Source organism: Excalfactoria chinensis, chromosome 4 (assembly GCF_039878825.1).
Source record: "Excalfactoria chinensis isolate bCotChi1 chromosome 4, bCotChi1.hap2, whole genome shotgun sequence".
Classification (NCBI taxonomy): Eukaryota; Metazoa; Chordata; class Aves; order Galliformes; family Phasianidae; genus Excalfactoria; species Excalfactoria chinensis.
In genome coordinates, this window is record NC_092828.1 from 67,193,415 (window position 1) to 67,265,503 (window position 72,089).

The window sequence follows — 72,089 nt, forward strand, 5'->3', positions numbered from 1 at the left end:
TCACTTAAGGGCAGTAAATTCAGTGCTGAATTAACTGCCTGTATTTCATGCCCAGGGAATAGCTGAGCACCAACATTTTCACTGTAAGTTTGTGAGTGAGTAAGGGCACAGAATGTTATACGTGCAAGCAACCTACAGTTCCATGGATCCTGTCCTGTCCACTTGAAATGCCTGATAATACACAATGTCCTGTTATTTACTTTGGAGGTGGAATAACTGGTAGAAAAAAAAATGTAAATTCAGAGCAGCAAAACTGAAGCCCATGACCACGAAGGAATTATTTCCAGGGCATACACATAGCGAGTGGGATGTGTTGGGAATAAATAAGTCTTTAGCTTCTCTACTTCCATTTAAGAAGCCACTTTCAGCATATCCTACAGAAACCAGATGGCCATTCAAGTGCGCTGGCCCACTTCATCTTATGCATTTAGATGTTGAAAGAGAGGTGCTGACAAAATGCAATGGCTGTTGAGACACAGGATCTTCTTTCTGACTCTGAAAGAACCACATTCAGAAATTAGTAAGGCTTTACACTCTCACAGATGCTACTGAGTACTACTCATGCCATGAAGGCTTATGTAGTTAGAAGGCAATGAGGGCCCAGGAGACAACAAGTACTGAGTTTGAAAGTTTTCGAGAGTGCTACATTACACTCAGAATAGTGCCCTATGAAGGCTAATTGTACTGTTCATGAAGGTTTATTGTGAGCAGATAAGCTCAAGTAGGCAAATGCTACAGTGCAATGTATGAGCTTTGATATCAAAAAAGTCCAGACAATAAGCAAGTCACCTAGGAAGAAACAATTGCATGTACCAGTACAGGCTGGGGGAAGACCTGCTGGAGAGGAGCTCTGCTGAGAGGGACCTGGGCGTCCTGGTGGACGACAGGTTGGCCATGAGCCAGCAGTGTGCCCTTGTAGCCAAAAAGGCCAATGGCATACTGGGGTGCATTAAAAAGAGCATAGCCAGCAGGTCAAGGGAGGTGATCCTCCCCCTCTACTCTGCTCTGGTGAGGCCTCATCTGGAATACTGTGTCCAGTTCTGGGCTCCCCAGTACAAAAAAGACAGGGATCTCTTGGAAAGAGTCCAGCGGAGGGCCACAAAGATGGTGAAGGGCCTGGACCATCTCCCCTATGAGGAGAGACTTAGGGAACTGGGTCTTTTAAGACTTGAGAAGAGAAGGCTGAGAGGGGATTTGATCCAGGTTTATAAATACCTGAGGTGTGTGAGCCATAGTGGCAAGGCTGGTCTTTTTTCAGTAGTGTGTGGAGACAGGACTAGGGGAAATGGGCTGAAACTTCATCATAGGAAGTTCTGCACGAATGTGCGCAAGAACTTCTTTACAGTGAGGGTGACAGAGCACTGGAACAGGCTGCCCAGGGAGGTGGTGGAGTCTCCTTCTCTGGAGATATTCAAGACCCACCTGGACACCTACCTGTGCAACGTGTTGTAGGGAGCCTGCTTTGGCAGGGGGGTTGGACTCGATGATCTCTAGAGGTCCTTTCCAACCCCTACAGTTCTGTGATTCTGTGATTCAACTCAGATATCTAGAGCTAAAGGCAATGACTTTCCACAAGCCTCCATTCCTCATAACAGGCTTTGCTACAACAGACAAGACTTGATGGGGTATTCTTTGCAATATCCCATGACCCTGAAAGGCCAGCTTCTGCCCACAATGTTGAATATGTTCTCAAGCCCACACCATTAAGGGAACCTGCAGCTGGAGTGAGTGGGAACCTACTCGCGTTGCAGCTGCTGCTGTTCAAGTAAATATCTGGGAATGAGAGATTCAATAATTCAAAAAGCAATTGAATCTTAACCAAATCCCATTGACTCATCTCTCAAATTCTTCTGTAGGCTGCAGTGTTTACAGTACATTGTTTTAAGAAAATCATGCAAACTATATATCTTATATATATGTATAGTTGGATAAATTATTCACAGTGAGTAATGTGACACTGCTATTGTTCATAAACATAGCTCCTGACCCAGCTGTTTCTCCTGCTGTCTACTTCAGTTAACTCAGTCTTTTGAGAAGCTTCAGTCTTCAGCAAAAATAACATAGCCATTTCAGTTGACTTAGCTCTGCAGTTCCAGCTCCTTTGCCAGTGAGTTTCAGAGTGATTTACAAAGAAGATTAGGATTGTCACCTTTATCCTACTGAGGCAGAAGAGACATGGTAGATGTGGTGTCCTATCTAGAGATGAACAGACTCCTGGGACAGAGCCAAGACCACAGTCCCAATCAAAAGCATTCAGTCCTGTAATGAAACCCAGTATTTTATTTAGGATGTGAATTTGCCTGTCCCTCATTCCATTCTAGATACAACCAGCTTAACAGCAGAGTGTTCCAGCATCCAATTTGGAGTCAGCCTTGCCTCTTCATCCATTCCCTATTATTTGCCGCACGCCTCTGGTTTCTCAGGTCCATGGTGACCTATCTCCTTCACACTAGCAGGTGTCTCTGATCTATGGCTGGGCATCAAGATGAAGAGGCTTGCTTATTTATACGCCACCAAGCAGGGTGACATAGCAAAGTCCCCTCCGCTTTCTTTTCTCTGATGCTCAATGGTGTCATGAGGTCAATGCCAAAAAAGAATAGCATGGGAAGATGTTATGGACTATAGCTGAGAAGAGCTGTTAAGTGCAGCTTTTACCATCTCTGTTTTTTGCATGCTACATAAAAATAAATAAATAAATAAATAAATAAAATGATTAGAGGGGATGCCGTTACACCATTTAATAATTCAGAACTGCTTGTTCCCTAGTTGGCTAAAAGGGTACACATGGGAAGTAACAGCTATTCATGTTATTTACCAAAATCTTAAGACTACTGCTCAATTTTCAGGTGGCTGAGCTGTCACTGAGCTGTGGGGCTGGGACTGGCATCGTGGAAAAGGATCCCTGGGGGTCCCAGCAGATAACAGGACTGAAAATGATGCTTGAGCCACCTCAGGCTGCCCCATTCCCTATTTGAAGCCATACAGTTCAGAGCTGGAATCCAGGAGAAGCTGCATATGCAGATATCCCTGCTGTGGCATGTAGCAGAAACCAAGCAGACAGCAGTCATCTGCAAAAAGAAACCAGATCTATCATAAGCTCGCCTTGGAGTGCTCAAGCACTATTACCAGTGCCAGAAAAAGTAACACTAATGTTACAAGGAAAACCACAGGAAATGGGGGGCTGGAGGGGCTAATGGCTAAAATGTGGCTCTTAGCAAATCAAGGAACCTGAAGCAGAGAAGCATGGAGAGACAAAGAAACTGTGAGTTCATAGTCTTTAAGGAGGAGAGAAAATAAGCAGCCAAAACTTAAAAAGTGTCATTTATGTACATTATGGAAAGAATGTAACATGGGAAAAGCAGAATTCTACACTCTGAGGGGAGCAGTCTCTGGGGAGGTGGTGGATGCCAAATGATTTCTTGTTCTTGATATGGGATTTTGGCAGGTACCTCTGCAAAAACATGCTTATCTAGCAAAGGAGAAGATGCCTCTTATTATGAGGACTGGAAGTGCAATGGCTTTGATGACTTGCTTGAATACATTATATTTCTGATGGTGTAAATGAAGCACTGATCAGAAGGAAAATACCATTGCTCAGCACGACTGGAAACATACACCCACCAGAGCTGTAGCCTTAAGCTGAACAAATAAAAAAACACATTCTGTTTAACAGAAATAACATAACTAGGATCGAAATAGACATGACAAAGTGGGCAGAGATTTACCATGACAAAGCTTACCACCACTCCAGGTTACTCCAGTAGGAATGGGTATGAAAAGCACAGATTTCCTTCAAAATATGCAACAAAGGAAGTAAATTTGTGCTTAATCCACCTGAAGATGTACAGGTGGACCATGCTGGTCTCTCTAAGAGCTGTGAGGTAGCAATTCTGGTGCTTTGGTTACAACTGAAACTGGAAAAGCCCTTGAAATTTACTTGATAGGCATTGCTGAGATCCTCTCAAGAGAGCTAGTTTACATCTCGCAGATGCTGACAAAAGCATGAGTGTGCTGCAGTGTTGAAATAGGTTTTGACTGTGGTATTTGGGTGTCAGAAGTTTCAGATCTTGAACTACAGAATCACACAATTGTAGGGACTGGAAGGGACCTCTAGAGACCACCCCATCCAACCCTCCTGCCTAGACAGGGTTGAACAGGTGGGTGACCAGGCAGGTCTTGAACATCTCCAGAGAAGGAAACAGCCCTCCTGGACAGCCTGTTCCAGTGCTCCATCACCCTTAACTGTGAGGAACTTCTCATGCACATTTGTGCAGAACTTCCTATGCTTCAGTTTGTGGCCATTTCCCCTTGTCCTATTGCCATGAACCTCTGAAAAGAGCTTGGTCTTGTCCCCTTGTCTCCTGCACCTTAGATATTTATAAATGCTAATCAGACCCCTTCTGAGTATTCTTTTCTCAAGGCTGAACAGATGCAGGTCACTCAGTCTTCCCTCATAAGAGAAGTGCTCCAAGCATATCACCTTTGTGGCCCTCCACTGGACTCTTTCCAGGGGATCCCTGTCTTTTTTGTACCAGAAAGCCTGGAACAAGACCTAAACACAATACTCCAGGTGAGACCTGACCCAGGCAAAGTAGAGGAGGAGGATCACCTCCCTCGACCTACTGGCCACACTCCTTTTAATGCACCCCAGAATGCTACTGGCCTTCTTAGCCACCAGGGCACACTGCTGGCTCATGGCCAACCTGTTGTCCACCAGGACACCCAGATCCCTCCCTGCAGAGATCCTCTCCATCAGGTCATTCCCCAGACTGTACTGGTGCATGCAGTTATCCCTCCCTAGGTACAAGACTCTACACTTGCTCTTGTTAAACTTCTTCTGGTTCCTCTCTGTCCAACCACTAGGCTTGCAACAGCTGGAAAGAACATCATGTCACCTGCTGCAACTGCTTGACAAAGAGTAAGACAAGAGGACAGGTAAGAGCTTTTATTGCTTTAGCAGGAGACAGCACCACTAAAGAAAGGACTCATTTAAGCTCCAGCTGCACTATCTGCAGCACAGGCAGGTAATCTGCAGTTTTAAACAGTTTGCTGTGAAGCACCAGATACAAATGCAGGTTCCCCTCACACCAACGCAACAGAGTGATGCTATCAATGTAATAGATCATCTACTGGAAAAAGGAGGTAGAGGGACAAGCAGATCTGTCCAGGGCCATGGGGTGGCTCTCTGAAGACAGCAGTAGCCAGCCAAGGACAGGCACCTCGGAAGTAAATTAGATGTATGTGGTCACTTTGATTAAAAAGCAATCTAAAAACATTTCATATCCTTTCTAGTCTCATTGCTTTTTCCTAAATGCCATTAGTGTTATGAAGTTTAGCTGGAAAAGACAAGGTAAGGAACTGTTCTTTTACAAGTCCCTGGCATGACCTAGTTGGACTGCCTACTGTTTTTACACAATAGCAGGCATTTAAAAGCCAGGCACTGAAAGAAAGCCTCTCTCAAACTTCATGGCCTCTTGGGCCTTCTGACCAACACAGGAATGCCAGCTGAATAATAGGAAACCTTGTTTTTAGCCCAGTCAGATCATGCACTTCTGGGATCTGCTTGCTTCTCTCCATTCTCTCCATTCTCCCAAAGAGGGAAGGCAGCAATACATTTAAGAGATGCCCTTTGAGAAGAGATGATGCCCAAAGAGAGCACTGCTCTCTCTTCATGCAGATATCCATCAAGACATGCAGATTTCTAAACATTTAAGCACCTCTATCTCCAGATTTGGCCTTACCTAGTGACAGGAAGACTAAAGCTGCTTTGTGGGAGGCAGTTGTTGGAAACCTGTTTTGTTATTTCTTGCTACGAAATGCCTCTCTTCTCCCTTCGTCTCCATGGTTTTTCTCCAGTCAATCCCCACAAACAAAGATGATTTGCAGCAAGAAAGATGCATTTTCCCTGTCTTTGTTTAGATAGAATAACACATTTTAATGCTTTGAGATAGAGATTCATGCCACAGAGCCTATGGAGACTTGGACCTAGAAAATACCAGCCTGGGACAAAGCTGATGGCTTGCGTCTTGTCTGTGCCAGGCTCTCATCTATGCTCACGCTCCACATGCAGGCAGAGGCAACCAGGCTCTCCACACGTGGACAGCAGCTTTATTCCCACCAGAGGTGCCATTAAAAACAAAGTTAAAGACAACTTTCTGGTAGCTAGTTTGTATGTGTATAAAAAGTATAATAAAGCCAATAAAATTCTTGGTGTCCAGCACAAAGTAACTGAATCTCAGACTTGCTGGCATTTGCTTTTGGACTGAAGAGGGAAATATCTCTGTAAAGTTTCCATTGATCTGCAAAGCAGAAACATCTGGTCAAGTGTTGTCACAGGCCATCTCTGGCTGCAGGCAGCAGGAGGCAAGACTGCAGTTAATCAGCTTTCTCCCTTCCACAGTAGATGTCACTGCACTGAGTATGAAGCACAATAAGAAAGTTTACAAGATACAGGATAACTCAGCCAGAAAATACAAAACACAAACATGGGGGGAAAAAAAGCATAATTGAGAAGACTGTCAACAGCTTTCAGACTAGCAATGTACTCCTGCTGAAGTAACAACAAAGCCACCAGACCAGCTACCCCAAAAAGGCCCTGGGATTTGCCTCCATTAGAAGCGCTGTCTTCTGCTATCCTATATAAAAGTGCTTACAAGGCTATGATTTAATTAGTAAAAGACTGTCAAGAAATCTTTGGTGGGATTTTTGGAGGCTTTCCTTCAATTTGCAGTGTCACTTACGCCACATAGCCACACTGAGACTTTTACTTTCCTCGATAGTTCTTGCTGGTACTCACTTCCCACTCGGCAGTTTTCCACACGTGCCAGTGGAAGGTCCCTGGGACAGTAACAAGCCTAGGATCCACTGCCAGGTGAGTGACCATCAAATGTGATCTGTACAGACATGGCCAGAGCTTTGCTGAGGCTGAGCAGCACCCCATTCCTCCTGGGGAGCTAGAGGTTAGCTTGTAAGGAGAACAGCATATTTAATAGCAGGAAGAACATGATTCTTCTTATTATACCATACTGGTTATAACATGTCACTCTGTCATCACCCTATCACTGCTCTGCTGTTCACTCGACTTATTCTGACTTTAATGGTGTTATACTTACCGAGGTTATAATTACACATTACACTGTGGCTTTCCTGTGCTTAAAAAGAACGAAACGTACAATTACACAGCTCATAAATACAGGGACATCATACCGCTACATAAGTGCACATGCCCACATTAAAAAAAAAAAAAAACAACAACCAATTTAGGTTGCAAATAGATTACAGGGCTTTCACAAGAATCCCATTCTAAATGTAATTGTTAGCACCACCTGTTGGCGAAGACGTCGAACTGCACAGGGACTACTAGCCAGTGCTTCCTTCCTGAAAAGCCAGTTGGTAGTTAGGAAAGCATATTGTCTTACTGGTTATTACTAGCTATTATTTCTCTTTTTGTTCCAAATAAATTCAGATAAATATCTGAACCTATCTTTACCTCCTTGAATTCTTTTAGGATTTAGAGATGTTTATTAACCTGTAACAGTCAGAGTCATAATCAAATGAAAATGTTTGTGTGTGTTTGAATTCGGAGATCCCTCAAAACTTCAACATTGGTGCTAAAGAAAAAAGCACATAGCAACAAGTGCCTGGACAACTTACAGTACGAAGATTAACTCTCACTGTGACAAAAAAGAGACCTAAGGTCCCTCCCTTTATAACTACCAGTCAAAAGGGATCAGAAAGCAAACTAATACGCAGAAGGATTCTGAGAGCAATGTGCTGCATCTTGGCTATATGAAAATTCATGGTACCGCTCTACCAACAATGTATTTTCCATACATTTAGAGTTTTTAATCCTCAGGAGCTCAGTTAAAAGCTATTGTACTGTGTGCAATGATTTTTTAGTTACTCTTTTGTCTCAGGCAAGTTACTTAGAGGAGTGAGTTACCACAAAGGAAAGCCTTTCCCCTGAGTTCTTCCTGTGAAAAGCACCAAGGCAAGCCACGTAGGGGTTCCTGGGGGATAATCTTCAAGGGCAGACTAAGATATCCTATATGTCTGCATGTCTAACACCCATATGTTGTGGAGGATTCAGGCAGTTGATTACATGCCATCATTTATCAAGTGACCATACATTGTCTGAACACTGAGCTATCACTCTATGTGCATGGATTCAGCTGATGGTATAAGAGTGATGTGACTTTCCTCCATAAATGGGAGTGCAGGTAAGACAAAAGACTGAAGAATATAAAGATGGAAGGAAGATGGGGAAAAAAGGCAGAGAGAAAAAAAGATGGAGGAAAGAAAGGAAGAAAGGAAAAACAAGTAGAGAAACATATTTCTCTCAATTCAATTGCAATTTTAATTGTTAAGTACAGGCAAACAGAAAAGAGAAATCAGTGTTTTTATAAAGGTATAAGACGTTAAAAGGATGCACTTTTAAGGTAGTGTTTGTATTAAATTACTTACAGCACACTGCCCTCAGAATTCCTTGTTGCGGTGTACAGAGTTCTGTGATCTACGGGAGGGATGACTTCCAGAAATGGAATGGGGTCACACTAAGATCTTCTCCTTTTTCCTCTTTCTCACACTTAAAAAATAAGGGAAACAAAGGAGAACAAAAACATCTCATTGTTTGTATTGTTCATTAGCTAAAATTTCCTAGGCTCCCTTTGTTTCATATTCCTATGTGTATTACTCCAACTTGGCTACAGTAAAAATGTATCTTTCTCCCACTGTATTCTAAAAACAGAAGCATCTCAGTTAGCAGACTCCCCAGGCAGAATTCACAATAGAGTACTAGCATACACTGGCCAATGTAATTCTTGATCATGGATAGGAATGTGCACATGCATAACTATGATCAAGTCCTGCTCTACTTATTCTTCAAGTCCAGCTGAAAGTACTTAACAGAGGTATATGAAGAAAGCATGCAGGATGTGAATCCGTGACTTGGAGATTCAAGAAAATTCCAGTTCCAAGGTTCATAAGAGTTTGTTACGCCTTTTGTATAACAGCAGAGGTTTGAGCTAAAACTTTCAAAAGCAATTTTTGGTTCTAGATGCCTTTAAAATGATCTTTTTGAAGTGTGATGATTTCTGAAAACCAGATCGCTTGCTCAGGGAAAGCACTATCAGCTCTCGCTTTTGGAAGTCCCACACTTTGGCTGTGAAAGCTCCTGGCTGTGATGTCTTCAGCTGGAAGTGTGCACACTGACAACTAGTGACCTTCCTGTGCAGGATAAATTCCCCAGCCATGACCCTTCTTTTATTGCAGTTGTTCAAGTGTTCTCACCTGATCATCTGTGACAAAGAATGGGCAGCACATGGAGGGAGTGATCTGACTACAGACATTGCCCCATGCCAGCCACAGAAAGATGATAGAGTTGATGGGGCAGAAATAGGCAGAGGGAATAGGCAGAGGGAAGCGAGAGGCATTTTTTACAGGGTTTTTTTGAGGGTTTTTTGTTGTTTTTTTGTTGTTTTTTTTTTTCCTTTGCAATATGAGTTCCTTGCCAGGGAAAATGATAGGAAGATGCATGTGTTTTTGAGAACCTCATCTCCTGGTTAGCTATCATCTGAGAGTACTAAAAAAATCACAGTCGCATCATGTCCATCATGACCCTTCATCAGGCTGAAGTGCCCATGAGCCACCAACCCAGATGCAGCCATGGCCAAACTGTACAACTAGCACAGTATCCTCCACCACATAAAATCCTTGTGAGCATATACACCTTTGCTTTAAGCTATGGTGGGATCAGCATTTACTGGAAGTACATACACTAGGATGCATGAGAGCTACACTCAGAAGAGGCTTGAGACCAGCACTGGTGATACCTTACAGTAACAACAAGGGGAAGTAGTTTGTGCTGTAAAAGCTCTCAGACTTTCAGAGATCAAAGCAAGACAATTAGGTAGAAAGCAGCCTTCTGTGCCTGAAGACAAAGAATAACAAAATGCAAGCTCCTGAGAGAAGGCACAGTGATAGCATTTGGAAATTAGACATGGGAAATAACCAGTTAAAAAAAGTTAAATGAAGGACTGAACCACTTCCACTCATAAAGTGCTAGTAAGAGCTGTATCAACCTGCAATGTCAGAGGACATCTGGGGCACCGAGTTTCATCCCAGAAACTGAGAAATTAACTGCCAGTAAAATACAGCAATGGCATTTCTGTATCAGCCAAAGGAAATTTTATATATACATACATACATATATATATATATATACATACATATATGCACACACACACACGAGCACTGGAGGAAACATGATCATTAAACTCATCTCCCAAAGACACAATGCAATGCATTTACTGAGAGTGACTAGGAAGTCACGTTAAGTTCAGCTCTGTACATCCTAGGGAAAGAGCAGGAGCATACAGTCCAAGTGCTGTCAGCATTACAGAAGAAATAGCCAAACCCGCTGAACAGCATTTACCAGCAGTTATAAGGCCTCAGCAAAAATGGATGAGTCAGCATATACTTTGTTCAGTCGTTTTAGGTCAAAGTGCTTGAGAGAAGCACTCCCATCCACAGTGGACAACATCTTTCCAAGACAAATGCCCAAGTTCTCCCCCTTTTAGATGCCACAAACAGTTTTCAGCAGATTCTTCCACACCCAGATGGCGCCAGGTTAACTACTTTTATTATACTTTTGGATGGCGATCTTTCCCCAGACTTCCTTTTGGCATCACTTCTGCACCCAATATATTCCAAAGGAAATGACAAGACTACTGCAGCACCTGAAAAGGAATAGTTGCTTGTATAGACAAAGTCCTGGGATATTGCCAGTAAGAAAAGAAACATGATAAAAGCCTGTCTAGATTTCTAGAGACACTTGGTACTCAGATCTAAAATGCAATAAGCATCAGGATAAATCAAAAGGAGATGGAGTATTGAGGCAATATGCATAAAAATCTAGGCATAGAGGCACAGTGAGAAAAGGTAAATCGGCATAAGTAATTAATGCGAACTCTTGAATCTCTGTCAAGGTGAAATGAATGCTGGGTTATGGATGGCAGTAATATATCCTTGGAATGAACTCTTGGAAAATAAAAGTACCTGGTATTTGAACATAGTACAAGAAAATATTCTCAACAGAACAGAAGCCCTATCTGAAGCACACCCGTGCTCACTTCCCATAACCACTCATATCCACATGGATAACTGTGCTGTACATTGCTGAATTACTGCAACGTACTGCTCCCAGTGATTTGCTGATGGTATAAATCATTCTGCAGACTGAGGAGTATCTCTTTGTAAAAGAAGCATGTAAAAAAAAAAAAATGCATTAAAAAAACCAAACAACTCTTCTAGAGAGTCATTCAGACTTCTGACTGACCACAAACCACTTGTACCCCCTGAAAAATAGGAAAGACTTGGATAATATGCCAGTGACTTGTGACTACTTAGGGCTTAATTAGGTACAATTTACAGACACAGAACAGTATTATGACTGGCAAAGCCCTAATAGTTAATGGTACCCTGTTTAGATACCTTGCAAACATGGAAGTTGCACGAACATTGGCAAATGCTTTGGAAAATGAATGTTTCATGAGAGAGGTCTGCAAGTCTTAAAACAAATGTCAGATTGATAATTATATCACGTCTGACTGGCTACTACCAAAAATGTTGAGCTGCAATACTAGATGGTAGGAAGAACGACTGGTTTAAATACCTTAGAAATATACCCAGTAATAACTGGACTCCTCTTCCAAAAAAGTAGCAGCATTTCATAACATAGCAAGGCCCACAGAAATACCTCTACAGAACTTCATTAGGGAGAACTATGAACAAGCCAAGATGTCCTTCTAAAGGTTTGCTACTGGAGGAAGACCATCCTGCTTATTCTAACTATGTCTATACACAGTTGCCTGTAAAATACAAGAGCTACCACAGTTTCCTGATGATGCCTGAGATACTTGCCTCACCCCTCTCGGGCACATCAGGTCCTCCATTATGATAATACCATCAGCAGACCCACTTCCTATTTACTCAGAATTCTGTTGGTTGGAATATAATCCTTAACATGACAACTTCTAAACTGGAACACCCTTAATCAAATACTTAACATGTCCAGAATCACATTGCACATCTTTATCACCTCCACCTCCTCCCCACCCCTATCCCTTTCCTCTCCTGGAATTCTTGCTTATAGCTACTACATCCCTCCTTTTTCTACTCCTGGAAAAAAAAACAATCTTTCTCATAGTGTCTTGCCTGATTATTAAGGTTGACATGCCAAAAGCATCCCCCTGAGTTCCTGTTGGGTTTTTTTGGCATTCCATTTCTCCACATCTGTTATTTTATATAGCTATCCATAATATTATACTTTTTGTGCCAGTATCTTGTCCTCATCTAATGTAGACCATTTCTCTCATAGCCTTTTCCCCAAATCATTTTCTCTGCTATACAACCTCCTCCAGCCCCAAGCAACCCAGCTGTCCAAAAGCTCAGCTGTTTTCAGGAGGTCATAAATCAAGTCCCAAAATATCTAATATGCAACAAAAATAATGACCAGAAAGTAACGCCCTTACAACTTGTGATTGAAGGCCAATGAAAATGGCACAAGAAGCTGTACACTGCCCTGTACAGCAACATCCAAAAACTTGCTAATGAATGATGCCCACTAAGATGATCAGAGGGCTGAAGCACCTCTCCTATGAAGAAAGGCTGAGAGAACTGGGCTTGTTGAACTTAGAGAAGGCTCTGGTATTTTCTAATTCTGCAGTCTCTGTTCATCCCACTAAAGCTAGTTAGACACAAGACACTAGTACTCATAACTGGTAAACTAATACTACTTTTAATCTTACCCTGTCTGCTCTGTAATATTTCCTACATATTTCCTCCTATACTGTCTCACACTACAAGCAGCTAATTGCAATTGTGTCATCACTGAAAAAGATCAGAGATATAACTCACAAAACTTTGAAAAAGTAGCACACACTGTCCCAGCCTTTGTCAGGAACTGCTCAAAGTAAGAAATTACCAAGTTCCAGAAAGATAAAGCCTGTCTCCATAAGCGTGCACACATACCTGCATTTTAAAAATCCTGAAGAATGAAGTTTCCAGCTAAGATTTGGGCTTTGTTGGCAATTAGGAAATAGGTTTTATCTTACCTGCTTCTTGAAAGAAGGAGGGGAAAGGATTCTTCTCATGGGGATAGCTGAGCACCAGAATGACTCGTCCAGAGAGGCTGCAGAATCCCCATGCCTGGAGATACTCAAACCTTGACCATTCTGAAGTCAACTTTGATTTCAGCTTTTCAACCTTTTTTCTTACCATAATTTAATAATACAATCACTCACTAATTAAAAATATATAAACATTTCACAGATGAAAAGGTTCATTTTTTCCACGATAAAGTGCACCTCTGCTTGCTGCTCAGTGATGCTGAGGTGCACCATCAAGATAATGACAGGAGAGTCATTGATGTTTTGCTTACAGAAAAAGATTCCTACCACTTAAAAATTCCGCATTTTTAGCATATGTGCTATTTGGACAATTGCTTACTTCACAAGAACATTAAGTATTAAATTATAAGAATGTGCTTACCTCTATGTCCCCATAGGTACCACTTCCTCATTGCAAGAGTAGAGAGCTCAGGCACAAAGGAAGTCTATGGAAAGATGGGTAGCCAAATCTTTCCCCCTGAATCTTACTCTGACGCTTTAAACATGAATTCATTCTTAGTACCTTGTACATACTGTATGGGAAACATTCACCAGCGTATTAGAGCTTCTTCTAACAGCAAAAATAAAGTATCAGATGGGAAAAATGTACTGTCATCTAAACTGCTCTGTATTCATAGTTCAACTTATGAGTTTCACAGCATTTAGAAAAGAATGTCACTCAAGGCATTTTACTCTTGCCATTGCTTTATAAAGACACCACTTTCACAAAGCAGAACATTTCTTTCAGAACAACCCTCTGAAAGAGCCAGAAAAGGGGAAAAGGATGAAGCAACAAACTCAGCCAGCGAATGGCAAAGTCAGTACCTGTAATATGATGGAAAGCACTGCAATGACAGCAAAGTAGCACTGTTCCAAAGTCCTGAAAGCAAGGACTTGCTCAAATATAACAGCTGTAGGCATAGAAACAAAGGAAAGAATCTGTTTACTTCTGGAAGACCTCAGGTACACATGGATCTCCAACAAAATATGCTTGCCTGTGCTGCCAACCCTTAAATGAGGTCCGGGAAGGTGTGGAGCCAGGATCCACTCCTCCCAGTCACTCAGGCACATTGCATGCACCTGAGCTCTATGGGGTGGTTCTTGCATTCTCACCAGGTGTTTGATCACTGATTCAAGCCCTCACCACACTTCCATTACTGTGCTAAAGTGCCCAAGTCACAGGAATGCTCTGCTTCTGGATGTTGGGCAACTTGTCCCATGCCCCTCCCAGCCTGATTCTTGATTCCCACAGGACAGATCCTGCACCACACACATTCTGGTGACTTCCGCTTCTCTAGAGAATTTTGATCACTTTCTGGGTTTTTTGTCTGTTGTTCTTATTGGAGCCCTGCAGCCTCTGCCAATAGCCTCAGTGCTGCCTTTGCTAGCTGTCACACAAGCTGTATGCTCTAAAATGTCATCTACTTCAATAAGATGATACTCTGAAGATACAGGTGTTGAGTAGGAACCTAACTACTGAGCCTTATACTGGTCTACTGAGATTATTCTTTGCTAAACTGTCAAAATCAGAACAGCAAACTGCTGGCCAGACCTTGCTCACTTTCTGCTCAGGCCCCCCTTCACCAGCCAGAAACTGCCCAGCTGCAGACAGGACAGGATGAAAGAAACCATCCACTATACAAACTGTATTACCTCATGGGGATATATACATGCATCACACCTCTGAGTGTGTCATGCTTCTGACTGTTGACACATTCATCCAGGCAAAAACACACTCCTTAAGTACCAGTAATACTCTCTCATCAGTGGAATCTGAGTTTCCAAATACTTGCAAGATGAAGAGGGGCAGTTCTGTTCCCAGCTGGTTGTTGTACTCAAAAAATCTGTCCTGTATGTTTGAGCAGCTTGGGCAGGACATGATCTGCCTCTATGGACATTCTCTCTTCTCATTGTTATCCCTCTTCAAGAGTACAAGTGTAGGGAAGCTGCCTACAACTGTTGCTGAAATTAAATGAAGATGAAATGAAATACAGTGTTACTAATGAAAGAAAAAGTGACTTGCACAGTAGATTCAGTTAGATTTGTGGAAAAGGAAGAGCTCACCACACTTCAGAGGCATTCTGGGGTGAATATTTAGCTCACATAACTGGAGGAGCTTGGCAACGTGTACCTAATTTACAGCAGGATGGGTAGAAGGGCCGTTGGGAAGGGATGCTGACAGCTGAGGACTGGAGTAGAAAAAAGTGGTATTTTAATAAAGAAGAAAAGTATTGCTGTACATCTGAGAGCAGCCTTGTTAGTGCCGTTGCATTTCTCAGGCCACATAGCTGAACTATCAGTGGGTTTGGACTTGTCACCTTTGTATAAGCAAAGCTTGATGAAATGTGAGTAATTTTTAAAAGAAAGCATTTCTGTGGCTTTGATTCTTTGTTTTGTGGTCGTTGCCTTGGAAGGAATGTTAGTCATTTAGGGCTTTTGCACTTGCATTGAAAAAAAAAAAGAAAAATGAAAGGGTAAAAATGGATGGGAGATACAGAAGGCTGCGAGCAGGACAGTCTCCAAACCCAAAGGCATCACATCTGGCAATGCTTTGGGTGCTGCTCACACAGCTCTGAAATTGGAGTTTGGCTTCCCCTTTTCAGTGTCCACAGAGAGCGAGGTGCCTAAGAAACCAGTGTGCTGCTGTGAGGTCCAGGGGACATCTAGCACCCTACTGAAGGAGGGCTTCTACCTCCACCTGGGATCCACAGCCATCTATTCCCCTCCTGGAGCTGGTCTGTAGCACATCCTGTAAAACCCATTCTTTTCCAGAAGTTTTCCACTGAGTGGGCTCCCCATTTTTCAGCCCAAATGGAAGCATCCCTGTGCAACCATGCAGATACATCACCCAGGGGCTAAAGACTGGGCAGCTGCTTGTATGCTCTCAGGAATTCACCTTTGACTTGTTGACGTCTGTCAAGTCCAAGATTTTCCAAGAGCCCCAGCATCTTGGACCTTGTAATCCATGGGAAGGTTTCCAAAAAAATTCTGATTTGCTGGAAATATTCCAACCAGCTCTAACTGGCAGATGTGCAGCTGTGTGTTGAGAAAATTATAGAAAAGTCAGCATGGTCTTACTTGGCTTGTAATTGCAGCTGAGTTTTTTCTTTAACCAGTCCTAAAAATTCTTCAACAATAAAATGTTGCCTCTTACCTCCTTAAACCAAATGCAGCACAAGCTTTGCAGCTAACTAGGAATGGGATCTATAACATGTATTATACCATTTGCTGCATTCCAGAAATCATTTTCCTATAGCCTTGAAGGAGAATGAGCACAATGCACATAAAGAAACAAGATGCTCTTCAGGACTTGGTCTTTAGGGCTCTACTTCACCACTCTTCCTGCAGAATTGGTATCTCTGGCTCTGACACTCCTGCAGTAGATCTGAAAGAAAAATAGTAATAATAATCCTATATTGAATTTTATAACAGCTCTATGCTGTTATTTTGAATCCCATGTGAACTTTGGCTAGCTGATCCCTCGGTTACAAAAAGATTGCTTAGCTGTATTTTTCTGATAGGCTCGAGGTTTACAATACAATTGTTTTAAAGGGCATGGTGGCATCTTGGTATTTGAACTTACCTCATGTTGACTCAACATCTTACCATAAGGAGAGCAAAAACAGCTTTTGTCCTATTTTCCAATGAGCAACTTCATTAAGAACAGCATCACAAGGGAATGTACCTGCCACAAATCATTCAAAGTTATTTATAACTCCTTCCTCATCCTTAAGGTAGGAAGAGACAAAGGAGATCAGTGGAATTTTCCCAATAGCTTCCCTTCAGTAACTTTTCCCGGCTTTCATCCCTGCTTCTGCATCTGCCTCCTGCTTGATGGCTTGCAGGTACTTTGGTAGCAAGCCACAGAAACTACAGCAGCAAGTACTTCACAGGTCCTGGGGAAACTCTCAGAGGGGAAGAAAAGAAATAGGTAAGAAATTGTTACTCATTTTGCTCTCTGTGTTTATTTATTTTGGACCCATTGGCCTTGACCACAACTAAAAGTTTATGAACCTGATAAAATTCCCAACATTCTCAGACATGGGTCGTGATATTTATACATTAGGCAGAATACAAAGGTGTATTTATGAAAAGAATGGAAGTACTTAAGGATGCTTGAGTTCAGGCAAGGCATCAAGTGCACATAAGAAATGTTTTCATAACTTAGTGCAGGTACAATCAAGCTAATAGGCTTGCTTCCCACCTGGGAACATGAAGATAAACTGCACAGTGTATCCAAACCAGGAGCATTTTGGAAGCACTGCACACTGCATCACAGAACTTCCCAGCCATCCTTACAGGTGGTGGTGAAAGGGTCAATCCCAGTGTTTTCCAATAGACATTATTAAGTTATTTGTCTAGCCTTGCTACGGCTAAAACACAAGATATCTCATTTTGATGCTGGCGGTAGATATATGTGCTAATAAACAGAGGAAGGATATAATAGTAAACATGTCCTTTCCCTTCTGTCCTCATAAAACATACAATGTTCTCCGATTCAATAAGCAAGATATGCTGCCTGACTGAAGTCGAGGGATAATGGGACTTGGAGACAGATCAGGCTTTCCATCTTCGTAAATACAAAAATGCTAGAAAGAATATATGCTGAGGTTTATTTTTGCCAGGAGCAAATAAACAGCTCTGTCAATACACAGATAATCCTGCTTCCCAGCTTTCCCCATTCCTCTCTTGTCTTTGGCCATCTCCACCCCCTGAAGAAAAGAAAAAAAGGTTGTGTGTTCATTCTCCTCCTGTCACGCATGATTTTTTTTACTGATTTTGGCATTAACTTTTTTGGACACTTCCTGTCACTGGAAGACTTCTCTCTCTCCACAAGAACAGCATACGTTTTCAATTTAGATTATGTTCCCAGCAGATGTTGCAGGACATTGAAGGCCTTGCTTTCTCTTTCATTAAAAAGGCACTTATAATATGTTTTATTGTCTTGGATGGAAAATAAGTGTGTATCACATCGTTAAGAAATCGGTCAGTGTGATTTTATCGTTTCTATCTTAGGGAAAAAAAGAAGATGTTAATAGAAAATAATTTAAAAAAAATAGCTTTGTGTTGAATTTATATCCTGAAGAACATTAGTAAGCATCTCTTCTCCAAAGGGTACTACGGCAGCAAAGGTTTAACATCTTGGAGAGTATTCTACAACTCTAATGCACAGTCACTCTAAGAAACACTTACTATTTTCAAAGTATTTTACACGACAATCCAGAGCACACACACATGGGCACACTTGGTTCTCCACAATATGTTCCAGGTTGTTGTGTAGGACTACAGCTTTTGTCTGAAGTTATACCTGTAGACATGAATCCTCTCCATTCTCAAGACACAGAGTAGACACCTCACATGGACCCCAAGAGTTAGTTTAACATCCAGTTATAACACATCATGAAAAATAAACAAACAAACAAAAACCACCACGGGAGTGTTATCAGAAAACCAATATACCAGAAGAAGTTATGCTACAGCCTATAAAAGTTCCCACTGAGAATGCTTACAGTGCCACAGAATCATCTGCTGTTGCCTGACCTTGCAAATACCTACTGCTAAGCATGTGTATGTGCGTGTCTGTGTGTGTGTACTTTGCATACACTCATATTTACTTATTCCATCCTTTGTGTTGAAACTATGAACAAAAGGAGGTTCTACCCTCGGGCAGAACATACACAAACATGATGTGAAATCACCAGAGCTGCCAAGAAGCCCTGCTGTGGAGGGAAGATCAAGTTGAACAAAATGGAGAACAAACCACAGTTTTCATACAGAAAGCTTGTATTCTGTACAGTTAGATTTTATCTCTTTTGCTTTTTCCTGTATTATGGAAGCAGTGCCTTTTTTTTTTTAACCAAAGCCCAGGTATGTCAGAGCCAAAAGCAACGGTCCATCTAAACCTACATTTGTGATGGCAAGTAATACAGACAAATTGGTAACTCAGTATTTATTTCCACAAAATCCAGCCAATGGCTTTCTCTAAGATTTCCTCGCCTTCTTTAAATTCATCTGTCTTCCCTTGTCTCAACATGCACTGCTTTTTATCTTTGATTTTGGCAAATTGCTCCATAAATAAAAATCCTTTGTGAAATGAAAATTCAGCATGCATTACAATTTGGATTGGTTATCTCCACCTATATCTTACTGCATGGTGAGCTGGGTTTCCTGACTATACCCACTAACTTATCTCTCATAGCTCTCTGCAAGCACTGTTGGCCCTTTCTTAACAAAAGGCAATAAGAAATGCAAGAGCATACTGCCTCTGAAACTCCGCAGTGCTGGCAGTCTGAGCTCAAGCAAGCTGCCAGGACTGTTTACTCTACCAAGTGTTTGCACCTGGGCACAGATCTCTGAGATCCAGTTCCTTCACTTTGCTTCATCACATCTTGTTCACACCCCTAGATTTCTCCCCAGCGCTTTGCCTTCCTGTGCACTGATTTTTCCCAACCCATATGCTTTCTAGACAAGGGAAACATCACAGGTCATGTCCCATCCTGACCCATGGGGAGGCCCGTGCTGTCATCAGGACAAAAGAGGTGATGTTGCCCCAGAGGGATGGGGCAAGTGGTTTTTGCCCACCTTCATGGCATTGACAAACCAGCCTGGGCACAGCAGGAGGCAGCAGAAGCAGAGCTGAAGAGAGTGGCCATGGGAAGGCAAAAGGTTATGCTGAGTATACAGTGGCTTCATGTGGGCAAGACAGCTAACAAAGCAAGTAAGCACTCCATGCTTCCCAGCATGGCTTTCAGTTAACATAAACCCTTCTGTAACACTCCAAGGAGTGACTGACTGAGAAGTTTATAGGTCAGAGCATCCTCAAGGTGTTAGCATGTTGCTGTTTTTTCGTTTTCGTTATTATTATTATTATTATTACATTCATTTCTAAGCTGCTGCTTCTACCATATATGCATTGGTGCACTTGGTGTTCCTGACATGAAAGATGTCATCTTTCTGCTGGTTTGTTAGGAAGAGCTGTGCACCTTGATGGGGTTAACAATGAATATATAGTAACTGAAGCATTAACCCACAGATTACAGTCTTCTTACAAATGCACAACCAAGTAGACTTGTAAACACAGAAACATACATTGCTCTCCAAAGATAAATGATTTTTGTGTGATGTATATTTGTCAATGGTTTACGGGCTGGTTTGACCAAAAAAAAAAAAAGGAAAAAGGATGTAAGTGACCTACGAAGGCCTTATATGTGTTGCCCCTGAGCAGGAATGGTAACAGGACAGAGAACAGTCTTCTGGGGAATGTAGTTCTTCTTTTCCGGACAGGTGCCCAGAACTGGAGCACTAACTCTTTAACTCCCAGTGCACTACATGATGTTATGATGTGGAATACTGATAACCAATAAATCATAAAATTATGACAGTATTTGACAACGGTCATCTGAAAAAAATTGACTTCATAATTGCCTCCATAGGATTCTAAAAGTTTACCTCTAGATGCAAGTCCTCAAGCTTGATGCAACATGTCTACCCTGAAGGTTACACAGTCACCCACAGTCCTGGCAAAAAAAGTCTTCCTTGATACTTACAGCATGAAAAATCCACTAATGTTGAGTGTACTAATTACTTACTAAGCTGATAATTCTTAGACAGAGCAAGATAAAACGAACCAAAAAGACAAGGAACTAAAAAATCAAATACAACCACAATGACAGCTGAAAAAAGAATGAAACAATGTTTGTAGTGTTGAATTTTGGCTCTTGGATGGGATTCTTGCTATTGCATTTCAAAACACAATGATGCCTATGGAAACACTCTGGCGCCTATGGACTCGTGTAGGTTTCCTTCAATGCTTTTCAGAATGCCTGGCAGCAAGTCCCAGTGGGCTAAAGCCCCTCAGACCAACTTCACAAACTGCTTCGCATTTGAATCTCACTTATTTACACATAAACGTCTCAGTTTCTCAATCATAATTTGGAAAATTGTACTTCTCTGCCTCTCAGGAATTGTTTAATAGAGGTTCTACATCAGACTTCTGAAGTCTTTCAGATATGATGTCAAGAGTACAGAGAGACAGATAAACAAACAGATAGATATAATGTAAACACAGTTAAAAGCCCCGAATTACAATCCATAGTTTGTAAAACTTAGCTGACACTGTGCATATTGAATCAGACTCAGAATCATTCCTAATTCATGTTGCTTTCCATTACTGTCATTTATGAGATATGAAATTATATATTTCCATTAAACACTGGAACAGATAAATAGTAAAACTCAGGATGCCATAACAGAAGTTATATATATGGAAATACAGCCTAATTTTGTAGCAAGCATTTTGTACCAACACACAGTTTCCAGACAGATGGCCTCACGATCCTCTCAGCAATGTATGTGAAGCCTGAAGTTGTACTTGAAGGATTTCAGGGAGCGTATTTCAAGCAGATGACCAAGTGATACATCAGGGGGAACAGAGGCTATTCACTGCATGGTTATGGGATGTTAGCTGAATGCCCAGTCTCTTGGAGCAGAGAGTGACAGTGAACACTTCTGTTAGTATGTCCTCACTTACAGAGGCCCAGCAGTGATGCTGAAACAACAGCTCAGAGAAGCAGCACACCCAAATTTATATAGCTAGTCCAGTTATCCATATACCTCCTTTCTCTATTATTAACCTACACACTGTGAACATCAGGGTTGACATGACATATACTCATTTACTGGCATTTTACAAGGGAACCTTACTTGAGTAAGTGTATCCACAGCTAAAATATTTACCCTGTGTGAAAAGACAGACAAGCTATACAATGTTAAATGATTATTGATCTTTCCCAGCTTTGCAACATTTTGGACATATCTGTAAACAAACTATCATCTCCAGTACCTCAACTCATAAGAGCATAGCAGAAGGCATGCTATAAATAAATATGGCTACCATATGGTACTTCACTTTTGCCCATGTGAATCAGGCACAGTAAGTGCTCTGTCCTGTGTCTATTTTTGAAAGAACTCAATTATTTAACTATACCTAGAATGCACCACTTTTGCACATCAAAATTAATCTCATGCCATGAGACATCACTCTAAATTGAGGAGGAAAAAAAAAGGCAGCATGCATATATATGTGAAAGAGAGAGAGGCAGACCTTTCCACATGTCAACAAATTACTGCCAGTAGGACCACAAAGAATATGCTGCAGTGTGGAGATGGAATTTGCTAACATTTCACCTGTATGAGTGATTCTCCTGTTTTAATGGAGAGAAAAGACTGAAGCTGAAGCTAGCAACTTGTTTACTCACCACTTCAGCAAGTTCCCAGTGTTGTTCATTGGGAAGCAGTAGAGAAGCTACTATTTCACTTACAAAACAAATACAAGTGGCAAATATGTGCACCTGTCTGGCAGGTTCACTATCAACTGGTCCATGGATGCAATGTGCCTGTGCTGGATCTGCAGACCCAGATTCTACTGAATCTGTGCTGGCAGAAAGGAGAAATTCAAATCATCTGTGCTTTTTCCATTTAGCCCTTGCAGGTAAATCTAGCAGAGAGGGATGGCACTGAATGCCATTACCACACAGTACATTTTTCTTTGTCTCAGTGAACAGTGTGGCTGGCACTCCTTAATGAGCAATGACAGCAAAATGTTCTGATCTTTGCTGTCTGCATCCTCACCGGATTTCTGCCCCCGAACAAGAAGATGTAAGCCGAGTTCTTGCAGGCTGACAGCCCTCAGCCCCCAGCATCAGGGCTGCTGTCATCCTCCCAGTCACAAGTCCTCAGGGACAGAGACAGGATGATTGCCAGTCATTTCTCCAGGCATCTACTGGCATAGCACCAGGCTCAGAAATCTCACTGTTTTTCAGTTCTTTAGAAAAGTTATGAGTTTTTCTCCCAGTCCTGACTCTACTTGCTGATCTTCAGCTCATTTTCATACTGGTCTGCCGTTTCCATCTCTCAGGCCTTGCCCCTCATGCCACACCAAGCAAGCAGTGTCTACGTCCAGGTAAAGACCTCAGGATCCAGTGCGGGGGAGATGGTTCCCAGACCAGTTGAGGCTGGACACCTGATCTACCCTCAAGGCTTCTCCCTCATCCAGACTCCTTTTCTTCTTGGTTTTCCTGCCCACATGCTCCTGTTCTCAACTGTCTCAGATTCATCTCCTTGCATAAGGGGTTGCAGCACTCACCCATGCTGGTGGTACTTAGCTCTCAGTCTGTGTGCAGCCATGACTGAATATTTCTTGCAGAAGGGAGAAGAAATACCAGAAGTATTTCTATCGAAGTGATGAATATAGGAGGTATACAGAGACTGCACTTTGCTGGGATATACATTCCAAGTATTACTTTTCCAGATGGTCCCTATGCATAGATAATTTTTTCATCTGGGAGATGCTCTCTCATTGATGTTCACATGAAAGAAGGCAGGTAACCCTACAGAAATTCAGTGTGGGATCTCAAGGACACTCTGGAAGGATTTCTGAGCTCAGCCATGAACAGCATAAAAACAAATGTAAGTTGTCCACCAATAAGGATTTCCCCACAGTGGCTTATGACTCATTACCTAGCTGTGGTAGGCAGAGGAGCATTCTTGAAAGGCTCTATAAGTCTCCCGGGGCTGCTGCAAAGCAAGATAATGAAACTGGTTCACAGCAAAACATATTTTAGGAATTAAATAACTTTAGCCCTTGACCACAGTACAAACACTGTCCCTTTTTTCATTTCCCAGTGGTAAGGCCAGAGCCAGTAAAATGCAGAGGTCTGTTCAGAGTCCACTTCTATATTGGAAGAAGGCTCACTTTGTGTGAAGAGGATGCGATGAGTGCAGACAGACCACTAGAACAGGGATGATGGAGAGGTCATGCCCAGAGAAGTGACATGGAAGGACCAGAGGGAGAGAGAAAGTGATGGATAATAGTAAACAAAGAGAATAACATTGGACTGGTGATGTTCTGAGTGATGGTCAAATAACTGACTAAGCTAGAAATACTTCGATGAACACCTCCAATGATGATTTAAGAATACGTGTTGAATATCTATATTTCATATAGCTGGGTTTCCACCATCTCCTCTGAGCCACTTTTGCCTTTGCAATTCTAATGACAACTACAGAATATCTTCTGGACATTTGAGCTGCTGAGTGATACCTACCATGCACACAGAATCATGCTTCTATGAGATGAAGGAGCTGGCAGAGGTCATGAGAGCTGAAGAGATGATGTTCCAGATTTCCATGCTACCAGTCACTGCCCCTCCTTTTGAGAGTCGAATGAGCTGTCCTGAAAGAGTAAAATTCTGATTTGATAGTATAACACTGTGCTGGTGAATTTTCGTTTTCACCCCAAGCTTCCAAAAAGAGCCATGTTTGCTCTAGTAACCAAAAGCAAATTGAGAAGGAATGAAAAGGAAGTGACAAGACAGAGCAGCAAGCCTTTTTACGAGTGAACATTGCCTTAATAATTAAAGCTGATAAAGTAATAATAACACTCAAGAATTTTGTATCTTCAGGTAATCAAGAAAGCTGAGTCTCCACACTCAGTCAGATGCTGTACTCACAGCTTCACTCACTCTCTCCTATTAATGTTTTTCTTCTTGGCTAAGATGTTGACTGGGTGGAACATGACTTCCAGGCAAACAGCAGAACAGAACACAGATCTGTTTGACTCTTGGCTTGGCTTGGCATCTTGCTTTTGGCTTAAACAAAGCTTCAGTTTAAATTATTTGGGATTTTTTTGCTGTTGGATTTTTGGGGTAGAGTGTAACTTTGCCTCCTGTTTCAGTATTATCTGTTAAAAATATTGTGCAGCTTGATGCTATCACCCACACCCCAACAGCACTTTAGCACTTTAGCACTTAATCCCTTTCAACCAGAAGAGGAATTTTTCTTGGTGTTAATGGAAGTGCAGTCAAGGGCTGCACAGGAGAAAAGAAACATGGAGAGGTTAGCCTAAATCAGGGCTTGGGTGTAGATTTTTTGGATAAAAAATAAACTAAAAGATTTTATTAACATAGGAAATGATTCAGAAGAATCTGCAGGCTACAAAGCAGAGTAATTACCCTCAGATGGTACAATTACCCAGACAACTGGAAAAACTTTCCTTTGTACAATTAAGGATTAGCACTGAGGAGCTGATAACAGTATAGGAGGTTACAGATAGGCATTGCACTTCTGGGGAATAAAGAGTGAGCCTGTTGCTATCAGCAGTCAAACTTGGATAATGCAATACATAACACACTAAATAAAGATGTTTAATGTTTCTTCATAATAAAGCAGAGAAGTCATAAATCACAAAGTACTGAATCCTTTGGGTAGCACAGTTCTGTAAGTTTGAAGACAAAGAAAAGATCAAGTTTCATTCTTGTCCTCATAATAATGTGTGGTAACCCCAAGGTCAGAGAGAGAGGTGGCCTATGGAGGTAAGCCTCCAGTGGGGAAGAAGTGATTTTAGTTTATATTGCTTTGGTTTCTTAAAAGAAGATCCTTCTGCATGAATAATTTTGGAGCATTTTGCCTCAGAGGTCTGAAAGAACAGAGAAATTGGTATGACATTAAGTAATTTGGGGATTATTTTGTAATTGAGACTGCTCTTGAAATTTATCCACTTTTGCTGTAAAACGTTCTTTTCCAAGAACTAATTACTGAGTCATTCTGTTCCCGTGTCATGTAAGTACTCTTTCTTTCCATTGTCAGGGTTTTGGTGTTTGCATGAACTACCCATTTCTCCACACTAACATGTTTTAGCTGCTAAGAAAAAGGTAGATGCGACAACTCAGTGGCTGGCCTTCTTGCATGAGAGGGGAACTAACTGTGGATAAATGCCAGTTTGCTGTCTTCTACCTGATCATTTCAAGGTACTTTCAGGCTATTAAACTTTGCAACACCTCACATTGCTGTATTTTTAACCTTTCACAAAAATGATGAAGAAACAGCTCAGCAACAGTGCTATAGGTCACATGGGCAGCAACAGGGAGGGGCCCTGAGGCTGATAAGGCTGCAGCATTCCAGTCTCTAGACAACATCACCTCCTTCTGGAAGGAGAGATCAGCAACGAGATTTGTTCATTTGCTGATTTGGTTTCACTGCTCACAGGGCTGCCTCTGCTACCAGGCCAGCCAGTATGGCTGTAGCTGTACTGAAGGGCATGTGTGTCATGTGTGTCCATCCACCTGGTGTATGCCACCGTGAAGAAGGATTTCTGAGAGCACAACCTGAAGTCTGCTTTTGAAGCTTCTATGGGGAGAAAGAAACTCATTCAAGCAGACTGCATCCAGAACCCAGGAAGTATGGAGCTGAGATCATTATAGTGTCATTCCTACAGTGAAAGGAGTCCAGACTGTTATTGCATAAGAGTCAAGCGTTTTCCTGGCAGTGACTGCAAAGAATATGAAAATGTTGAAACTGAATTTATTCTCAGTTTCAACATCATCTCTCAGAAAGAGTCAACCAGCAATGGAATTTCACAGGGGAAAATCTCCTACAAAACTAATAGCTTTTCACTCTCTCTCTGTCAGTGGATGATTAATTCCTGGTGCTGGAGGTACATTTGAGTGACTTAGAAGAGCTCTGGAAGTCATGAAGAAGCAAGAAAGGTTTTGACAAAGGCTCAGTCATTCTATTCTCAAGCCTTGTTCCATCCAAACCTCCACTGTGTAGGAGCCAGCAGGAATTGTTCCTTAATAAAGGCAAAGGAAAATGTCAAGATAATCTCTGTTTGCATCTTGGGATCTCACATGAACAAGAAACTAAAGCAAGACAGATTAAATGTAAAATATTCCTTTTCAAAGTCACATGCCTGATGTTAAGCACCTATGTTTTATTGAAATGCGTGTGTATACTCCCAGTGTCAGAATGAACTGGCTGATTGGAGCCCCTGAAACATGCCACAGTCTGACACATCCATTTAGAATCATGAGTTAATTAAACTTAAGTTATTGACTTAAGTTAAAAGGTTTTTGTTAAGCAACTCACTGGTTAAACAACTACTTCTCCTATCTCCCCCAGTTCCTGTGTGCTGAACACAACAGCCAAACATAAAACCCTTCCGAAGCTTCAGCCAATTGCAGCACTTCTAAAAATGCATTTCTCAGCCCTCTGCTCACTTGTGGTGGTGGTGACTTCAAAGTAGCTCACAGTATTTACCATGCTCCTAAAATGCCAAGATAGAGCAGAGTAACAGAAAGAAGCTGATTCAAATATACTTCCTTCTAAATGCATCCTCTGCTAGGGCTGAGAACAAATACTGTATTTTGTAATTATTTTTTTCTTTAGGTTTTAAAAATATTAAGAATACAACACAATGGACATCGGTTGGATTGCTGTGAATTTTTATTATATTTGAATGTTTTTACCATTTTTATTCAACTCCACTTCAAACATCTGGAAATTTTCATTAAAAAAAAAGAAAAAAAAAAATCCATCTTTTTAACAAGCAGTAGAAGAGCCAAAGCTCTCTTGCCAATCAAAACATTCTCAAATACTGATTCAATATTTTCCAAAATTTCATAAATATTTTTGAAAAATCCTCATCGTCTTTCTACTTTTTTTCTCCCTCAAATGGAAAAGTTTGGTTTAAGCAACACTGCCATTACAGACAAAGAAAATCCTGTTCATGAGGGATATACTCAACGGTGTTTCTATGCATTAACTATCACTTTCTGCATTGCCCTCTGTGTGTTTGAATTCCACAGCACAAAAAGCAGCTCAGAACATTTTGTCTGGAGCACCTCTGGATCAGCTCTATGTGACATATAGTCTATACATGCCATAACCTGGTTGACACGCTATAGAAAAAATTAACCTAACTGAAGACTGCATAACCATGCGAGCAACCTTTACTAAATGCAGGAGGTTATACTAGAATGGCTTATCAAAAACATTTGTCTCCTTTCTTCAACAGGCCATTTGTTGCTATATTTAGTCCAGTTTCTGCCCTTCCATCTGCTAGAGCCATCTGTTTCCCCCACTATATTTCCCAAGGATGATATTTCAGTTCTTCAAGGCTCTGCAAGACGATGCCTCCCAGCCTGTTTCACCAGTCTGTGCTTTTAGCACATTGTAACTTCAGAGGACAAAGTTATCAATGGGATGACTAAGCGGCAACGCTTTCCAGATGGTACAAGGGGATTGCCACAACTCTTCCTCCAGCTCAGCCCTTGCCCTTTCAGGTAGTAGATCTGTTGTCTCTTCTTTAACTTTTTCCTAACCACTTGACAGTTTGCCTAGAAATACCTATCTCCCTCAGGTTATTTCAGTCAGCCACACAGCTCAGTGGCACTGAAGCCACAGAATCATAGAATGGCCTGGGTTGAAAAGGACCACAATGATCATGTAGTTTCAACCCCCCTGCTATGGGCAGGTTCACCAACCACTAGACCAGGCTGCCCAGAGCCACATCCAGCCTGGCTTTGAATGCCTCCAGGCATGGGGTATCCACAGCCTCTTTGGGCAACCTGATCCAGTGCATCACCACCTTCTGTGTGAAAAACTTGCTCCTAATATCTAACCTAAATCTCTTCATCTCAGTTTAAAACCATTCCCCCTTGTCCTATCACCATCCACCCTCATAAACAGTTGTTTCCACTCCTGTTTATATGCTCCCTTCAAATACTGGAAGGTCATAATGAGGTCTCTCTGGAGTCTTCCTTTTTCTAAGCTAAACAAGTCCAGCTCACTCAACCTTTCTTCATAGGAGAGGTGCTCCAGCCCTCTGATCATCTTAGTGGCCTTCTTCTGGACTTGTTCCAAGAGCTCTACATCTTTCTTGTACTGGGGCCCCCCGGCCCGGACGCATTACTCCAGATGGGGCCTCACAAGAGCTGAGCAGAGCGGGACAATCACTTCCCTCTCCCTGCTGGCCACTCCTCTTTTAATGCAGCCCAGAGCACAGTTGGCCTTCCGGGCTGTGAGTGCACATTGCCAGCTCATGCCCAACTTCTCATCCACCAGGACCCCCAAGTCCTTCTCTGCAGGGTTGCCCTCAAGGGGTTCTTCCCCCAGTCTGTACAAACACCTGGGATTACCCTGACCCAAGTGCAGCAGCTTGCACTTGGCCTTGCTGTACCTCATTAGGTTCACATGAGCTTACTTCTCCAGCCTGTCTGGGTTCCTCTGGATGGCTTTCCTTCCCTCCAATGTAGCAACAGCACCACTCAGCTTGGTGTCATCTGCAAACTTGCTGAGGGTGCACTCAGTGTCATTGTCTACATCACTGATGAAGAAGTTGAAGAGCACCGGTCCCAAGACAGACCCCTGAGGGACACTGCTTGTGACTGGCCTCCACCCTAACACAGAACCATCAATCACAGCCCTGGTTGTGACCGGCCAAACAATTCCAAAGATGTTGAAGAGCACTGAACCCAAGACCAGATTAAATCTTTACATTTCACTTCCTTTGATAAGGAATAATCTTGTCAAAGACAAGTTAACTTTGGACAATACACCTTTTATAAACTCCATTTCCTTTTTCCTTGCTGTTTTCTTTTTTCTTTTCTTTTTTCCATCTTCTCCCCTGTATTTCTACCTATGTTCTTTCTCTATCATGTCCAATCCTTTCACACTACTGAGTTTACAGTAATGGACTACCCAGATTACTTTTTACCTTCCTTCAGTAGAAGGTGTTTACAGGCATTATCTCCCTGCCATGAAATACTACCTTTAACTTCACTGATAACTGAAAATCCTTTATATCACACCTGAAATTTCCTGTACCATATCTCAGACTGTTATGAGATAAACATCATCCAGCCACTATTCCACTAGAAACATTCTCATTTGCACTTGTATATAGCTACTCCTGTCCATCTTTGTCTCTTTTCTAACTTCACAATGTCCTTCTTAAACAGAGCTATATAGTGTACTTGAGATGTTACATTAAGTGAAACTTTGGTAAGAGCATGTAACATGATGGAAAGTGCAACAATGAAAGCAGAGTGAAAAAGTCTTAGACTGCAGCAAGTAAGTTTGCTCAAAAGCAACAGTCATGAGCAGAGAAATGACAGAAAGAAGCTGCTTGTCTTTGGAAAGCCTCAGATAGGCAGGGATCTCCAACAAGAGATACCCTTGCCTCCACTGCCAACCCTTAAATGAGGTTTGGGAAGGGCTGGATCCTGACTCCACCCCTTCCAGTCCCCCAGGTGCACTGCTTGCACCTGAGCTCCCTTGGGTTGGCCCTGCCTTCCCACCAAGTGCTTAGTCACTGGTTCAAGCCCTGACTTAGCATTTCTGCTACAGAGTAAAAAGAAGGAGCTGGCCTAACAGACAGGTGGAGTAGAGTAGTTCTAAATGGCTGTAAATGAAATGCACTAATAAATCATGCTATTGCAACCATTGTAAGAGAACACTTTTTTTGGATAGGTAAGGTACACTTTCAGATCATGAGCTGCACAATCATATTGACCACACAACTGAGTCAGTTATGCCCTCCTTGAGCTCTCCGCAGAGAGTCTTCCCCATTAAAAACAGTGAGCAGGCAGCACCTCTCTGTTAGGAAGAGAGTGGAGTCATAAATGAGCATACAGAAACCATAGGCTAAAGTGGCCTTCTAGCTTTGGTCTCATCCGAAGAGAGGAAAGGAGAGATGGAAAGAGAGCAAGTGCTTAGGGAAGGTAGAATCCTTTAAAAAACATAAAATAATAATAATAATAATAATGAATACACACAGGCAACTTAGAAGTGAATTGCTATAAAATGATACTGACAGATGTCCTCAGAAATGGCCCATGGTGGAGAACTGACTAGTCATGCAGAGCTGGCTCTCCTTAGTCCCAGTTGTTAAGCTGTTTTGAAGCTAAAACTACATGAAATAGTTTCCAAACTTTTCCATGTATTTCATAACTATCCACGCCACAAGTGCATTTCACAATTGCAAAATGGAAAGAGGAGATATACACAAGACGTGGTATTAAAATGTGATCCGTGGTATGAAAAACAAATGAGAACCCTGGATATGACCTAGTGAAATTATTTCAAATCATAATAAAACACCAATGATGAATTTGTCAAATCTGGAGTACATGTGGAACTCATCTGAAACACAGAGCCCCAAAATAAATACACTAATTTTGAAAGTGATGCAATGAGACATTTGGTCCATAATCAACTAGCGGAGGACAGTCTACCCTGCAATTATAATTTCGTAGACAGAAGTTTAGTAAATTTGTATATTAATATTTCTTGTTTATATAATTGTACAGTCAGACAGCATTCTCCTCCTTAATTTAGTGACACTGGAAATCACACTGCTGGGTAGCAGAGTGAAGTATCTACCAACTCTAGAAGATGCATATGAATACTGTATGAGCCTTTTAGCTTTGAAGAAAGCCAAAGGCAAAAGTGTGGTTTCATATACATGACAATAATTTTGAATCAATCAAGATTTTCTAATATTGGTGTTTTCAAAAACTGTCTCAATCCAATTTGTACTGTAAATGTGTTGCCAACATGTCCACAACAGGACTAATGTAGTCAATCTTCTGAAATCTTTTCCAGCACTGCACTTCTATGATATCCTCCCATTATGTATGTGCTGCCTCATTCTGAACTAAGCTCCAGTGTGGCCAGCATGTCCTTCATACAGTGATTCAGCTACTTCCTAATAAAGCCTGTCCCAAAATTTAAGCCTTCTGGATATATCTACAGAGTAACTCTATTTTCCTTCTACTAAATATTTTATATAAATAAATATTAAAAAAAAAAAACAAAACAGTTCTTTGTAGTTCTTAGCAATTTTTCATTACTTGCACTTATGGACATGATTTTGCAATAGTTTAGTCCATTTTCATATGCCGATTTCTGTCTATTCACTGGGTAAGGAACTTAGTCTCTAAGATGGCTTTCTTTATTCCATTTCCAGGACTACGAGCTTGCAAGCCAAGAGCAGAAGTGCTGAACACTGAAGGACTCTGATGGGTCTGGATGCATGTGTGCCTACAGTCAATGAGACTTACCTAAGTATAAAAGTTATTTCAGAAGATTGCAGAGCTTGTATTGAAAGCAGGAACAATTCTCAGATAAGTTCATGAACAATTGTCCACTTGAGTTAACCAACAACTGCTTTCATTGCAGTCAGCAGTCTAAATATATAAGCATTGTAATTTAATATAAGTAATATCTAAAGTCCAATCATCTTCTCTTCTGTAGTTTTTCCCCGACTCCACTGCATCACTCCTTTCTTCTAGCCTAATACTAAAGCACCAGGTTAGAGTTAAGATGTTCTTTCATGCCAAACATTAATAATTTATCAATAGGGGAGTAAGAATATGAATTTACCAAGGAGACAGAAGGCTTGTGACTCCAAAGTAGACTGACAAATAAAGGATTCTGAATTTCCAACAACTTTTTAGATGGTCCAATCAAGAAGCTAGAGACATGTTACACTGAAGCCTTCCATAATATAAGCACAATACAGTACAAGACCACACAACTCAACAGCTTGAGAGGTATGAGAAGATTTTCACACCACTGAAGTGGCTTGTGAGTTCTACTGTAAAATATTCCATGTCAGGACAACAGCCTCGCTCCTTGGCCTCTGCTGATTCACACTCTCTCAAGTTATTACTGAAGACAAAACATCTGAAAACAAAGTTTTGACCAGTATTTAGATGCAAAAAAAATAACAATCTGATGTTAAAATTATATTTCTCCCCATGCAAAGACTGCTTTAACACGCCAGAAGAGTACAAAGAGAACCTGGTAAATGAAAACCAGCCAAGCATTATGAAGTATGACTGTCTCCTTTCTTGTTGATAGGATGAAGCTTATGAATAATACCTTAAGACATAAATTTTCATGACACGAAGCCCACATGTACATTTCTCTTTAAATAGTTGTTTGCTTTTCTATTATTTTTACATATGTAGGGGCAGGAGTCAATGTCTCATGTGCAAACACCAACTTTGCATGTTCAGTTATAGCACTGCATGTTAAAAAGCAGTCCTGGGCACAGCAATACCTCTGCATCTCTACAATCATTACATCACCACTCTAAAATACTTCACTGTATAACATCCCCATAGCTTCATACAGCAATATGCACACACCACTGAGAGGGCATAAATAGACTTACATTTTGTTTAAATTTGGTAGGCATTTTCAGCAAAATATGCAAACTCCTCTTGAGGTTCAGAGAGCACAGAGTGCCATGGAGCAGGACTTCTACCCAGCAAAGTGCACCAGTTTCCCCATGGGTGAGATTAGCTCCTCCAGACATGACCTCTTGCAAGAGGCTCACTGCAGAGGCGCTGCCTTCTGCCTCACAGTCACAGGCACAGCAAGGTGGACAGATTTTGCATGTGTCTCATAAGTTAGCATGATGATGGGAAAAAGTCACCCAATGCCAAGAGCTCCAGCAATACTGTATAACACTTCATTTATTAGCTAAAAGCTCAACAGGGATTTAATTAAATTAGATCCTTGTGCACAAGAGAAAGTTAACCCTTACTGCGTAAACATTTTTTATTAGTGGGTCAGAATTAGATAGGATGTATTGCTTACAACACAGTACAATTAGAATTAAAACAAAATGAATGGCATATGGTGTCTTTGAACGTTTCTTTTCTATAACTGTTTTCCTCTTTTTTTATTCTATGATCAGAGTTCCACCAGTTCTTCTTTTCCACGTGGGTAGCAAAAACAAAGATAACTTCTGAAAACAGAAGAAATAAATCTTATTTCAAAACACACAAAAACAAGGCTCTCTCACTGGCTTCACTTGAAACAACAACAAACCCCTTCAAAAAACCCACGTTATGAAGTACAGTAAAAGTTGGCCAAGTCTCTTTAATGACCCAGAAACTGATTATGATGTACTGAATTCTGCAAGTTAGTAAATCTGTCCACATGCATAACAGCAAAACAAAACTTTAGGACTCTGTCACCAACAGGATTTATTGTTCAAAATTACTCAGCTCCAATGGCAAAGTGATTTCTAGGGAAAACTTCTGGTGAGTAATTGGATGACATCAGCAGGCATGTAAAGATGCTATTCGCAGACACCAACAAATGCTTTTTCTGTGGAAGATTTCTGCCAGCTGTGCTGCAGAGGATTCTATGACTCCAGGTAACCCCTGACTCCCAGAAAGCCATGGTGACACTGAAGGGCTGAAGTCAGCTCTCCATCCTGGCATTTGCACCTTCCTCCTCCTCCTCCTGCCTCTGTACTCTTCAACATAACCACATGTGAACTAGCTGTGCTGTGTTTTATGCTCCCTTATGGAGCAGCCATGGAAGTTTCTCTCAGATATGTCACCCCATAGCATAAGGCATAAGCAGGACCTGACTCAAAGTCATCCCAAGCCAACTAATATCCCTCTCCCCATGGCATTTAACTGGGATCAAGCACAAAACACAGCACCAGTATTTTCACAAAAAAGCGCACTGACAAGAGGTTCCTACAATTTTAAAGGCATGCATCCTGTGCCTAGCAAAGGTAAGGGGTCTTAACTATATGATACTGAATTTGTATACATGAGGAGGCAGGTCAGAAAATGAAATTACGTTTGCTGTTCAATATCCACCTCTGCTAGCCAAGTAGTTCTGCCTTTCTTATTCAAGAGTTCTGAGTTTCCATTGTCAGGAAGCACCAGCACTTGGCAACTCGGCCTTGGTGGACTCATGGTTTGTAGCATTATTTATTCCTTCCGTCTTCATGAGTCTTCTCAAGAAAGTTATGTCTGAGTTGTATTCCTTTCTGAAAGAAATATGCTTACAAGCCACATGTGCTTATAAGGGTTTACAAATATCTCATCAAGTCAAGCGAGTCCAAGTGGGTGAAAGGCAGTTTTGTTTTCCTGCTATGAATTTTTCAATCACACCTATTTTTATGTTAGCAAGGGAAATCTCCATGATTGAATAACTACAAGCCATTTAACGAACATGAACTCAAACAAGTACTTATAAAGAACAAAAACAAATGCTTTACTCCAAAAGGTATGTTTTCCTTTTAAACACTTCTTCTGTTAAAAGAGAAACATAAATTTAACTGATTTTTACATGATTTTATTTTTTCTAAACAAAAAAGTTATTCCCTTCCCCCATCCCAGATGGCTAGATGTTGACTCAGTGCAAGAAACATGGGAGGTTATACAAACAAAAGCCTAGTCTGACAATCCATTTTGACTTGGCTAATACCCCTCCATTGCCATAACCAAGCCTCTGCTAACACTTTCATTTCTTTCTTATTTTCTCTGAGTACATTGCACTCGGCTCAGCTGAATCACCAGGATTTCTTTCCTTTCAATGAGGCCCTTTCTTTCAAAGCCTCGAAGGGAGAAATACTTATCTCTCAAATGCAGCACTTGACATGGTATGCTTCTTGCAGGTGAACTGCAGAAATATTAATTTTCACAGTGGCGGCAGGCACGCTTTTCCCTCTGCTCCCCCATTTCCAAGTGGCAGCATTGCACAGCTGGGTGCCCAGCTGTGGCACCCAGATCTACAAATCTACCCCCCAGCACTACTTGATCAAAAACATCAAACTGTGAATTGATCGTCACAGAGATGCCAAAGCTCCGAGTCTGTCCCATACATACAGCCTCAGTCCTGTCGGAAAATCTCCAAACAAAACAATCCTGCTAATTCAGACTTCCTTATAGGCTTCTTTATGGGAGCCTGAAATACAATTTGTAAAGGGGTATTGAGGTGGGTTTTTTTTTTGTTTGCAAGGCAGTGGGCAGTGTAACTTGCTGGCTCAGCTTCTCCAGAACCTGAATCCAGGTTCTGCTGGGGGAAGTCATGGGATCCTATCCAGGTGCATGATGGTACAGTAGCACAACAGTCTGGCCACTGATTCACAAGCTGTGTGGGCTCCGGCAGAAAACACATAGTTCCATGCTGGTATCCACCTGTTTGCCAATCCACGTGGCTCCAGAGAGGCTTTGGTATGGCTGCCCCAAGAAGGGGTGCAAAGGACAGATTCTCAGGGTCTGGCACCTTGTGAGTTGCATCTGCAAAGTATCCCAGTAAAATCCAGCTCTGCGGTTTGGAAACCTCCAGATCAGGCTCTCTGAACATATGGTATTATTTTCACGGCACTTGACATTCTTCTAGGATAGTTCAGATGGTACACTCACGCTCCCAAAATTATGTCACTGTTTTCTGAGTTTAATGGCTACAGTTAATCACTGCTCACAGCTCTCCTCTGTTCCTCTTCCCCTGAGAGATGTCTCCAGCTACACATACTTCACACATGGCTGCTCTGCACACTTTCTTTGCTCCCATTCTCATGCCACTCCAAGGGGCTTGGGACCCATGAACCACGTGGTCGTAGGGGCATGCATGTCCTGCTCCTGCCAGGTGATGGGTTTCCCCTGCCATTCTCCAAAACACGTTGGAACCATGCATCTATCAGCCTGCCTCACCACACGCTGGGCTAAAGTAAGTAAAGCTTGGCAGGTTTGCACTTCCCTGCATAGCGTTGCTACTGCAGGCAGGATTTCCTCCCAGGCTGACGAATGGGGCCCTCTGACTTCTCCCGATGTGGTCTCTTTGATGGAGCAGAGCAGGACTGAGTAAATAAACTTGCCTCTGTGGGAATCACAACACTTTTGAGGGCTTTGTAATCTGAAGTTGAATACAGGACTGAGAACAACATTTTGAAGAGATCCTAGATGTCTGAGGGACGGAACTTTATTTAACAGTTGAAGTGGTCTAGGAGCTCTGGAGCTCTTCAGAGGTAGGGTCTTAAATCACTTAAATCTCTGCAGACTGTGCAGCAAGGAGTGGCAGCTGCCAGACACACCACTAGGACTGAGGACCATGCTTTGTGCAGCTCTTGGCTGGACAAGATGTGCTCCTACCTGCAGGGCTGGGTATGGGCAGAACAAGCACAGCTCCCACACAAAATAACTCCAAAATGACCTACCTTGTGAGGCACTCTCTGAGTGTTGAGGGGAAGGAGAAGGGCCGAGCCTTGGACAGCAGGAACATCCTAAATGGTAAAGCAGGGGTGAAGTCAAGTGCTCAGGGAGCCAGGAGACATGGAGGGAGCTAGCAGAACAAAAAACATCCAATTCAGAAAATCCCTTAAGCGTGTAGTGCTTAACTAAATCAGGACTACAAGAAGTCCACACAGATGGTTCTGGTGGATCTCAGGTTTTCTGCTTGCATCCCATGGAGGGAAGAGGGGCAGCCCAGTGCCCCACAGCCACAGATGGCAGCAGGTGAAGACAGCACACGGATGTGGGCAGAGGCTCAGCCTGCTGTAGCAGAGACAGCCTGCATCAAGAGGGCTGGTCCTCAGAGCAATGCACTTCTCTAGGCCATCACACTGAGTTATTACCATACAGTATCTTTTACCATGTGGGTTTTTGGTTTGGTTTTTGTTTGTTTGTTTTGATTTTTTGTTGTTACTTTTTGGATTGTTTTCTTGTTTGGTTGGTTGGGGTTTTTTGTTGTTTGTTTTTTTCCCAAAGCTTGTTTCTTTCACAATTTCCCATCTTCATTCTCAATGGTGGAAAAGCTATACAGCCCACATGTGTTGTACAGATCCCTGGGCCCACCTCCCGCTCCAAGGATTTCAATAATTGGTTGTTTTCTGTGCCTCAAGAGGGATTACAGCCCTGTGATATCTTTCTGCATTCTTTGAAATCTTCCCCTCTCTCAAGGGAAGAATCTGTTTCTGATGTTAATGTAGTGCTACATGTTTGTAAAGCATTATGGTCCTGCATGCTGTCACCACAACATGATGATAAATTAAGAGTTTAATTTCAGTTTAATTTACGCATGCAGATTAATAAAGGCAGAGGATGAGGCCAGGAAGGACAACAGCAATACTAATATCTCTGCCTTACTCACTTCATTCATGTGCGTCTCCAGGGGCTGTAATTGCTTTGTCCTGGTGTTGATACACAAAAGGCAAGAAAATTGAAGATTTAGTAGAATCAGTAGTATTTTGACTTGGATTATGGAAAGAGAGTCTAAGAAGGGCTCTCTGGAAGCAGAGCTAACTCCAATCCTTCTCATTTGCTTTAAGGTTCTTTGCTGCAAGAAAGCACTATGCCCCATGTTTCTGAAGCTCACCCTTAAACTCCTTGAAGCTGTAGGACAGCAGGCAAAACTGCTGTACCAATACTTGAAGCAGACAGGAGCACAGATGTTGGCAGACCCTCCCAACCAATGCAGGCACGAGCCCTCCCAGTGCATGCAGCAGGACATGACCCCACTGCTGCCAAAGACACAATGACCAGCAACCCACGAGGAGGTGGACAGGATGCGGTACCCCAGCCACAGTCACACTCACTGTTGCCACATGGAGACATGGCCTCTTGGGTCTTCTCAGGAACCACCTTTGTGGAGGCATGGGTGGTTGAGAGCCAGGATGATGTCCTGCAGCAACTCCTCTGGAAGATAGCTTCATATGTCCACTCACCACACACAGGAAATCCCAGGCCTATGGCCTCTGCAACCTCACAGCCATCCCATACCTCAGCCCTGTGAAAGAAAGAGACATAGTCAGAAATTGCCAGGGACCAGAATGGAGACCCCATGGATCTTAGCACGACAGTTTAAGTGGACTGAAATGTTACAAATGGAGGAGCCATGTTTTGGCTGTAATACATAAAAATCATGCTACACATCAGGAATGTTTCAAAGAGTGCTAATTTATAGATGCTTTTATAAGGAGGACAAGTGAGTGTATTTCTTTTCCTTAAAAGTGCAGCTGTAACAGCAAACCACACACACACTCTGTAGGTTTTATAACCTTGCTAATTTTCCATCAGTCTTAGGAGCTATTGGTGGTAACTATAAAGCCGTTTTGTTTCAAGCTAAGAAGAAAAAGAAAATCAGAAACAAAAGGCTTTATTTGCAGAATACAACTAAGAGATGAATTAAAAAAGAAACGAAGAAAGAAAACAAGCAAGAAAGAAAGAAAGAAAACAAGCAAGAAAGAAAGAAAGAAAACAAGCAAGAAAGAAAGAAAGAAAACAAGCAAGAAAGAAAGAAAGAAAACAAGCAAGAAAGAAAGAAAGAAAACAAGCAAGAAAGAAAGAAAGAAAACAAGCAAGAAAGAAAGAAAGAAAACAAGCAAGAAAGAAAGAAAGAAAACAAGCAAGAAAGAAAGAAAGAAAACAAGCAAGAAAGAAAGAAAGAAAACAAGCAAGAAAGAAAGAAAGAAAACAAGCAAGAAAGAAAGAAAGAAAACAAGCAAGAAAGAAAGAAAGAAAACAAGCAAGAAAGAAAGAAAGAAAACAAGCAAGAAAGAAAGAAAGAAAACAAGCAAGAAAGAAAGAAAGAAAACAAGCAAGAAAGAAAGAAAGAAAACAAGCAAGAAAGAAAGAAAGAAAACAAGCAAGAAAGAAAGAAAGAAAACAAGCAAGAAAGAAAGAAAGAAAACAAGCAAGAAAGAAAGAAAGAAAACAAGCAAGAAAGAAAGAAAGAAAACAAGCAAGAAAAGAAAGAAAGAAAGAAAACAAGCAAGAAAAGAAAGAAAGAAAGAAAACAAGCAAGAAAAGAAAGAAAGAAAGAAAACAAGCAAGAAAAGAAAGAAAGAAAGAAAACAAGCAAGAAAGAAAGAAAGAAAGAAAACAAGCAAGAAAGAAAGAAAGAAAGAAAACAAGCAAGAAAGAAAGAAAGAAAGAAAACAAGAAAGAAAGAAAGAAAGAAAGAAAACAAGAAAGAAAGAAAGAAAGAAAGAAAACAAGAAAGAAAGAAAGAAAGAAAGAAAACAAGAAAGAAAGAAAGAAAGAAAGAAAACAAGAAAGAAAGAAAGAAAGAAAGAAAGAAAGAAAGAAAGAAAGAAAGAAAGAAAGAAAGAAAGAAAGAAAGAAAGAAAGAAAGAAAGAAAGAAAGAAAGAAAGAAAGAAAGAAAGAAAGAAAGAAAGAAAGAAAGAAAGAAAGAAAGAAAGAAAGAAAGAAAGAAAGAAAGAAAGAAAGAAAGAAAGAAAGAAAGAAAGAAAGAAAAGCCTGCAATTACAAGGAGAATATTTCATACAATTGACTCTGAATTCAGACAATTGAGTTGGGTTTTTATTCTTATTCCTATCCAGATCAATGGAGAAACTGCACACAAAACTTGCAGAGATAAATGGCAACCTAAGGAAATGCCAAATGAATCAGTAACCATTTTGGCTGTATACAGAAAATACACAGCCATCAGAACAGAGATCCTGGGAGTACTGCAGTGGATTAGGTGCTTGCATGGAGAGGAATCAAATCCCAGCTCTGCAACAGATTTCCTTCCACTCATATTCCCATGTGTGAAACAGGCATCTACAATGCTAGTTTAGGGAGACGTGCAGGAAGGTCAAATATTGCAGTAAGGAGGAGCATGTAGGAACCAAGACTGAAATCCTCATCTGTTCCCATCACCAGTAAAGCATCCTCCAGTCATTTTATTTTATGCCAGCTCTGAAGACTTAGAATGATACTTTTCTCCCATAGGAGAAGGAAACAAAGTTTTGCATGGCATCATTTCACAATAGCTCAGTACTGGGGTACAGTGCAGAAGACTTGAGGTCATCCTCACAGATTTTATATTTAAGTCAGGCCAAGCAGAACTCTGACTGCAGGTTTGTCCAACTACCTGTGCAGAAGAGATAGAAGAAACGTACTCTATAACAAAACAGTTGCAAGAGAAATAAAATGAAAATCTTCTGCCAGAGCTCTAACCAAAGTACACTGTTCCTAACAATGTATTTTAGCTGTGTCTTAATATGAGGGGGGAGAGGAGGGTCTGCACAGGAATATTTGTATTTGCCTTTAACAGCCTAAAAATGGGACTGAACTTTTTCTTTCTTCCACTTCTCTGCACATTTGTCTCTGTTCAAAGGTTTCAGAGGAAAAAAAAAAAAAAAAAAAAAAAAATCACTTTCAAATCCATAAGGAGGTCCAAAATGTTGCTCGCATTCCAAAATCGCTGGGAGAGTTCCCATAATAAAATATTTGTTGGAGAGGTACCAGGCCATATTAAGTATAGAGAGGCAGATCTAACTCTCGCTTTCCACACTTTCATGGGCCTGAGACAGAACATTAACGATATCTGAACTATACACAGATTTTATACTTAAAGCATTTCTTCACCTGTCTAACAGCATTTTATTTACCCCCATGCACTGTTATTTCATTAGTTGTGTTACTTTAGCTGCACTTAGGTGACACTGTGTCATGAGGTTATCCCTAGATGTAAGTCCATGATAAGGGAGTGACAAAGGAGCGAAGCTGAAAAAATAGGAAGAGGTTTGCCATGCAACACAGCCAGCCCAGGCCATGCACTCTGAGACATGGGGAAGGGCAGAGAGTGAGCAGCTGATAGTTTTAACAGAAAGAAAACACAATGCCAACGATCTGAGAAGGAACCGTAATTTACTAAATGTTATCAAATAAAATGAGAGATGAGAGTACCCAAAATACAAGTGAAACCACAATAGTGCAATGGAAGCATGTGCTTCTCTCTGCTGCAAGCTGAGATGGTCAGACACAGAGAGCAGCTGGGGTCCGGTCTGGAGTCCCACCCCCCTTCTTCTTCACCCCCCAAGTCCTCTGGGGATGCCGCCCCTTTCCTCCAGATAACCAAAAATGCCCCAAATGGCGGTAACACGGAACCAGAATATGAACTCTTTTATCTACCACTGCTCTGCATGATGTTCTGATGTGGAATACTGACAACAGAAATCACAAAACCACAACATTCCACCCCTTATTCCACATCACCACACCACGCTTAACATACATCTATATAGGAACAAACAAATAATGTGTGTTACAAATGCAAATATCTGAGAAAAAATAATTAACATGCATTATATATACACATACCTGTGTGTGTATATATATATATATATATATATATATATATATATACACACACACAACGGATTCACTGACAGCACTCCCCCAGCATCAAATTCCCTGTGGTATGCATTGAACAACCCCATTTTTCTTCATCACCCACCAAGTGCACCCAGGTCCCTGGGCAAAAACAGTTCCATGGAGAGGTTTGCCCTTTCCAGAAGCTGGAAGGACCCAAACCACTTTCCCCAACACGCTTTTTACATGTACTACAGGGACCTTATCTCCCTCTACAATATGCAGGGAGCTGGATTGTGTAGGACCTTCTTGATTGACTGAACCTCTGGTGTTGACCAGCCAGGTGGCTTCTGCCAAATGCTTCTCCCAGTGCTTAAATGTTCCACCACCCATTGCTTTCAATATGGTTTTTAACAGCCCATTGTAGCATTTGATCTTACCAGAGGCTGGTGCATGATAGGGGATATGATAAATCTTAATAAAAATGAAATTCTCTGAATGGAAAAATCACAGATTTCTGTAACTTATTCCATTTTCTTCTTTTTTTTTTTTTCCCCTTCTTTTTTTCTTACTTTTCTTTTTTTTCCTCCAATATTATTCTGATTTCCAATTGCTTCTGATTCTTTACATCCTAGTGAGAAAATATCACATGAGAGACTTCAAACTAAATGGTCTGGAAGCAGGAAAAGGAGTTAGGAAAGTTCATAATGGCACCTAGAGATCTGCCAAAACAGCTTTTAAACTGTTCTCATCCAAGCTATAAAAATCTGAGGCTATCTGTACTCATCAGTACAACAGCAATGGTATCATAAGCCTTGCTGATATATCTTAGCAAGGGACAGAAGGGGTTGGAAGGGACCCTGAGGATCACCAAGATCCTTCCTGCCACAGGCAGGGCCATCAACCTCCAGATCTGGTACCAGACCATGTTTCCCAGAACCTCATCCAACCTGGTCTTGAACAGCTCCAGGGATGGGACATTCACAGCCTCTCTGGGCAGTCTGTTCCATCACCTCACCATTTTCTCTGTAAAGAACTTCTCCCTGACATTCAATCTAAACCTTCCCTCCATGAGTTTAAATCTTCCAGTGGCGACCAGCAGACAAACAGAAGAGCCAGTTTGTCCACATAAATAGAAAGAGACCAGTTTGTCCACTTTGTTCCATAAATAGAAAGAGAATCTAAACGAATGAGGGAAGAACATTAATATCTATAACTAGTCAATGTCACAGTGAAAGAGCAGCAAGAGAATGAAGGGCTATACACTGTTTTGTCCTTAAGCGTGGCTCACAGGAAAAACACAACCCTTGAAATGAGATTTCTGGTAAAGTTTTTAATAATCTCCTGCTTTCATATCCTGCCTTAAAAAACACCAGGATTTCCACCTCTAAATATTGCCTCTACTTCTTGTGCAGGGAATACTTTGCGCAAGTACTCCTTGTAAAATGTGTTGACACTGAGGTATTTCAAATAAATACGCTGTTTTATTGCATGCTAAGATTTGTTAAATTATTATTATTGTTCTGAACCCGAGTCTTTTCAAGTAATTTTTGCATAAAAACTCCGAGTACACAAAGAGAAAGTCAGAAACATGCACAATGAAAGTTAAGAGTGCTGCCTGGAAGCTATGAAATCATTCACCAAATTCACAGAATAAATTGTTTTCTTATTAGACTTCTACAAATGAAAACTTTGATATCTAACATGGAAAGTCTTCTGAACTTTTTTTTTATTCCCTCCATCTTAAACTGGTTTGTGCTGTAGTACACATGAAATAGGTCTCTTAGATTACAGCATTCCCACTATGTTAAAAAAAAAACTATTTGATAAGGGAGGACAAAATAACATCAAGTGGCACAGCAAGTGATGAATTTACTAGAGAACAAGATTTTCAGCATGCCTTACTGCTGAATTCTCGATCTTAGCTAATTGATTTAATAGGACTAAACCACATAAACTCCTTTCCTTCTGCGTAGGATGTATAGACAAATCACACTTTGCACCATACCTGTGAAAAGGGACAGCAAGAGTAAGCCAGAGCGACTGAATTCAGCAAAGATCAAAGCCCAGTTAAGAAGCAATTATTTTGCAGCTTTGGAGTTTAAAGTGGAGGAAGGGAGTGTGCGTTCTAAATAATTTGAAAAGAGAGACCAAATATTACTTGTCTTAAAGAATGTGAGTCAAGTCCACTAACTCAGCTTTGCTGAACAGTAGCTGATAAAACAGGGTCTTGGAGTTAGCAGCACCTAAATTCAGGAACTTATTTCTGCTCTAATGCACCCAAATACAGACTGCACACTGGAGTGTGTATCGCTAACACTACCCACAGCTGGACACAGCATCCCTCCCTCCAAACAAGGAAACAAAAATGGCTTTTCTTATACTTCCACCATAGATGCATACCTCACAATCAGCATGCCTATAGTTCATAGGAGAACAGTCACAACAAGCTTAACACTGCTCCCCAAATGTGCTCTTCCATCATTTCCAGCCTCCATCAGGTTCAACACTAAAAGCCAACACTAAAAGTACCCAAACTTTCTGGATTCTGGAAACAGAGGATATAGATACCAACCATACACTGAAACATGTAGGAGTTGAGTATTAACAGCTGTTTGTGTGCAGGATACAAATCTTAAACACCATGAGTTCTATGGCTCTAACCTCACTTCTCTGAAAATGCTGACTTTCATTAATAAGGTTTGGAATTAGTCAGTGTCTGGGTGTGAAAGTCCCATTATAACCCTACATTTCTGTAACTTATAGGCCACGCCAAAAGAGAAGAATTTGTTGGCAATCCCTTCTCAATGATCATTTTTCAATACTTCTTACTGCAACTAATATTCAGCATCACTTGCCAGACGTTTCAGAGCAATATATTTCTCAAAATGAAGCTTATCCCACAAAAGTCTGATGAGGTGCAGTTCATCAGTGCCAAGTACCTTGTATTGTCTGAGAGAGAATTAGCTATCTGACCTTGTAATACTCTCTGATTATTTATTTAACTTAACTTCCAACCATTTAATGAATAAGTAAAAAAAAAATAAGATATTACGTAGTATCTTAGCATGACCTGTCACATAAATTAAGATTGCTCTGTTCCACAAACACTGTAATCTAGATTTGAACTATTCCTCAAGACTAGGTCAATTGAAGAGATACTTTCTTAGGAAGAAAGACAGTGGATAGTGCTCTCTTTCATTTGCTTTTGCAACTCCTGACAGGTTATACGGCATGCAAAACTACTTCTGAGAAAGGATGCTGTAATATAAGAAATGAATGCTGGGAGTTTTGGAATTACTTAAAAGTGAAATTAAAATGTATCTAGCACATTCCTCAGAGGCATGGGCTTCAGCTAAGGGCTGGTCCCTTTAGACCACCAAAATTAAGTTTACTGAGTGGCTTTAAGAGCTGCCCTCCATAACCACTGTGCATGCAACGTGAGCACAAGCACACCTTTCATTCTGTGGGATATACACCTTTTCTCTTACCAGTTTCAGGAAAGCATCAGAGAAACTGCAGGAAGAATATGCTTCACTTAGCCGCAATTCCATTGTCTCTCCATTCCTTCTGCCTTGTGGATTGTGTAGCTAAAGCTAGCAATTCAAAATAAGCAGAGAAAAAAAGCAAAACAATTGTTATTGAATTCAATGTATATTCATAGGGCTATTGTTTCTAACTAGTCCCTTGAATATTCTGGTTCAGTAGACACCCCTAACATGTCATCAGTCTAACTTTTCAGTGGTCCAAACAGAAGACGCTACCATTCATGCAACTGGGTTAAGTATCACTGAATTGTTCCAGGGCAGTGTACTCTATAGATTTACTATACAGCTTTGCACATTATACCAGGTTATTACCAAGAAATACATTAATCACCATGACAGACACAAAGCAGCACTATTCACAGTCTCTGAACTGAGGCATCAAATAGACTCATTGCTAATTAGGATGATGACAGCCAGGAATTACAATTAGAAGTCTCTGTTTATTCCTCAGTCCTTAAGATTATTCATCTCTGTTCCATCTTTTTCCTCCTCACAAAACTGGTAGCAAAACATTGGGCAGCCCCTCCTGTGATCCGGCTGAATAGTTCCCTGTTAGCAGACACACACTAATGATGATAAATGATAGACAAGAAAGCAGGCACAAAGCTACAAGACCTGGAGGTACAGTCTTTGTGTACACATAGCATTCATCTAGCATTAGCTGGCTTTCTCACACCAAGAAGACCAAATGATACAGACCAGAAAATGCACATCATGCATGAGGTAGTAGTCATTTGGGTGACACCTTGGAAGTGCTTAAACATACATGAACAATTTACTTACAAAAAGAAACAAAACAAACAAAAAAGATCTGTGCTACCCTAATATATGAACACCTGCTTACTGTCTTATGCTCTTTAAGACATCAAACCTCTGTATTACTTCACATGATACCACTAATGTCTGAGAAGACACAATGATATACTCTCGCATGTGGCCATACAATCAGCAGGTTTTGATTCCCAAGGGATCGGACTAAAAACTACAAATCCTTTTTTTTAAGTAAGTTCTGATTTTTAAACAACTTGTAAGAAACACCATGCTAAACTTCAAATGAATTCTTCTTTGCATTGGCAGAATGGTAGAAGGAAAATGTTATATATAAAAAAAAGGGAGGAAAATACAAAAAAAAAACACCATGCTTCTACAGTGATTTGTCATGGGAATCTGGCACCATCTTGCATAAGAAACTTGCCTAGCAGTGTATAAAGTCACCTGGTATTTGGGTTGCTGAAAAGAGCATGAAGATGATAATGAACTAAACGCATCTGTATCTGCAGGCCTAAGACACTGAGACCAAGTTACAGCAGAGAGGTTACTGGAGTCGAGAATGCTGAAGGAGAGAAGAAGCAGGCAGAGCTGCCTGCAAAAACATAATATTGAGAAGGGATTGGCAAATCCAGAGAAATAGTTGAGGTGGAATTCTTTCTGCAGATAGCCCTCGTCCTGCCTTGTTGACTAGATTAACATGCTGATAGGTAGCGATGATAAATTTCTTTAAAAGTCTTTACTGGGGAAAATTGAGAATATTAAATTCTTCCCCATTTTCCAAAGTCTAAAGTTTGTGTGTCCACGAAGTCCTGCCTTGAAACAGTCTTTTTTATCAGAAATGGCTGTGGATTATTATTATTTTTAGTCAAAACATTTTGATAGCATGCTTTGAGTATGTTTCAATAATCACTTCAGCACAAACCATGACTGACACGTTCAGGAGTTTAAGTGTTGGAGAAGTCCAGCTTTTCCCCAAGTATTTTTTTGCTTCAGAAGAAATCCATGCTGCAATGAAAGCATTTTTCTTACCAAGCTTCCAGTTACCTGATCATTCTGGAGGTTCTCCTACCTGAGATGGTCATACTTTAGTGCAAGAAAGAAACACTCAAACAGAAAAGCTATTTCACAAACAAAAACAAAACAAAACCATGCACCTTAGAGGTAATTTGCAGCAGTGATTTTCCTACCTGAATCCTTGCCTAAATGTTCAGAGGAAGTCCTCTCTTTCAGCTCTTTTAACCAATGGCAGCACCTGTGTAGAAATCAATGGCTTGTTGTATGCATAGTGCATCTTCTTATAACAAGTAGTTGTTTCTCATACCTCCTCAGGCTGAAATTGGCCTGCCTGCATTTTGCACCTTTATTATGCTTTCTTTCAGTAGCTGGATATAAAAGAGTTACAACTATCTATTATTTCATTTAACCTCCATGTTATTTTTATGTGTTAATATTGAATTAACTTCAGGCTGACAAAAAGACATGAAGAAAAAAGAATTTATCTGCCTTAAATTAATATATAATTAAAACAATAGAATGAAAAAGAAATTGCACTTTCCAATGAAAACATTCAAATAGTTAAAATAACGATATATACATTTCTTTATGAAGAAACTAAACCAGGTAATCTTCAATCAAGCCTGTGAGTATAGGGCAGATAAGGGAGAATATTCACTGCCAGGACATTAATAACAAAGGAAGCACAGTTTTAAAAGTGCTACAAGAAGAAAAACATGAATAGCTCTTAATGCCTCTTACAGCAATGAAACAGCCACTTAAAGGGAAAATGGACATTTGAAAAACAAATGGAGTGTAACTTTGATTAAAGATTTGTTTTTCAAAGGCATCCATCTATATTACATGATTGGTAGACTTCAGTCCCTGTAGTGTAACATGTTCATACTGGAGCTCAGATTTTAGTGAGTACATGATGTTTTGATTGGAAACTGGATGTAAGGAGATTCCTTCAAACAATAACCAAAATGAAGACATTGACATGAGGAATTCAGCTGTGGTTTCCCAGGCAGCTGAGGCTGTCTAGAAGCTCGAAGACCACAGCAAGAATGCTGCTCTCCTCCCCCCAAAATTCTCCAGTGATGCCCCAGCCACAGCCTTGCCCCACTGCTTCACCACAATTAGTTGTAAGGAAAAGTATCACTTAATAACCTACCGAAAGCCCCCAAAAGCTTCCTAGCTCCCTTCACAGTGTCATTTAATGAGCAAAACCATTTAGCTTGATTCTCCGATGCCTGGATGGCCAGGTAAGGACCTTGAGGTGCAGCAAAAGCTCAGCAGCTTTAACTGAGGACAGAGCAGCCCAGCTGAAACCAGAGTCCATCTTTCATTTCATGCAGAATTTCAAGCTATGCAAGGTTAATTGTGGACAGCAGAAAGGTGAGAATGAACAGCAGTGGCACCCGTCAAGCTGCAAGCTGTGCTAGGTTTATAAACAGGTTCTGTATTCAACTAATGCTTTTGCCTCTGGCACACAGAACAAGTTTGCTCAAGAGCAGAAAAAGACAGACTAATACAAAGCTGCACACTGCAGTGCTTTATTCCTTTTTTTTCCCACATTGAACTGACAGCCTAATTAGTTACATTAGTGCAGAACTAATAGCACATTTGTTATAATGGCTGTTTCTTGTTTTATCTAAAGCTCAGAGGTTTGATAGAATCGTATACAGAAAGGAAAAAGAAGTGGGATTTTTTTCCCCTTTTCCCTGCCCTTGATAAATCTTGGTCTGTTTTAGTTGCTTATTTTTCTGATGAGATGCTAAGCTAGAATGACTTTTTCTTGTTTAGAATAAAAGATATCAGGTGTATTCATTCTTTAAATTACGAAGGTGCTCGGGAACAAATCCTTTCTAATCACTGATGCTGTAACATCAGAGCAGCAGTGACTGTATTTCAGTTAGCCACACCATAGTTGCTCGTAGAGCCAAGAATACTGAACAAGACACAAATGTGCTCATTAGTTTAAAGAAATTCATGGGCCTAGGGGGAAAAACACCAGACAATAATACTCAAGTGATGATGAGTGTTAATTATAGGAATAATTCCATAGTAGAGACCCAGTGTTCAAGGTCCCTCTTCTATACAATTCTTGGTGTGTTATTTATACCATCAAGACCATAGCTGAAAAAAATCTAGTGAGGGATCTAGGGATGGCTTGCTTTCTCTCTTAAATTGTGATATGTGAGCATTTGCTGTTGGTAAGGAAATGTCAATTTCTACAGACCCAACTCCTCACAGTTCCCTGCAGTCACAGAGGGCAGCTGTACAGTACATAATACACAAGCTCTTGCTCAGCCCAAAGCTCCAGAGTTACTAAGCACAGTCACAGTTTTGTGCCTCTAATATAACATTTTGGATTAAAAGCATATAGACGCATCTTGATTAAAAAACATTAATTTTCCTTAGAGCAGTTAATTTGTTCTTTCCCTCTCTGGGCATGAGCATGGCATTTGTTTAGGAACCTGAAAAATCTGTTTCCTATAAGAAGCCTGGCATTCTTTCTTCATTGTCTACAACAGTCATAGAGAAAACATGCTATCAAAAAGAATCATTACTACTTCAACTTCATCACACTGGATTAATCTCACACTGAGATAATCAGAGGCTAATTTGAGAGGAACCAAAAGGAAAGTTGAAACGGAGCTAGAAGTTAATCAGAGTTTGCCTGTACTTAATACAGCCTTGGCTCTCTTGCCTGCTGTTGAACAAACCCACTAGAAGAGTTTGTTCCCGGTCTTTACCAAAGTGTAGAGACAGAACTCCCTCCGCATACTGAGATGTGAAAACCCCAGCAAGAACTTCATGGGGAATGGGCAACTGGGGACCTTTTTTCAGCCTGACTGTTCATTAGGAAGTGCTTGGAAGCCTATTTTTCCCAAAATGACTCTCTCACAAAATTCTCTTAGTGGGTTGTTTGTTTTCCCAGAATGAAATATAACATCTCAGTGCATGAAATAAGCTATTACCAATAAAAGCATTTTTATGGTAGGATAAGGGAAATTTATGCTAGGGCTTTCACTTGTTTGGCACATTGGTTAAAAGAAAGCCTACAATTTAAAAACAGCATTCCCTCATCTAACAGTGTGAGGCAGCTCCTGCCCACTCCCTCTGGTGGCATGGCTTTGGCTTTGCAGGAGCATGGGTGCCTGTTGCCCAGAGCCTGCCACCAGAGTGGTGCTTCACCAACCATTTGTGTGTTCTCCCAAACGCTGACCAAAATCCTTTGAAAGCCAGGATGTCCATGTTCCCATTCCAAGGAGATCTCATCAGCTTTGCCTGGTAGACAAAGGCAGAAAGCAGAGACTCCCCCTTTCCAAACCCCAGCCCTAAGTAGCTTACACCTCCATAAAAAGCCCTCCTCTGTTCATGTCTGCTGCCTATGGACAACACTGGATTTCACTGGTTGACTGCAACAGGCATAAAGACAAAAGGAGTGAGGACACGGATAGACATGCTGGTGCTAGACACACTGACACTTGGCACCTGCCCCATCTCTGCTTTCCCATTTCCTATTTAATTCACTCTTCAGGAGAGTTTATTGCTGATCTATGCTAGAAAATAACTCATATAATTGAAATGTCAGTGTGACGTTGTTTAGCCCAAATTAACATTTTATTTGGAAATTTCTGGATGCAATTATCCCTTGTGACTAATAAAAACAATGGCCTAATTGATGTGTGAATATAAAATGCTTGTTGCCTCAGTGTTTCAGATCAAACAGACTGTGTCCTTCTTGGGATCAGCCGCAGGAATTTAAGTAGTGAAACAGGGCAGTGATGACCTTGCCACTTATTTTTTTGATAAGGACTAGGTCACCACAGTCCTCACCCCTCATCTCCCATTTTCCTTACACTCAAGGAAGAGGAGGATGACCAACATGGTGCAGTCATGGGAACTGCTCAGCATTTGCCCCCCAGTGTTTCAGCGCATAATAATGGGCAACGATACCTCCCAGAAAACCTCCAGAAAACACCACATAAGGATTTGGTCAGGAAATTTCCAATTTGCAAATTTTTGGATGAATTTTATGTATTCATGCACGTATCCCAAAAATTCTGCCTACATGGCGATTTCAAGACAAGAAGGAAAGGGAAAGAAAATATTTGGGTTTGGATCCCTATAAATCCCCAATTTACTCCTTTTAAAATACACACAAAGAAGAAGACTATTTTACAGTCCCATTTTCTGAGAAATGAGAGCTACTGGCAAGACATAACTGAAGCTTAATAGTTTTCAAATCTGGTACAATCTGAACTTCACTAGCAACCAACTACAAGGTAATAACTTCTTCACAGAATTATTTGAAGCTGAGACAATCCCAGGAAGTGACCTGAAACTGGAAAGATAGGGTGTTCAGGGTACTCAGCCCTTAGCAATAAACACTAAGGTCCTTAGCTCACGGAGCAAACAAATCATATCTTTCTGTCCCAGTCAACATGAAAGTGGATTCAGTACGAACCACATAACACTTCACGGTCACTGAAGTGAATACTCACATTATGTCATCAATGAGTTTATTTTTTATTAGTTCACAGAATTGGAACATAACCCACTATACCAATATTAAGATAGAAAAAGAAATTAAAAAACAAAAGGTAGACATCTAACTGAAATAACTTCTTTAAACTCCCTCTGTTCTGTGAAATCTACACCTAAAGAGCAAGGCCATTATTTGCTTCTAATAAGCCAAGGCACAACCAGACTACATGAGAACCAAAAGAAAACTTGCATCTCAATTCTTGTGCCCACACTTACAAATAGTTCCTGTCTTCGCAACAGAAAAAAAAGACATGTCCTAGATCTGGAGACCACAAACCCAGAGGAAGTCCAGATCCACCCTTAAACTTTGCAGCCTATACTTTTCCTTTAATTCACTGGTTTTTGAAAGATTTACTGCAAATTAGATTACAGATTAGCTGTACCGAAGCCGAAATCAATGTATTACCATTTACTGAAAGAACTTCAGCTTTTTGTTAGTCTGCAGACAACATCACTGTAAGCACTGGCACCCACTTGACCATCAGCAGAATGTACACTTTGATAAATATTCTAAATTAAGCACATATGAGAGCCTGAGAACCACAATGACATGCACCTTGGAATGAGACTTGGAATATTTTGTCTGGCAGAGTTCAAAAGGCTTTTCAGCTGGGAGCAGCTGCAGCTTGGTTAGCACAAGAATGGATTGATTGTAATTTATAACACAGAATATGGATTAATGCAATATTCATGGAAAACCATGTGTGCAGAGCTCCATCTGTCCAGTGGAGTTCTGAAAGCATTTTACTTTAGGAAAGAATGACGTAACCAGAAAGCATTTGCCTTCACTGCATCCAAGTTGAGAAGAAAGGTATTTTCCTTACTTCACTGGTATACAAACAGGTAGTAAAAGTCTCAGACTCCCTTCAAGCCTTACCCAAAGAGGGCTGGAACAGCTCTGGTGGTCTTCAAAGCAGGGTCTGTGGTTCAGCTGCCTCCTTGTTTTTGCCTGCAAAATGACAGAGACCACAAGATGCATTGGGTCTATATGGAACATCCTCACAGAACTTCTGCTCTTGAGATCAGAGTTGGTGCTCATAAGGACAAGGACCCATGCATAGCCAAGAGGGGCTATGAAAGGCCAGCACGGATCCAACAAACCCAAGCAGACCTGTACAGTATTAATAAACACTGATTGAATAAGCCGCTGTAGTGGAAATCATAGAATTACCCAGGTTGGAAAAGACCTTGAAGATCATCATGTCCAACCACAGCCTAACCAGTACCCTAACTCTAAAAACCCTCTGCTAAATCATATCCCTGAGTACCACATCCAAACAGCTCTTAAATACATCCAGGGATGGCAATTCAACCACCTCCCTGTGGAGCCTATTCCAGTACTTAACTACCCTTTCTGTAAAGAAGTTCTTCCTAATATCCAACCTGAACTTGCCCTGGAGCAACTTGAGGCTATTTCCCCTTGTCCTGTCATTTGTCACTAGTGAGAAGAGACTTGCCCCACTCTCACTGTAAGAACCTTTCAGGTACTGGAAGAGGGCGATAAGGTTTCCCCTCAGCCTCCTTTTCCCCAGACTAAACAGCCCCAGCTTCCTTAGCCTCTCCACATAGGGCTGCTTCTTCAGCCCTACGAGGAGAGGCTAAGGAAGCTGTGTATAGAATGGTAGGTACAGAATGGAAATACTAAGTTATGGCCTGAAACAGTGGTTGAGCACCTGGTGGGAAGGCAGGGCCAACCCAGGGGAGCTCAGGTGCAAGTAGTGAAGGGATGGAGCCAGGACCCAACCCTACCCAGATCTCATTTAAGGGTTGACATGGAGACAAGGATATCTCTTGTCAGAGATCCCTGCCTACCTGAGGCTTTCCAAAGGTAAGCAGCTCTTTTCCTTCATTTCTGCAGCTGCTGTATTTGGACTCATTCTCATTCACTGTAGCCAAACAATTTACCATCCTGCAATTATTACAATACTTTCCATCCCCTTATAGTATCACAGCCACCAAGAACAATCAGACAGGCTCATGAAGAGGAGACGAATATGAAGATAGCAAACAGGCCACAAGACTCATTCTTCTATCAAAGGCTTAGGTATTTGGCTTGTATTCTTGTTGCTCTGATGCTATTGAAAACCTTTGAGTCAAGACTGAACAGTGTATGTGGCAAATCTCACCTGAGAAGACAAAAAGATTCCATGTCAAACTGCACTTCTAGATAGGTTCACACACATTCTTCACATGGTTTTGTTTCAAAGTACATCAGGAAATTATTAAAAAACGGAATTTATCCTGAATCACAGAGCTACTGAGGCTGGCACAATGTTCAGGGTCAGTCAGGCCCAGCTCTGACTGCAGCAGGGCCACCCACAGCAGCTGCCCAGGCCCATGTCCAAGTGGCTTTGGGAGATCTCCAGGGAGATCTGCAGCCTCTTTGGATAGCCTGTGTTAGTGTTCCATCATGCTCAGTAGAAAGAAAGAGTCACTAAAAACAGCCTGCCTCTATTTTCTTTGCACTCTTCAGGTATTTTGTACGTACTGATGAAAAGCCTTCTCTGCAGGCTGAACAGTCCCAGCTCTCACTGCCTCTCCTCATAGAAGAGATACTCCAGTCTCATTGTCATCTCTGTTCCAACCTTCACTGAACTCTTTCCAATATGTCCATGCCTCTTTCATTCTGCAGAGCCCAGAAGTAGACATGGCAGACAAGCTGTGGCCTCACCAGCACTGAGTAGCAGAGAAGGATCTTCACTTTTGACCTGCTAGCAACACTCCTCCTAATACAGCCTAGGACACTTTTAGCCTTCTTTGCTCCCAGGGCTCATTGCTGGCTCCTGCTCAACTCAGTGTTCATCAGGACCTCAGGTCCTTTTCTGGCAAGCTGCTTTCCAGCTGGTTGGCATCCAGCCTGTACTGCTACACAGAGGGTTGTTCCTCTGCAGGAACTTTGCTCTTCTTGTTGAACTTCATGAGGTTTCTGGATAATAGATGCTGTGCACAAATGCTGCTGTTGGAATGAGTAACACTCATTCCTTTTGCAGATTGGAATTGTTATGGTGCATTTTATGCACAGAAATCATTCTTTTTCCAACAAGATGAAATTCTGCAGCTGCCTTAATACATGAGGCATCAATTTAAGATTTGAAGTAGCTAATATGCTCCTGAAGAGGAATACACTCCTACCAAGTGAGGTTACAAAAAAGGGAGAGTGAAGTTACCTGAGTTTGAATTGAGCCAGGGTACTGGAACATGTCACAGGTTACCATCCTCAGCCGGGAAAGATCACAAATAATTAGAGCAATTAAAAATACCCTTGGGAGATAAGCCTTGACCAGATAAGGTCATCTCTCACTGCTCAGCAGGGGAATATCAATCTACAGCACCCACAGCTCACTTGTTGCTTGTGTGTGGCCAAACTGGGAATCCCAGCTTTGCCAAAATATGTCATCCCCAGAAGATCTGACCAAAGTAGCATGGCAAGAGGAGAAAATTGTTAATTACAGTGGTATGGAGACATCTAACACACTTCCTAGACACACATTCATGGGAAGACTTAAGCAAACCACAACCTATTTGGAAACATGCCCATAGTTTCCCTTCTGTCAGGAGAGTTGTGTTAAACACACTTTTAAAGCCTGATTATAGGCATTTATACCACCCAACTTGCAAACCCTTTTTACTGACTTGACTTCTCTTTACACTATTAAGGCTGCTTGTCTTTTCCCTAAGTCAGTTTTATAGGGTGCATGATGCACCTTCACACCTTTCTTGGGTGTCATTTAATCTCTTCCTACTTTTCTATTATTACTGTATTTTTTTGATGAAGCATTAGCACACTGAGAGAACCCACCTGGTTCAGAGGGAACTGTGATTTTAATCCAAATTGCCAATAAAACCATAGTGAAGTTCAGGGAAACATGACTGTACTTAAAGCAGCTTGTGCAGTTTGCTAGAAACCCAGCTATTACATGGAGGAAGGGGTAATTACTGCATACACTCATCTGATGTTTTTGATTGAAGGATTGGTGCTAGAAGTGAAACTAAATCAATGACAGATCCCCTGCTATTTCAAAGAGTCTTCAGCGTTCAGGGTTGATGTTTCCTTGAAGTTCTTTTCTAGAATCTTAAGGGGTTTGGAAGAAAATAAGCATCTCAAGTTCCAGGACTCCTGCTACTCCCCAGTGCTGAAGAGCAGCCTTCATAGAACAGCAAATCTTTAGCACCCACTGGCTACAACAGACATGGAGAAGGCTGAGGTCCTCAAGTTCTTTGCTTCAGTCTTCAAGGTCTCTTAGGCTTCTAAGTCCTCTTACAACCCTGTAAGGTGGAATGATACAAAGACGGTAACAGATATTCAAAAGGTTATTTATAAGGAAAGACTCACTGATATGGATGCCTTTGCTGGGAAATGCTGATGCACTCTCCACCAGGAAACAATCTTCACCAGGGAGCAACCTCCAAGAGACGCTGCCTTAGTGGTGGTCAGCCCTTAAATGAGGTCTAGAGGAGGTGGAGTCAAGCTCCAACCCCTCTGGGAGCACAGCTAAATTACTTTCACCTATGCTCCCACAGCTGACCCAACACTTGCCTCAGCTGATTAATCAGAGGTTCAGGCTGTGATTACCAATTTCCCATACAAACCCTAAACCCTTGGGTAGGAGTTGGGGAGCAGAGCACCTCCTTCAAGAAATGAACAAGTCTGAGGCCACCTCATGAGACTAAATGTGTACAAGTCTATGGAGCTGGATGACATGCATCCCAGAGTCCTGAATGAACCATCTGATGTGGTTGCCAAGCTGCCCTCCATCATATCAGAAAAGTCATGGCTGTCATTTGAAGCCCCCAGTGACTGGAGAAAGGAAAATATCATTCCCATTTTTAAGAAAAGGAAAGAGTTGGGGAACTACAGGCTGATGAGCCTCACCTCAGGTGAGCCTGGGAAGTTCATGGAGCAGGTCATTCTGGAAGCTATGTTAAGGAGCATGCAAGACAAGTAGGTGATCCAAGACAGCCAACAGAGCTCCATCAGGGGCAGAACATGCCTAAACAGTCTGGTGGCCTTCTGTGATGGAGTGACAGCATCAGTAGATGTAGAAAGAGCAACTGATGTTGTTTATCTGGACTTGTGCAAGGTCTTTGACATGGTCCCACACCACATTTTATCTCTAAACTGGAAAGAGATGGTTTCAGAAGCTGGACTATTCATTCAACAGATAGATGCAGCTGATACAATAGAAGGAAGGCATGTCAAAGGGGTCTGGACAATTTTGAGAAGCAGGTCCACATAGATTTGATGACGTTCAACAAGGCCAAGTGCAAGGTTGTCTTCCTGTTCTGATTTCTGTCACATGCTGATCTTTAAGGCCCCTTCCAAAGCCATTATATGAATTTTCTTGTGATGTTCCTGAAACCATACTTCTTCCTTATTTGTTTTCTTCAACATGCCAGGCTGGTAGAGATTGTGTTAACATACCAGATCACCTAGTTGTGCTCTCTACACTGAGTACGTTTTTCTTGTACCACATCCTATGAGACAGTGAAATAATCTAGGAACTAGCACATCTGATTTTGGAAGACAAAATCATCAGAGTTGATACTAAACTGCATTCTTGTTTGTGCATTTTCTCTCACTCTTCATTTGCCATTATTTAAAAAGCATTTTCAAAAGCCAAGGTCCCTCTCAGATCCATGGATTAAGAAACATTGTGTATTGTCTTCTCAGGGCTATTCTAGAATTACAAGCACCACTTCATGCGGGAAAATTATACAAATAATCCAACTTTCTGTAAGTCAAAGCAGCCCTCCCCATCACTATTTTTCTAGTGTTCTGGACTGCACACCTTCTTACTGTTATTTTCCTTGCATTCTAATTCTTCCTCTAGGAACTCGTGTGGTTTCCAACCACACCTTCCAACTATTTATCTTTCCTAACAGCCTGAAAGTTCTTGAGGTGAGTAAAAACTACGTGACACTGTGGCAGAAGATCCAGAGTGGAGAAGCACAAAAGGGATGAGTACAGGTGATACAAAAAGCACTGGAAGACACTGGGAGAAAACAGGTGAAAATACAAGTAAGAATATCTATCTGATTCCCATCTCCAAATGAGGAGTGGGGAAATGTTACATTTCCCTCAAGTACCTAAACCTCTACTTGTCTATAATAAAGGGGGATGAATAGCCTACTCCTGTGGTACCAGCACCTAGCTCAGGAGGCATAAGGTCACCAAATGGCAACCTCACACCAGGCAAACACCAATGCATCCTGAAGCACTCTCTCTCTCCTCTCTACCACCCAGAAATTCACCCAAATAAAAAGCAAAGCATTCCCTCCAGTATAACCAAACAAAAGCCAAAAGCCATGTGTCTTGAACCCTCATTGTATCCAAACAGGCAGAGGGAGTTTGCCAGAGCAAAAAAAAAGCTCCAGAGTCAAAGGATTTCCACTGAGAGTACTCTGCAATTGGTCCTCTGAGGCCTGGCCCAGACTTTCCAGCCAGCTTCCACTGCTGAAGCTGAGATGAAGAGGCCTCCCATTGCAATGACACATTTGACAGTTTTGCCAAGAGCTCTTGGTGAGGTGCCAAGGAAAGAACCGCTGCACTTTCCTGGAAAAAAGAAAAGAAAAAAGCAGATGTGCTGAGGAAGAATGCTTGAAATGCTCTTTCTAGTAAACCTAGAGCAAGGAGCCCCTGTGTAAAAAACACCAGGGGTTACTGACAATTTGGTTGTCACCCAGAAGAGAAGGAAGAACTGGTTCTTCCTTGCTTCTCCCTCACCAGAGCTTGCCCACCCATTGTCAGTAACGTTCAAGGCAACCGCGCTGAAGAGCAAACAACTTTTTTTGTGTGTTCAGGCTCACTTTGAAGACATTTTCACACTCTGAATTTAAAGCTAATTAATGCCCTGTGTTTGCCTTGCCTCAATTAGCAGACTTCAGAGCCTCAGTGCTCAACACAGGGCTTTCATCAGGTCTCTTCATTACCCAAGAGGAAACCCCAGTGCTGGCCCCAGCAGCTCCCACAGCAAGGAGTGCCAAAGCCACCAGGCTCTTGTAACCCACAACAAAAAGTGCCACAAGAAAGCTGAAGAGGCTTATGGGAGAATGCAGCACGTTTTGGGCAGTGACATCAGGGAGATTTCACTATGCTGAATGACATAAGGATTCATTCATTCAGCTCCAAAGTAGGTGCTGCATCAAAGCGCCAACCCAGAGTAATGGGAAAACAATTCATAATAATTATGCTTTTGCAAATCTAAACAGAGAGAGAAGCCACAATCCTGTCCAGGTTTTCTTGCTGAAGAGAAGCCTCAAGGAGGAATCAGTGCCATAACAGTTGTTAGAGCCCACAATAAAGGATGCCTTCCAGAGGCAAAATTTTAAGGGAGTTACAGAGCAAAGTGGAACAAACCGCTGATGACAGCAAGCTGAGCAATGTGGTTGATACAACAGAAGGAAGGGAAGCCTTCTAGAGGGACTCTGACAAACTCGAAAGGTGAGACCTTGTGGACCTAATGAGGTTCAACAAAGCAAAGTGCAAGATTTTACCCCTGGGTCAGGGTAATCCTGGGTATGTACACAAACTGAGAGAGGAACTCCTTGAAAGAAGTCCTGCTAAAAATGACTTACTTAGGGGCCTGGTTGATGAAAAACTGAACATGAGCCAGCAGTGTGTGCTTGCAGCCCAGAAAGCCAATGATATCCTGGGCTCCATCGGAAGAGGGGTGGCCAGCAGGGACAGGGAGGTGATTGTCCCCCTCTGCTCTGCCTTTGTGAGGCCCCATTTGGAATACTGCATCCAGGTCTGGGGCCCCCAACACAGGAAGGATGTGGAACTTTTGGAGAGGGTCCAGAAGAGAGTTATGAAAATGATCAGAAAGCTGGAGCACCTCCTCTGAGGATGAAGGAGCTGGGTTTGTTCAGCCTGAAAAGAGAAGACCACAGGAAGACCTTATTGTGGCCTTCCAGTATTTAAAGGGAGTTTATAAGCATGAAGGAAATCAACCTTTTTACAAGGGTAGATTGTGATAGGACAAGGGAGAATACCTTTAAACTAAAGAAGTAAGATTTAGATTAGATGTCAGGGGGAAGGTTTTTTTACTGAGGAAGTGGTGAAGAGCTGGAACAGGTTGCCCAAAGAGGCTGTGGAAGTTCCACCCCTGAAGATGTTTAAGGCCAGGTTGGATGGGGCCCTGGGCAGTCTGATCTAGTACTTGATCTAGTGGTTGGCACGTGGCAGGGGGGTTGGAACTTAATGATCTTTGGAGTCCCCTCTAACCCAAGCCATTCTATGATTCTATGAAGTGTCCGTATACCTCTGCAGGTGTATGGAATGGGTGTATAAAACATGTACTTAATAAGATATGCATAATAGCTACCTGAGACATCATTCTATTCCTGAATTTATATCTTGGTGGAAGGTTTTAATAGCATGGCATAACCTAAGCTGTGTATCTATTCCATTTTTAAGACAGTTGACTTCTGTTTGGTTTATGTAACACCCTCTGACTTTACACAGAGCATAATGGAAGGCTCTTCTTCCATCGCTTCTATATGTCATATCCTTTCTTTCTGTTTCTTCTTTAAAACATATTGTTTTCTTTATGTAATGCAAGATGGTGCATCCAGAACTTTGCAGATGGAATGCATAATTGAACATTATATTTTATTCTGGAGAGACACACCATAAAATTAGGATTTTAACAATATTCTTGCAGATCTGGGGGAAGGGAACAAAATCACTCAAAGAAAAAATTCTAAAGCAATTTGTGGCGTATTGACAGAACATTTTCCAGATATTTTCAAAGTAAGAGAAAGACTTAACATTAATAGAAGGTTGGTTTATAATTCACAAGCAGTGCTATACTGTGCTTAATTCCTTTAGCTAATTTTGCATATAAGGAGTGTGCATGAACAGAGTTTGGGGTGATGGTGAGAAAAGGACCATATTTCAGATAGTTCTCTTTATACATCCTTCTCACTCCCACCTCCCCCCAAAAATCTGTGCAGCAGGAAAACACAGAGCAAAAGACTGATGGAGCTCGAACCACATTGCACATGAGACCACAGTGGGGTCAGAATTTCACAGCACTGAAGTCTTGTCTCTGTGAAAGGCATCTGAAATGCTGAGGACAAAAGATTATGAGTAACATTTGATGCAGTACTACTGTAAAGACAAACAGGGGAGGGAAAGAGAAGTATAGTCAAGAGAGAATGAAGGTCAAGGAAAATAGAAAAGGGATGGCTATTGCTAATCAGCTACTTTAGTCATTAGCATAAGCATGAAACTAAGATATGAATTTGGAGGAAAAAAATTACTTCGCAGGGTGCTGCTTTGCCCTGGGATACTGATATAAACAAAGAGATTTCAAATTATTAAAGTTTAGTTGATGCCAGACAGTCTCAAACTGCAGAGTTTCTGCTTCTGCCTAAAACACTAAAACAAGAACAGAAGAAATCATGAATTTGAACTTTGTCACATGAACACTGATCTTTACACCGATCTTTATACCTACTGGCACCCCAAAACACCTGAGTTCTGTACAAACCCTGGTTTGTGCATTGCTAAGGCTCCATTCTTCATTTTCTCCAGATGTGAGGGTTTTTCTTATTTAAAATATTGTGATCTGGTATTTGTGGCTGCAGAAATACATATTTAAAAGCATACAGTAGGCAAATAGTATCATTCTGCACTTGTAAATATGCAGCTCAAAATGGGGGCTCCAACAGAAATTTGCCTTTTTTTTCTTTATCTGGTCTGGCATCTCTGCACTCCATTAATAGACAAGGAGAAAAGGTGCATTACCATGACCAGCAGTCATTAGTAATTAATACTAGAAAAGATCCAAAGCAATAGGTACCACCACCAATACACCACCACATCTGCAGTTCATACATTTATTAGTCACCACTTGATGCTAGAAGGTCTAATTCCTGGCAAGTCTTTACGCCCTGTGATCTCAGGAAGTTTACAATTGGGAGGGCCATAGACACAACATGTCTACTTGTCCCATGCACTGCAGTACATAAAGCAGGTTGGCAATGAACACAAAGCAGCTGAGCTCCCTGCTCCAACACTCCAAAGTGAAGATGGCTATCCATCCCATCACTGAGAGGCACAGTAGGCCAGGATGGCATGCAGGTGCCCAAGCTATTTAGTGCATGGGCTTCCAACCCACTGGCAGTGCTGGCCACACACAGAGACACAGGGGGAGTGAGCCGCTTGTCACTGCCACCTCATCATATGCATCACTTCCATGGCCACTGCATCCAGGGAGAAAGCACTCTCTGTTGTGATGCCAGGCAAGTTCTGGGAGAAGACATTCCCAGAGAGCTGCACATTTGAGGAAGCACTTTAAAAGCCCAGACCTCTTTGTTTAAACTCCAGTTGAAGGCAGACTCTGTGTATTTTTTATTGGTTATTGTCTCATTTAATCCCCTTTGGAAAGGCAACAATAGAGGATTTAGTTATAGTGTTTTTTGGGTGTTTTTTTTCCTAAGCTAGTGAGGTTATTCCTTCACTCTCAAATTCGAAGCAGAGTGTACCATACATCTAGCTAAGAGCACAGCCAGAATACATTGATCCACCCCATTTGTCCTGTTCCTGACTCAACAATAAGCATCATCAGCCAGAGCATTGCTTGGGAACAGAGGTCTTTGCTCAAATACCAAAGCTTAAAGGAATGGATCCTCACACTCAAGCAAAAGTGCTTCTTGTCTGAACTCCTGTGAAGCCTGTTTGAAATTCTCTCCTCCTGAACATGAGCCAACAGCATACATATGCAGCCTGGAAGGCCAACTATATTTTGGGCTGCATTAAAAGAGTAGAGGCCAGTAGGGAGAGAGAGGTGATTGTCACCATCTAATCAGCTCTTCTGGAGGCCCTATCAGAGTACTGTGTCCAGGCCTGGTGCCCCCAGTACAAGGAAGAGATGGAGCTTTTGGTCCAGAGGAGAGCCACTATGATGATCAGAGGGCTGGGGTACCTCTGTTATCAAGAAAGATTGAAGGAACTGGGCTTGTTTAGCTTGTAGAAGAGAAGGCTCCGTGGAAACCTCACTGTGGCCTTCCAACATTTGAAGGGAGTATACATACTGGTGAGAACAACTGTTTATGAGAGTGGATAGCAATAGGACAAGGGGAATGGTTTTAAACTGAGACTGGGAGGTTTACGTTAGATATTAGGAGGAAGTGAGAGGGTGGTGATGCATTGGAACAGGTTGCCCAAGGAGGTTGTGGATGCCTCCCTCCTAGAGGCATTCAAAGCCAGGCTTGATGTAGCTCTGGGCAGCCTGGTCTAGTGACTGGCAACCCTGCACATAGCAGGGGGGTTAAAACTAGTTATATAAAACTTGTTATAGTCCTTTTCAACCCAGGCCATTCTATGACTGTATGATTCTATGATTCTACAGGTGGAAACCTGGAGTAGAGTAGAAAGGACCACTTCCAGAGGACAGAAAAAGCTCACCAGCTTAAGTGTGGTATAGTCACAGTCTCCCTGAGAAGCACCGAAACTCCCACTGACATCAGATACATCACTGGATTATCCACGACAGCAAGAAGACACATCTGTTTTTCACAGAATGGCTTGAGTTGGAAGGGACCTTAAAAATCATCTAGTTCCAACTCCCTGCTACAGGCAGGGTTGCCACCCACTAAACCAAATTGCCCAGAGCCCATCCAGTCTGGCCTTGAACAGTTCCAGGAGGAAGAGTCAAAGCTTCTCACTATCTTGTCTTCAAAAACAAAAACAAAACAAAACAAAACAAAACAAAAAACACCACTCTCTCATGCTAGACAAAAGCTGTCACAAGTTACCAACATGGTAACTCACCAATCCATTGGTGAGCAAGCAAGCAAGTTCCACAAGTCTTCCTAAACAGCAGAGAGCTTATCTTATGCCTAGCTACAAAACATCTCTATTTATTCTACCTATTTCTCTTTCCCGGCACCATATTATCAGCAAGTCGACATTCGACCAGGTTGAGCCAACCTCTCCATCTCCCACAGAAAGCCTATTAAAAAAGTAAGAAAATCAGCAGACTCCCACCATCCCTTCTGCAGACTACAGCAAACTGCCCTCAGACACAAAGGCTAGTTTACCAACAGCTGCCAGCATTTTTATTTAGAAGAGACATTTGTTATGAGGGAAGAGGTGCGTAAAAGTCAGGCTGCATCCCGATTTTACTCCTTTAATGGTGGACTTGGGCATCTGGAGTGTGTATGTGCCAGCTTCCAGTTCAGCTTGTAAAATCTTTTTGTGGGGGGTAGAGACTTTCCCAGTATTTTTCATGTTAGAATAAATTAAGTTTTCTTGGAAGATAGGAATACATATGACTGAAATGAAAAGTCAGGCTAAAAATAGCACTAAACCAATTGCATTGTTCATAGTGAGGGAAAGGAAACCTGGGGGGAAAAAAGAAATATATTTAACAGCTGTCTCAACATAATGTCAGATTTATTCAAGATTTCTAAAATGGACTTTGACAAGCCTCGACTCATTGTGTAGGGCTGGAAAGAGTATTGTGGGTGGACTATTTCTTGTGATTTATAAGAGACCACTGTGACTAGTCTGAAAAACCTACATACAAGTGCAGTAAATTAAAACAGAAGCCTACATAAGACATGTACCTTGCAGACAGAAGTATTCTTTGGTCTTAATCACCAGTGTGAGGTTTGCAAAGAGAAATGGGCTTCAAGAATTTCTATTAGCCAAATACATTTTCTCCGATATTTAGAACTTGTTTATTCCATTAATAAACTTTATAAACTTTATAAACTACTAAATTTTTGGAAATGAAAATCTAAACACATGCAGCTGGATCAAGCTTCCAAAGGTATCAGAAAATGCAGAAGTTTTCAGTGGCTCATTAACACCAGATCATGTTGTTTCGTTTACCAGAAAGCTTGCTCTATGTGCCATGCAATCTCTACACAAGTACAACTTAAAAATCACTACAGCTTGTGTGTGCAGCACAGTGCAAAATAAAACCATGTGCATTTGATCAAAGATGGATGTATTGGCCTTCCCTTTAGCTCTGAGAGATAATTGCACGCATTTTCATACAAAATTCAAACATTACCTAATCCATCACCAGAACTTTGTACATACTGTACCACAGAGAAAACACTCCAAACATCTTCACTGGAAGCAAGCGGAAAGTGAAAACCCTACAGCCAGAGGTTGCTCTGCATAAGTGTATTAGTTTCACAGATTGAAGAGAAATGAGATTGTGATCTTCCTTAAAACCCTAGTTTTCCTTCTCCCTCCAGGCAGATACACACTCACATTCCCTTGCAGAGTCCAAGAAATTACTGAGCTGAGGTTCCCTCCAGCTCCCACAGCCTTATCCCAAGCCCTGCTAGTAAATCAATATAGGCAGCCCCTTTGGCTACTACCACAGGTTTGCAAAAGTACATGATCTTTACCACATAGTTTTGGAAAGGCACAGTGTATGTCTTCAGAGGCTCTGGTACTGGTTTGAAAGGCCCAGCACAGCTGGATATACAGGAAGGCCACTTCTGGGAAGTGGGAGACAGAACCAGAGATGATTGCCTTAGCAATCACACATCATCTTGAGTGTGCTAGAGCAACTGGTGACTAGAAGATAAACTGAGGAGGAGATAGAGGCAAATGGTGTCCTACAGATGTGCTTTGCTCCCCGTTGCATTGTCATTATGCTAACTTACATATTAGCTGGTTATCTGCATAACACTCACTTCAAATCACCTGTGAGATTCATGACTTCAAATCTTATCATGACAGCTAATGCCCAGCCTACATAGTGGACCTGCAGCCTCTGTGTCACTATGTAAATTCTGGGACTGAAAACAAGCAAACCTTCCAGAAACTTCTGCTTTATTAGCTAGTATTTGTAGAGGAATGACCAGGACTAGACTACATGATAGACTTAATGAAGGCCTGAGATTGGAGCAGACTAGCAGTTCTCAGCACAATACTTAATACACTTTGTATACCTACACCTCCTTGGCTATCTTAAAGACAAAGGGTTGAAGTAAGAAAAAGAAGAAAGTGCAGGAGCAGAGCATTCCAGTGTTTTCATCATCTCCCTTTTATGCAGCTCACAACCAGATCACCACATTTCAAAAACTGTCTGATGTGACTATTGCTATGGGTAGTGAATACTGAGTGCACCTGTTCCAACTTGCCTCACAAAACTACAGTCAATAAGATTTCTGTATTAAACCTTAGGAGAGAAGGCTCCTGCTCAGTACTAAGTCATCCACAGCTCTTGCCTTATTCCATAGAAACTATTGAAGATGGTACTTCCAAACTTCAAGAGTTACACTTGTTTATAGCAACTTCTCCCTTCCTTTGGTGTCAGCTAAAATAAAGGAGCCTGGTCTGGACTTCACAGATGTACCCATGTTCTACATGGCTTCCAGTCAGTGCAGAAGAACTGCTGCAAGGGATTATAATCAGACGCAAAGTATCTTTTATCTGTCGGACATCCTACATACTTCTGTGAAATCATGGGCCAATCATCCCAGAACTGCATTCTTCCTGGGTTGAAAGAATCAATCACTCCAACATGTATTGCTCATGCAGGAAGAACTGTTATGGCACTAAGACAGTGAAACCCAAGTACATAGCAATTGAACAGACAGATTCCAAAAGTTCGGGATGTTCTTGCACTGGAAACAATGATGAATTACAAAAGAAAACACATGCCACCTATTTAACTTCCTGAATTTCATTACAAGGACAAGCATATAAATCTCAGGAAAAAGGGGAAATCAGAAGAAAAAAACCCAAACAACAACAAACAGTAACACAGCTATCTTCTCTATATTTCACACAAGATGTAGCATTTCCTTCTATTCCTGAACACCTTCCTGACTCAATGTACACTTGCAGTGCCTAGAATTACTGACTGCTGCACTGGACACAGGCTGTCTGATAGAAAAGTCAGATACACTGCTCATGAACAGATGTCTATACATGTTTGCGCTAATATACATACATATATTTGCCTTCCTAAATAAAAGAGAAAAATCTGTAAAGATGCACTACAACCATGAGCATGCTTTTTCTTTAGCTGCATAAAATGGGAAAGAAAGCAACTTCTGCATTCAATCTGTCATCTGAGTGTACATGCACACAATCAGAATATGTATATATACAGAGAGCATGTACATACACAGATATATTCACATACACACACACAGGGGAACAGTTAAATACAGAATTATTACAAGTATATCCACACACGTGCACACAGACAAAACCTTGGATTTCCAGCAAAGCTTGAGCAATTCAGTGCAATAAAAAAGGGCTCCTGACAGCAAAGCACTTAACCAATGGCAGACTGTCCAAAGAGTGCCATTACCCCCGGGAACTGAGGGATTTGGCTGGAGTGTGCACTATGAACAAATGGCCTGAAATTTGTTAGGGGAAGGATGGGATTCAGCACAGTCAGGAGGCTTCATCTCCTCTGAAACCCTATATGTTTCATCCCCAGAGCAGATGAAAATGCAGTGTTTTTCCATACTTCAGAAGTTTTTTTGTTTTGTTTTGTTTTTTTTTAAATGAATCTAGTTTCTGAAAACTATTGTAACCCTCCAGCATCTTCAGAGTCAAATTTTCCTCTCAGGACCACTGACAAAAGAATAACACTTTTCATTACTGATCTTGTTCTTGTATACAGACCAGGGAAAACTGAAAAACCTAATCAGAGACCACTTCAGTATGCTTTTCTAGATGCCCACTAGGGATAAATGATGGCTCTGATATTGGCTACCTTCTGGAAATCATCTTTTCACTTTCCCCTAGAACCCATAATTTGAAGTATTTGTGACTCCTCTCACCTTGAATTTAACATTTACAGCATGTTTTCTATTCTGGGAGCTCAGAATTCCTCCTTGCCTCCAAGCTTATACATCACTTTTGTGTCGAACTCTGACCTCAGTTCTACTTGCATTCCCTACTCTGATGGAGCAGCTATTTCTGATTATGGACTGGCAAAATAAATCACAGAAAATTGGAGTTTCAAGAAAAGAACATTTCATGTTTCATTGTGTTGTTGTTATGAGACAGGCAGGCTTTCTTTCTTTTATTTATTTTTACCAGAGGATGTTCCATTTTACATGCTTCCACAATATGAGTCTGTGTATTTGTGGTATTCCATAGCCACAAAAACCAGGCAGTTAAAATGCTCATTAATGGTGACTCTAGACTTCTGAGAACAACTTTCAAGACACTGTTGGCTCGAGGTGCCCCACACAGCCATACTTCTCATGGCTTCAGAAATGCACAGAATCCCAGAATGACTGAGATGGGAAGGGACCACTGAGAGCACCTGGTCTCCCCACCAAACTCCTCACCAAACAGGGTCACATAGAGTTCAGGACTATCAGCTCACCACCCCTCAGTAGCTCTCCCATCATCTGTATCCAGTTTTATATTATCATCAGAAATCTCATGAAGCAGGGCATAAGGCCTGCGGGAGGCTTTATTATCCATTCAGCAGATACAAGGCCAGCTCACATGTCCAACCAGGGTCTGTGCATGGCAGGCTCCTTCCAGCCATCTGAGAGCCTCACCTATTTCTTCCTTACGTGGGGTTCAGAGCTAAAAATTAGTTACTCTATACTAGTCCATAACATTTCTCTAGGTGCTTTTATGTGATGGCTCTTAACCCTAATGCAAAACACAGTAGAGGAAATTTCTTATCTATGTGTGTATTCAGTACCATTCTCCTTTTTTAGGGTGGAGTCACTCCATCAGTGGGATGTGCAACTTGCAAAGGACACAAGAACATTAAGAACGTACCACACTGAAATCAATACAGAGTAAAACACAATCAGGGATATCAGACTTAAGCCTTCAAAAGCAGTGCTTGATTAATGGATGCCAAACTGAAAGACATTTTGAGTTTAAGCTCCCGGCTACCACAAGAGGATCAGTGTGCAAGGTCCCCTCTGCAAACTGTTGTATGTAAATTTAAACCAAGAAGTAGCACAGTTACATGTTTCTCTCACCTCCAAATACAAACAGAAGGGCAAAGTAACAGATACATTGCCTCTTCTGACCATCTGTGATGCCAACAACATGATGCTACATGGTGACTGGTGACCCAAGTTCAAGAGTATGTTATGGTGGAAATGTTCTTAAACTAGTTCCTAAATCAGACCTGAGTTAAGTAGTCAGCATTTGCCCTCTCCTTATGAAATACGTATGCAAAACTCCAAGTATGTATAGAAATCTGTAAGCAGCACGATCCAAGCTTTCCTCATAGGCAGAAGATACACTGTCCTAAAAAGGCACGACTGAAGGATTTTGTTTTACCTGTGAACGTTCATCCAGCCCAAGAGGAGCTTTGATTAGACTGATAATAGGGCTGAATATTTCCCCTGTGCTGGGCTAAATAATAAGGTAAGTTCCAGAGCTCAGCACTGCAGGAGACTGAAAAGGCCTTGGGGCAGATATTAGTGAACTGAGTCTAGCAACGTCCCTCTGGAGCAAGCAGATTTTCTTAAGCCCCTTTAATAGAAAACAAAACATATGCAGAGAGATACAATGATTTGTTTAAAATCACACTGAACTAAGCAAAGTTGAAAATGGAAGCCAGGTTTTTCCCAGCCTCGAGTCTCTTCTCCAAGCCATCTTCCTGCTTTCCCAGAACAAAGCAAATTAAATGGGGAGTCTGCTATATCACAGAGAAAAGTAGCTGAGAGTTGCCACTATTAAATCAGTTAGATATCATCTGCTTAATATATGAGGAAACATAAAGAGGGAAACCTCAAGTAACTGCTCAATAGTCATTCTCCACAGTCAAACAATCCAAGGAAAATCTTCTGATCACGCTCAATAAAAGTATTCATGGACACATTGCAGATGCAGTAAATAATATTATTAGGCCCTCTACAACTATAAATAGGTCAGAGATGCCAGATGCTTTTCTCCCTTCTTCACAAAATCAAGAGGTCTAGCAAAGAAAAACTAAATTCAGAGTCACATCCCAAAAATAACAGCAGGTGTTTCAAATATGTGGATAGCTCCTATGGCTAGAGACACAGCCATGCATAGCATAGCATAACAGAATTAAAGCTGTTACCTGCACACATTTGTGTGCATGGCCAGCACTAATGACACAGGCCATCTAGGAAGGATTAAGGATTACTTATCATTTCAACCCAATGAAAGAAGATCTACATTTCTCTTTTAGACACGTAATTCACAGGAGAGTTGTGCTTGCCAACACTCTGAAAAAATAATCTTTCAGAATTCTTGCAAACCCGCTGTGTTATGATTTCATCTCATGAAATACAACACCTTTACATTAAACCTCATAAAACTAAATCCTGCTGGATCTCTTCCAGGCTCAGAGAATAAACAGCTATATCAGTAATGCCTAGAACAGTAAAATCTGGCCCACTGTCACATGGCACGTTCCCATTTACAGAGGGAAGCAGGTCTGCAAACAGCTAATTCACTTTGCTATTACAAAATCCTCACATATAATGAATTTCTCACCTAACTGGTCTAAGAAATACTTCAAGGGGGAAAAAGAATGCTTTGAACACCATAATGCATATTTATGTCTACTAGCCTTTTACCTAGCCCCTGCCTTGTCCCTAATGAAATACGTACTGCAGACCCGCTCTGGTTTCTAGCAAGAAGTGAGCTCAGTTGTGTCTGGAACTCTGGGAGATAGCAAGGGGGATGAAATCTGTTGTCAAAACAGTTCAAAGCACAGATGAGTATGTCCAATGAGATTACTTTTTAAAGCCTGATTATTTTGGCTTTGCAGTCTGAAGAGATAAACCTTTTGGTTTTGCCAGTCCCACTCAGAGCGATGAGTAAGGATGTTAAAATAACCTGCACAAGTGCACTGGGAGACACAGACCTAGTGCAAAAGCCATCCTGGGGAACCTGCAACCAAATACCAGCCACGTGTTCTCCATACATAGCACGCGGCCGAAGAACAAAAGCAATTTTCTATTTCAATTAGGCTCTTCCCTGCTCTTCACGGAGAAGAAAGGTTCAACCCCCAAATCTGGACAGCCTAAACGTGGGAACAGCAATCACAGATACGCACATCTTGCAGATTCCTGGAGCCCCTCAGATCACTTTGAGGGCTAATTACACCTCAGGTGAACCGCAATGAGATTATCTTCAGGGCTGAAGATTGCTCCGCACAGCACGCGAGCCAAGGCTAACATCACACCACGCTTCACCCTAAGATTTCCTTCCTCACTTTTTCCATTTGTGTCGGAGCACACCAAATTTTAGTAGCCAAGACTGGAAGATGATATTTTCTATACTAAAAGGCAAAGAAAAAAGAAAAGAAAAAAAAAAGAAAAAAAAAAAAAATGGGGCGGGGGGGAGGGATGGGGGGAGGAGGGGAAGGCAGACTGCCTTGAACCTTCCTGCCTGTGTTGGGGGCCTGGGTTAATGGTGCTGTAAAATGCCCGTGGCTAGTGACACAAAGCAGAGGGAGGAATCCCAGGGCTGAGGCCCCCAGCGGGTGAGAGCCGCAGTGGAGCGGACAAAGGTTTCCTGGGAACTGTCAGTGGACCCTTTGTGAAGGAGGCAGAAGAGAAACGTCCCTATTAAGATGGGCAATGGGATGATGTAACGGTAGGGTGAGGTCGCTGACCCCAGTGCTGGGAATAATTGGAATGGGATGTGTGCTTGGAGCGCGGCTAATGGCACCCGGAGCTGCGCACTGAGCAGAGCCCTGCGTGACGCTGTCTCCCCAGGGCAGAGAAGGCGGCTGCCCCAAGGACGGCTCTGCTTGGATTTGGGGCCATCCGAGCCGGCACAGCGACTTTTGTCACTTTGGGGTGCTCGACAGAAAGGATCAGCAGCTGTTCATATGCATGGCAACATAAGACGCCCGAGCTCGACCTAGCTGATGACTCAAGACCAGAATGAGCTGCTTTTGTTAGCTGCACACCCTGGGGGCCTGTGCAATGCAGCACCAGCTGAAATCTAAAGGCCCACAGAGACATGCTGCACTTAAGGAAAGAAAAGGGGGGAAAAAAAAGACACAGGTGACAGAAATCCATGTGAAAGAGAAACTATTATCAGATCTAATATTATCATTCTTAAGGTTTTAATTTGAAATTGCAAAGACCGTTTTTGTGCTGAACCATAATAGAGACTTGTTTCAGCTTTGTTCATCTTTTTCCAGCACAGGCAATTTCAAGTTCCAATTCTTAAGTAGCTCACGATACAAGTGTGTAAACCAAGGTATCTGTGTTTTCCATGTTAGAGAATTACATATAGAATTTTGCTAAACAATGTAATCTCACTTTTTTCTCACAGGCGTAAATATTAATTCTAACCTGAATCTAAAACATTCTCTGCTGCAACCTTACTTACAGCAACTATGCAAACTTTTGTTTGCTCTGAAGCCTTACAGAGAGGAAATCTTAAACAAATAAA

General features: G+C 41.5%; 1 long non-coding RNA gene across 1 annotated transcript; it reads right to left on the reverse strand.

The window, feature by feature from the left end:
- Positions 1-36,978: 36,978 nt before the first annotated feature.
- LOC140251353 (uncharacterized) lies at positions 36,979-56,138 on the reverse strand. The gene is made up of 6 exons (XR_011903403.1): positions 56,064-56,138; positions 52,608-52,679; positions 47,368-47,432; positions 45,353-45,457; positions 38,356-38,546; positions 36,979-37,103 (listed from the first exon to the last, which is right to left on the reverse strand). It is a non-coding gene; the product is annotated as an uncharacterized lncRNA (long non-coding RNA).
- Positions 56,139-72,089: the final 15,951 nt, after the last annotated feature.